The sequence below is a fragment of the Vipera berus genome (assembly GCF_964194415.1).
Source record: "Vipera berus genome assembly, chromosome: W".
Classification (NCBI taxonomy): domain Eukaryota; kingdom Metazoa; phylum Chordata; class Lepidosauria; order Squamata; family Viperidae; genus Vipera; species Vipera berus.
The window spans coordinates 51,021,366-51,091,247 of NC_138210.1; the positions used below are offsets into that span (position 1 = coordinate 51,021,366).

The 69,882-nt window shown below is 44.2% G+C and overlaps 4 protein-coding genes and 2 long non-coding RNA genes across 8 annotated transcripts; 2 read left to right on the top strand and 4 right to left on the bottom strand.

The window, feature by feature from the left end:
- The first annotated feature begins 1,468 nt into the window (after nt 1–1,468).
- LOC308676600 (ras-related protein Rab-35-like) lies at nt 1,469–21,047 on the top strand. Of its 2 annotated transcripts, none has more exons than XM_081342495.1 (6): nt 1,469–2,904; nt 14,774–14,824; nt 17,217–17,340; nt 18,183–18,307; nt 20,139–20,263; nt 20,349–21,047. In XM_081342495.1, the coding sequence occupies exons 1-6, from the start codon at nt 2,850–2,852 to the stop codon at nt 20,532–20,534; spliced, it is 666 nt and encodes a 221-aa protein (XP_081198621.1). In that variant the 5' UTR covers nt 1,469–2,849; the 3' UTR covers nt 20,535–21,047. The 2 variants fall into 2 exon arrangements, with proteins under 2 accessions (XP_081198621.1, XP_081198622.1); XM_081342496.1 differs by having other exon boundaries at nt 1,470–2,904; nt 20,389–21,047.
- LOC308676721 lies at nt 4,859–7,034 on the bottom strand. Its single transcript, XR_014028355.1, has 3 exons — nt 6,981–7,034; nt 5,756–5,901; nt 4,859–4,889 (listed from the first exon to the last, which is right to left on the bottom strand). It is a non-coding gene; the product is annotated as an uncharacterized lncRNA (long non-coding RNA).
- Nucleotides 21,048–21,239: 192 nt separating the features above from the next.
- On the bottom strand, nt 21,240–27,565 carry LOC308676599 (uncharacterized protein). Of its 2 annotated transcripts, none has more exons than XR_014028327.1 (6): nt 27,471–27,565; nt 25,858–26,019; nt 23,480–23,530; nt 22,843–23,007; nt 22,573–22,746; nt 21,240–22,384 (listed from the first exon to the last, which is right to left on the bottom strand). XR_014028327.1 is itself a non-coding variant. In XM_081342494.1 (6 exons), exons 2-6 carry the CDS (start codon nt 26,017–26,019, stop codon nt 22,249–22,251), a joined length of 717 nt encoding a protein of 238 aa, XP_081198620.1. In that variant the 5' UTR covers nt 27,471–27,565; the 3' UTR covers nt 21,240–22,248. The 2 variants fall into 2 exon arrangements, 1 of the variants encoding a protein (XP_081198620.1); XM_081342494.1 differs by having other exon boundaries at nt 25,829–26,019.
- Nucleotides 27,566–28,679: 1,114 nt separating this feature from the next.
- On the top strand, nt 28,680–38,964 carry LOC308676598 (THO complex subunit 6 homolog). The gene is given in 14 exon segments (XM_081342493.1): nt 28,680–28,810; nt 30,267–30,382; nt 30,488–30,552; nt 31,709–31,812; nt 31,925–31,962; nt 32,054–32,102; nt 32,621–32,692; nt 34,327–34,429; nt 35,687–35,736; nt 36,163–36,189; nt 36,193–36,225; nt 36,894–37,004; nt 37,170–37,298; nt 38,523–38,964. Coding segments are annotated over 13 exon segments (981 nt in total). The 5' UTR covers nt 28,680–28,810; the 3' UTR covers nt 38,607–38,964.
- A 4,638-nt stretch (nt 38,965–43,602) lies between these two features.
- LOC308676723 lies at nt 43,603–46,037 on the bottom strand. The gene is made up of 3 exons (XR_014028356.1): nt 46,017–46,037; nt 45,772–45,834; nt 43,603–43,744 (listed from the first exon to the last, which is right to left on the bottom strand). It is a non-coding gene; the product is annotated as an uncharacterized lncRNA (long non-coding RNA).
- A 6,061-nt stretch (nt 46,038–52,098) lies between these two features.
- On the bottom strand, nt 52,099–59,451 carry LOC308676288 (zymogen granule membrane protein 16-like). Its single transcript, XM_081342101.1, has 4 exons — nt 59,120–59,451; nt 57,768–57,845; nt 54,254–54,376; nt 52,099–53,459 (listed from the first exon to the last, which is right to left on the bottom strand). Exons 2-4 carry the CDS (start codon nt 57,820–57,822, stop codon nt 53,137–53,139), a joined length of 501 nt encoding a protein of 166 aa, XP_081198227.1. The 5' UTR covers nt 57,823–57,845; nt 59,120–59,451; the 3' UTR covers nt 52,099–53,136.
- Nucleotides 59,452–69,882: the final 10,431 nt, after the last annotated feature.

Here is a 69,882-nt window from a genome sequence, read left to right on the forward strand (position 1 = left end):
GACTTCAACTCCCAGAATTCCCCAGCCAGCCAGCTATGCTAAACTAAGCTATGCTGGCTGGAGAGTTCTGGGAGTTGAAGTCCACACAATCGAAAGTTGCTGAGATTGAGAAACACAGATGTAGATTATTTAGAAAACCTTTGAACGCCTCAGATCCTAGGAAGAAGGGTGGGGGGGGAGGACCCTGTGCTGGGGATCCTCTGTCAATGCCTTCTTCTGGCAAAAGTTAAAAAAATCTGGTTTATTTCTGGTACCTTGGGGGGACACATCCACCCTTTCTTGGCAGTAAAAAAAGAAGCAGTTTGCCACTGACATCTGCAAAGCTTTCCCCCCCTCTTCCCAGGCTAGTCTTGGGATTTCCTTGTGGTCCCCCATCCATCAGCTCCAATTCCACTGAACTGTTTGGAGATCAGCCGAGCTGCTGTCCCCGCCTGGGGCTCTTTTCTGCCAAAGGTTGCTCCAAATCGAGGCAACGCCAGCCACCAATTTGAAAGCTGCGACCCAGAGTTTCCCGGTTGAGGTGCTTGCTACAAAGGAAACTGCTGTCCCCAGCGCAGCTGTTAAAAGGCGAAACCTCGTCCAGAGACGCGTATTTGGACGCAGCCAAATAAGACACACCCTGAAATGTATTTTTTTTTCCGCCCTTTTGTTAATGCGTGCCACCTTCCCCTGGGTCGCATCCCCACCCATGTCCACGAAGCCCGCCCATCTCTTCTCCGCATCCTCGCCGAACGGGGGGTGGAGAAGGAAATAAAACCTGATTTTTTGCCTCTGGGACTCAGGGAGGCCAACCTTGGCGGCCCTTTTTGCCGGCTGCCGCCATCCTTAAGCAGGCGGCTTCCAGATGCGTGCGATTCCCATTCCCTGCCAGGCCGGGGAGGATAGCCATTGTAGTCCCCTCCCGTCTGTGGGCGCCAGGTTGGGGCCCGCTGCCGCATATGCAGGCGTTTTAACCCCTCGAAGTGGGAAATCCGGCTGGACTGCTCGGGCTGCACGTCTGAATAAATAAATCTCGTATCAATTAATTAAAGGGGGGGGGAAACAAACCAAAACGGTCCGCATCTTTAACCTAGAGCAGGGGTCGGCAACCTCGGCTCTTTTATGACTCGTGGACTTCAACTCCCAGAATTCCTGAGCCAGCATAGCTGGCTCAGGAATTCTGGGAGTTGAAGTCCACGAGTCATAAAAGAGCCGAGGTTGCCTACCCCTGACCTAGAGGACCCCGCGCGCGGTCATACTGACTCCTCCCCGCAAGGGGGCGGGCCCGGCGACTCCTCCAAGCCCCGCCTCCTCTTTATTACCAACCCCCCCCCTTCTTCTCCCGGCCCCGCCCAGCCCCGGGCCGCCGTCGCTAAGCACCGCCCATTATAGGACAGGCGCCGCCCATTACAAGGCGGGCTCCGCCCCTCGCTCTCCCTCCGCCTGGTTCGAACGCTACTTTGGCGTTCCAGCGGGGAAGCCGCGGCCGTCGGAGGGGAGAGGCAGGAAGCCGCGGGCTGCGGGGACCTGTCGGTCATCTGATCCCGGCCAGAGCAGCGTCCGGCAGGGGACGAAGAGGGAAGGCAGCCGCCGCCGCCGCCGCCAACCGCGGGAGACCCGCCTAGGCTGGCAGCTGATTCAGCGTTGAGCTCCTTGGCTCCCGTCGCAATGCTTCTTCCTGCAGGCCGCCTTGCGCCCGGCTCTCCTCGCCTCCTTCATTGATTCCTGCACGGCGGCGGCGTCTTTCCTGCTCCTTCCCTTTGGCTTTTTCCCCCTCTCCTGGCTTCTTTTCTTGGAAAACAAGAGAAGGCCGGGCACTTGGGGAAACTTTGCCATCCTTCCTCTTGGCCAAACCCTTCGTGGGAAACTCCCAACCTGCTTCCTTCCAACCTCGATCGGGTGTGCTGATTTCTCCTCCTCCTCCTCCTCCGTTTCTCCTTACAAAAAAAAAAAAGCCGATCGGATCATCATCATCTTCATCATCACGGCAAGTGGTTTTCTCTGATGCTGCTGCTGCTTGCACTCCTTTCGATATTGCTGGGCATTTGTTTTCCGGAGCCAAGCAGATCTTTTTTTGGAATGGAGGTCTAAATTCTCGCCTCCTTGCTACCCCTTTTCTGGATAGCCTTTAAACAAGAGCTACCTTTTGTGTCCTGCTTTCGTTTTTTAACAAGTCAGGGTTATTGCTGGAGGGAGTTGAATCTTGTTCTCTTTTAAAAGCTGGGATTAAAAGACTGAAGAAGAAGAAGACACACGTTTCTTCCTGCCTTTTCCTTTTTTTTTGTTGTTCTCAGTTACAATATTTTCTACACTGGTAAGCCAGGAATTTGGGAAAAATCCCCCCCCCCAATTGGCTCAGAAACACTTAACCATTTCTGTCTGTTTCCCTTCTTCCCATGACAAGCGAAGCCAAGATTTTAGTAAACCGTGATTCCGGTATTAGAGGACAAAACTCCAGAACAATCAGCGCACATCCTACAGTTGTTTGGCAGAAGAAGAAAGTGCTTTTGGACACACAAACTGGGCTGTGTTCCTCTGTCATTTGACCTCAAGGGAAGGAAAACATTTGGAAGGGGGAGGAAAAAAAAAGTTTTGACATCTTCCCAGCTGAGGCTAAGTTACAAACATTTCCATGTTCTTTACGGTAACTCTTTGGAGGAAAAGACGGTGAATCCTCGTGGATTGACTCAGTTCCCCTTCTTGGAAATTGTGGGCAATCTTTGGACCCTGTTTGGCCTTGGGAAGCTGTGATGGGGCTGTGAGGCCAAACTGATTTCCCACTGGATCCTGAGGGGCTGAGAGAAAAAGCTCTCCCGGGAGGAACTGAGTGTTAGATAAAAGCAGTGACGGAAGAAGACCCAGCACTGTGAATGGCTGCCAAGGATTATGACCACTTGTTTAAATTGCTTATCATCGGAGATTCGGGTAAGAATGCTTGTTGTTTCCTTGTCATCCATCTTCAATCTTATCTAACGCTGTCCTTCCGTATTTATTAGATTTTTTTTTATCCTGCCTTTATAACTTGATAAGTAACTCAAGGCAGAGAACATACATAATACAGGTAGTCCTTGACTTACAACAGTTCGTTTAGTGACAGTCCGAAGTTACAACAGCACTGGAAAAAGTGGCACGACCGTTTTTCACACTTATGACCACTGCAGCATCCTCATGGTCAGGTGATCGAAATTCAGACGCTTTGGCAACTGACTCATATCTGTGACTGTTCCACTGTCCTGGGGTCATGTGATTGCCCTTTTGTGACCTTTTGAGAAGCAGAGTCAATGGGGAAGCCAGATTCACTTAACAACTTAACAACTGCAGTGATTCACTTAACAACTGTGGCAAGAAAGGTAGTAAGATGGGGCAACTTAACGAATGTTTTACTTAGCAACAGAAAATTTGGGTTCAATTGTGGCTGTAAGTCGAGAAATATCTGTTCTCTTTTTTCCGCCTGTTTTCCCCACAACAACAACCCTGGGAAGTAGGCTGGGCTGAGAGAAAATGATTGGCCCAAAGTCACCTTAGTCGAGTGCCTGAGGCAGGACTAGAACTCACATTCTCTTGATTTCTAGGCCAGCATCTTAACCACTGTACTAAACTGCCTCTTGCTGGTTCTCCCCCTCATTATTTCAACCGTTTTGCTGTCTTTTTTGCACATTTTCAGATCTTCCTAGCACTTTTCATGCTAGACTTATCTGTTACTCTGCCATTTTCATTCTGAACACTTAGCCTGGTACTTTCCAATTTTTCTGCCTTCGTAGACTTTTATGTCAATCTTCCATTTTCTTCCTCCAGTTCATTGTGAGCACTTGGGATGGGCTGAATGTGTCCCTCCCTCCATATATAATCTCCTTCTTACCTGTCCTTTATTTTTGTTCTTTTGTTCTTCCCCACCCTTTCTGCCTCACTTTTATTTCTGCAAATATCTCTGGGCAGAATAAAAAACCACACAACTCTGAGAGGAAATCATTGGACCAATGATTTCCTCCTTAATTCTACCTCTCTTCTTGTTCTTCACTACTTTTCAGATACTCTAATTCTCTATAGTAGTGTTTTCCAACCTTAGCAACTTTTAAGATGTCTGGACTTCAATTCCCAGAATTCCCCTCCTTGCATGGAATTCTGGGAGTCCAAACATCTTCAAGTTACCATAGTTAAACACTGCTTTATAGATTCCACTGACTTACAGAAAGATCCATTAAATAAGTGAAAGGCTGAATTTTATTTTAACGACATATTAACGGTTTTCTTCAAGACTTAATTCAAATTGTAGAGCTTCCAGCATCCTTTGAGCTGTAGTTTTCTCAACCCTGGAATGTTTTGGCTTTAGTGATGAGGGAACAATCTTGGTAGTTTCCTTCCTATGTTTTTTATTGTCTTGAGATTGTTGACCTACTATCTCCAAGTGGATGGACTCCCGGCATGCTGGGACTACACAGCCAGACTGACTTTGAATTCTGGGAGTTGTAGTTCAAGTGCATCTGAAACTGAGAATGGCTGATTATCATTCCTCAAATTGTTTATAATACTATTTCCTGCATTTATTGAATATATAGGTCATTTCCTGGGTAGTTATCTTAAAGCAAAGCACAAATGTACACATAAAAGCTATTGATGCATTATTAACATTTAAGGATGACATTAAAAAACTGAATAGCAAAATAAAAATGTGGGTGGAGTAGCGGGATGGAAAATTAAGATTAAGCAGGATGGGCTTTTTGATTTTCACCCGATTATAACAGCCCTTTCTCAATGGCCATATGTTTCACATCCTGTTATAATCCTGTAGCTCTTTACCTAAGGGTAAGCTGAATTTACTCAAAAGATATTAACTTTTAATCACATACCGCAGGCGTATCCAACCTTTTGCCTTGCCTGGGCCGCATTAAGTGAAGAGGAATTCTTTTGGACTGCATATAAAATATATGATACAGTTAATAAGATGGCTCAGCAGTTAAAGATGCAAATAGATAAATAGGCACCACTTCGGTGGAAAGCTGACAGTGCTCTGTGCACTTCGACGTATAGTCTTGTTGGCCACATGATCATGGAAGCATCTTTGGACAACGCTGACTCTGTTGCCTGAGAAACAGAAATGAGCACCACCCCCTTGAGTTAGACACAGCTGGACACAGGGCCTTATAAATAATATTAAAAGTTTAAGATCTTGTGGGGGCCACATTACTAGCTGTCCAGGGCTGCATGCAGTCTGGGCTGTAGGTTGGCTACCCCCCCCCCGATGTACAGGATTGTAGTGCTGCTTTCTTTACATAGTCTTTTCAGCTCTTTAAAGAAAGTTAGAAATTAAAGAAATCAGGCAGGTGATTTGGGGCCTTCCAGAATATCTTAGATTTTGTCCCTCGCCAGCCTCAGCCAGCTTGGCCAAATCCAGAGATGGATTTATAATCCAAAACATCTGGAAAGCAGCAGATTGCCTATGTTGGGGCAAAACTGTTTCCATTCAACTCATCTGGTTGAGTCCCATCTTTTGTTTCCCAGGCTGCATTTTGAGCTCTAGTGTTCTTTGGCCATAGCTTAAAAGCTTGGCTTCCTGCTGAAGGTGGGGGCTGCCAGCAGAGAGAACTGGGGGATTCACTGGGGTGCACCTGCTGTGAAATTGGAGATATTAACGTGGATGTGGAATTCCTCAGTTTAGGATGAATGATTCATACAGATGGTATTGCAGTTTGTAGACACATTGTGGTCTGCCACAAACTGCTGACCTCACACAGCTGCTTGGGAAAATTTGAGAATGAGAATGAGGTGGGAACTTTACCTTCCAGCTGACTCATGACAAAACCAAGAAGTGGAAGTGAAGACTGGTTGAGGCAGACTTGTCCAGTTGAGGCTGAGCTGTTCTTCCATTGCTAGCACAAGTAGCCATTGTGTTACAATTATTTGTTTAGTGACCATTCAACAACACTGGAAAAAAAAGACTTACGATCAGTCATTGCCCTTACAGTATCCCCATGGCCACATGATCAAAATCCTGGCAATTAACATATATTTATGACAGTTGCAGCATTCCAGAGCCATGTAATCACCATTTGTAACACTCTCAGCCAACTTTGGACAACCAAAATCAATGGAGGAAGCTGGATTTGCTTAACAACTGCACGATTCACTTAACTGCAGCGATTCGTTTAACAGCTGAGGCAAAAAATGTAGAAGTGGGCACGACTCCCATAACAATTGCCTTGCTTACAACAGAAATTCTGGAAACAATTGTGGTTGTAAGTTGAGCGCTAGCAGTAGTACAATCGTCCAGAAATCTTTTCCACTGAATTGTCACGGGGGTGTTGCAAACAGAACTGTGACAGAAATGGATTACTCTTCCTTTGTTATTATATTCTTTTTGAAAAGGCCCCCCACATGATCTTAGCTTCTCTCTCCAGTCAGAAAGCCCAGAGAGATGAAGATTTCAGCGCCTTGCTTTCTCTTTAGGCCCTTTGCAAGTGATGTGGCTTATCTTCTCACTTTAGGATTTTGGGAAGTTTTAATGGCTTCCTCTGTTTGCTTTCTACTCTTGATAAAGCTGATTTTGAGGTGGATCAAAGTAAGATTAGTAGAAGCAGCAATCTTGGTATGAGTTCATGCATATTTCAGTGTATTCAAGAATCGGTTTGCTCCAACCTGGCAATCATTTCAATCAATTTTGCAGCTACTAAGATTGTTGGCTGAGCAGGGACAAAAATAGCCAGGGAAATGATTGAAGCCTGGGAAACGGGCTCCTTGTCAATCAATATGAGTACTGATTTACCACCAGGTTATCAGTTATTTAAGAGCCTTTGGCAGCATATGGAAACAACAGCCAATGACTTAATATTCTCCCATCAACATCCAATCAATAACTAAAAAGCCACACACAACCAGGCACTACATAAATACTACACATAGAATAACCCAAAGCACACATTCTGCTAGAGAGAAGTTCCCTGAGGATGGACTCCACCATAAGTCTGAAAGCTCGAAAGAATAAACCTCTGGTCCCGTTTACTGACCCAAATTTGATCCTGCAGTATTATCCCGGGACACGTATATTTGCCTTTATTCATGAAGAAATTGATACAGTAGAAATACAAATGAAGTCTCCAACAGTTGAAAGTAGATGCTGGCTGCAGAAGAGAGAAAAGTTGATGAAATGATTGATGGATAGATTGGCATGGTAAAAGGCTGGTGCAAAAAAGGCTGTTGATCTTTGGTGATCACATTTCAGGTTGGTGGTTTTCCTGGGATCTGCTTGGATCAGGTTGCTCCAAGACTTGTCTGATTTACAGCAGATTTTAGGATTTAGATGCCTGTCACGTAGTCATGGCCCTTAGTACAAATAGGCACACTAAATCAGAGGGACTGGCTAAGAGGTATTCGGGGGCAGAAACAGGTTAACGTTTATTAAAATGTATTCATTGGCAGATGGGGGCGGGGGGGTGTCTTCTATTCATGTGATAATTCACATAATCAAATCATTATGGGAAGAATGTAAATTGGGTCATCGGCATCAGTTTTCGTTGTTTGCATAATTATGTCATTGTGCTAATCAGTGTGGAAAATTGGTCCGCTCCATGTGAAGGCCATTGAAAGAGTCTGAAAGAGGGCAGATATTTAGAACTTTAAATATGGGCTGGAGGGGATATTTCCTAAGTGGGTCTAAGAAAACAGTTCAGTTTTGGACAGCATGATATAAAAAAGATGTTGAGACTCTAGAATGAGTGCAGGGAAGAGCAACAAAGATGATTAGGAGGCTGGAGGCTAAAACATATAAGGAACGGTTGCTGAAATTGGGAACGTCTAGTCCAGGGGTAGGCAACCTTGGCTCTTTTATGACTCGTGGACTTCAGCTCCGAGAATTCCTGAGCCAGCCATGCTGAGGAGAAATGGAGACGTTTCCATGCTGATCCATTCTGGCTCAGGAATTCTGGGAGTTGAAGTCCACAAGTCATAAAAGAGCCAAGGTTGCCTACCCTTGGTCTAGTCTAATGAAGAGAAGGGTGAGGGGTGACATGATAGCAGTGTTCCAATATCTCAGGGGCTGCCACAAAGAAGAGGGAGTCAAGCTATTCTCCAAAGTGCCTGAAAGCAGGACAAGAAGCAACGGATGGAAACTAATCAAGGAGAGAACCAATCTAAAAATAAGGAGAAATTTCTTGACAGAACAATTAACTTTACTTGGAATAGCTTGCCTCTTTTGGTACTGTCCATGGGGAAATTAAAAGACGCTTGCTCCTGGGGAGGAAAGCCATGGCAAATCTAGACAGCACACTAAAAAGCAGAGACATTACCCTGCCAACAAAAGTGCATATAGTCAAGGCTATGGTCTTCCCAGTTGCAATGTATGGCTGTGAAAGCTGGACCATAAGAAAGGCTGAGCGCCAAAGAATTGAAACCTTTGAACTATGGTGCTGGAGAAGACTCCTGCGAGTCCCTTGGACTGCAAGGTGATCAAACCAGTCAGTCCTAGAGGAGATCAACCCTGACTGCTCTTTAGAAGGCCAGATCCTGAAGTTGAAACTCAAATGAGGACCCAGATTGTTGGGGGCAATAAGCTGACTTTGTAATAATGCCGCTTGGGGGGTGGTGAAAGCCCTAATAAGCAGGCATATACATAGAATGAAGGCTATTGCTAAGCACATTGGTTTGTGCTTAAATTGTAAGCCGCCCTGAGTCTTCGGAGAAAGGGCGAGATATAAATGGGATTAAAAAAAATACTTTGGCCACCTAATGAGAAGGAAGGACTCACTGGAGAAGAGCCTAATGCAGGGAAAGGTTGAGGGCAAGAGAAGAAGGGTAGGACAGAGAATGAGGTGGCTGGATGGAGTCACTGAAGCAGTAGGCGTGAGCCTAAATGGACTCCAGAAGATGGTAGAGGACAGGAAGGCCTGGAGGAACGTTGTCCATGGGGTCGCGATGGGTCGGACACGACTTCGCAACTAACAACAACAAGCTTGCCTCTGGAAGTTCTGTTATGACCCAGGTGATCAAGGCGAGGCAGGCCTTTAGAGTCCTTTGTTGTACTTAAGGTGTGTTCTACAAACTGCCCTCCAACGACCAGTAAGGCTCCATCCCATGCTACCCTAAAGGCAGTCAATCCTCAATCCCCCAAACAACAACCCACATATGACCAGCAAAGTCCACAAGGCAAAGTCCAGGCATAAGACAAATGGCAGCCCTCAGGGCAAAAGACAAGGGACAAGGCAAAGGCGGTTCTGAAGGTAAAGCAAAGCAAAGGGCAAAAACAGTCCACAAGGCTAGGGCAAAACAAATGGCAGTCCTTCAAGCAAAGACGAAAAGCAGTCCTCGAAGCAAGGTGAAAAGGCCTTGCCTTCAAAGCTGGGGGAGTAGAATCCAAAGCTAACAATTGTTCCTGGCAAAGACTAACACCTCACCGCTTCTCCCAAAGTCATTCCACTCCAGGTGTTCCTTGTGAGGAGGGATGGGGCAACCTTCTCCCGAGTAGCTTTGCAGCCCTTCTCTGGGCTTACCTCCGCTCCCCGTGACCTTGAATTGGTGGAGGAGGCAGCCCTTCCTCATCAGAGGAGATCTGCTGCCTATCAGCACCACTGCCTGTCAGCAGCCGATCCTCCCGTGTCTGGGAAGGCAAGCAGCGCTCTGTCTGGTCGACCACCTCCCCCAGTGCCTGAGGAGACTGGGACAGCAACGTCCTCAACCTCTGGCCTCCCCAAACATGCCAAGGGAGACGTGCCATCCCTGTGAGATGGTCCTGGTTCCAGCTCCTCCTCCTCCTCCTCCTCTGAACCGGGCTCCAATGGGGCCACGACAGTTTTGGGTTCTCCATCACTGGAGGTTTTCCAGAAGAGATCAGACAACCATTGGTCTGAAATGGTATAGAGTTTTCTGCTTGAGCAGGAGGTTGGACTAGAAGACCTCCAAGGTCCCTTCCAAATCTGTTGTTTTGCTAATTCAAAACTTAGTTGTTAAAGCTAGAGTGAAATCTGAAGTGGGGTGGCAGCAAGGCTCGATCCTTTTGTACGCTTCCACGTTGGTTCAATTATTTGGGTGAAAAGGTGGGAGAAAGGCTTGCTAAATTTTCAGTTGGAAAAATATGAGTGGGACAGCTCCTGTTCTGGAAAACAATCACTGCAATTCAAAATATCTTGATAAGTAGATCAGCTGAATAACATCTAGAGCTGAATAACATCTAGTAGTGGCCAATGCAAGACTCTTCCCTCAGGAAACCAAAATAAAATGCACAATTATAAGATGGGAGATAGAGGATCGATAAGAGGATTTGTGGAAAAGATCTCAAAACGGTGACTGCAAACTGCATATGAGTCAGCAGAGAGAGAATACAAAAAAAAGGAACTACAGAGTTTTGCATCGGTCACTACTACTAGGTGTTATTCACCTCTATATGCTAGCTATCTACTTATCAAGATATTTTGAATAAAAGCATCATCCCTGGATCAGCGTATTCTTCACTGATACATAATTCAGTGTTGTTCCTTTCTGGGCCCCATATTTTAAAGATTCAGAGACATTATAGCAGATGCAGGAAAGGGTAAGTCTTCAACTTACGACCACAATTGGGACTGGAATTTTGGTCGAAACTCCTGATGGTCATACATTGAGGCTCCGGGTAACTGAAGCCAATTTTACAACTCTTTTCATGACACTTGTTAAGTGAATCATGTTTGCCATAAGTCCAAATCCATTCTCCTAAATGGGTGCTATTTTTGTCAGAAACAAAAGAAACCAGCAAAAAAAATATGTCACAAATCATGATCATCATCAGAGCATCAAAGATGATCAAGGATCTGGGAGGCTAAACTGTACAAGGAACGGTTAAGGGAACTGGATATGTCTAGTCCAGGGGTAGGCAACCTTGGCTCTTTTATGACTCATGGACTTCAACTCCCAGAATTCCTGAGTCAGCATAGCATAGCTGACTCAGGAATTCTGGAAGTTGAAGTCCATGAGTCATAAAAGAGCCAAGGTTACGTACCCCTGGTCTAGTTTAATGAAGAGAAGGACTAGGGTGACATGAAAACTGTCTTCCAGGAGTTGAAAAGCTGTCACAGAGAAGAGGGGCTCAATCTATTGTCCAAAGCACTTAGAGGGCAGGACAAGAAGTAGTGGATGGAGAATTATCAAAAATGGATCCAACCTGGAACTAAAGAGAAATTTCCTGACAGTAAGAAAATTAATCGGTGGACAGCTTGCCTCCTGAAGTTATGGATGTTCCATCGCTGGAGGTTTTCAAGAAGAGATTGGACGGCCACTTGTCTGGAATGGTATAAGATCTCCTGCTCCAGCAGGGGGTTAGATTAGAAGACCTCCAAGATCCCTTTCAACCCTGTGATTCTAAGATTCTGGTTTGGCTAGGCCAGGGATAGGCAACCTTGGCTCTTTTATGACTCGTGGACTTCAGCTCCCAGAATTCCTGAGCCAGCATGGCTCAGCATGGAAACCTCTCCATTTCTCCTCAGCATGGCTGGCTCAGGAATTCTGGGAGTTGAAGTCCACGAGTCATAAAAGAACCAAGGTTGCCTACCCCTGGCAGAAGAGACAAGTAACTGATAGGCCTTGGATAGTCTGTCTTTTGTTACTGTTCCTGAGATGACAATTTTGGGAACTAGTTTCCATATAGATTAGTGATCTAGGATTTGTAGGGGGGAAAAAACCTCCCACTAAATCTTGGCTTAGAATTGTGGGTAACTACAGGTAGTCCTCAAGTTAACAACCATTTTTAGTGAAGGTATAACAGCATTGAAAATAGTGATTAATAATCATTTTTCACACTTAGGTCATGTGTTCACCTTTTGCAACCTTCTGACAAGTAGAGTCAATGCGGAAGCCAGATTCACTTAACAACTGTTATTATTAGCTAACTGCAGTGATTCACTTAACAAGTGTAGCAAGAAAGGTTGTAAAATGGGGCAAAACTCACTTCTTCTGTCTTGCTTAAGAATAGAAATTGTGATTGTACATCAAGGAATACCTGTGCCAGATTTTCAGAAACATTTTTATCCCTCATGGTGGAACGATAGTTGTAGAAATCTTGTTAACCAATGTCTTCATCCATTGTGGTGGCCAGCCGCTTACCACAGCCTTTTCAACCTGTTTTCGCTTCAGGTGAATGGACTTCAACTCCCAGAATCCACCAGTGAGCCACACCATTGCTTGAGATAGGACATTGAAGTCCAACCATCTGAAAGTGGCTGAAATCGAGAAAAAATAAAGTTGAAACCCAAGCATCTCTTTGGAGAAAACTCTCCTTGGGGTATATCTCCTTTCATCCCTGGTGAGGCAAGGCTATATGTTACATGAAAAACAATCCAGTGATGGCCTTCATACATAAGCAGGAATCCCAGGTGTAATAAACCCTGAAACTCGAGATAACCTAATTACTTCCATTTTCTTCTTTCTAGTAGGTACTGTGTCATACTAGTGTCAAAGAAGAGAATTTTGTACACCACCTTAGCACAGCTTTGTGGATAGGAGTGCTCAAACAATGAAGCTAGTTAAAATGAAGGCTTGGCTTGTTTTTTTTTTTTAGGAATCTTGGTTTCCTTGGGTGTGTTTAACCCAGTAGCCTGGTTTTGGGGCATTCTGTGAAGCTTTTCTGTGCCTGGTTATGTCATGTACTGTAAAAATAGAGAAGTTGCACGTATATACAGTACATGCAGCTATCTTACATTGTGGGATACAAACTCCACAGATTCCTTTCCTGTTATGTGTTGACGTTTCTTCAGAAGGCTTCCTTGGAGAGGAACAGAGAGGGTTAGAAGAGGGTCATACAGCTGCAAGCTCTTTTCCTCTACTTATTATTTCCCAGCTATCCCACCACCAAGTCTCTTCAAAAAATTAACATGTCAGGAAGATAACAGAGATGGGGTAGATGGAGAACAGCTGCTGTGACCCTTTTTCATTTTAACTGGAGAGTCCTTCTGAAACTTAAATTATCCCAGTGTTGCAGAATGGAACGTTAGGTCAACTTTCCAGCCAGGCAGGCAGCCTTGCCCTTGTTCTAGAGACTCCATTCCTTGACTATTTTCTTAATTTTGTTTTCTGTATGCCTCTAGCAAATTCTTTGCATTCCGTGGCCTTTCAGCTTACTCCCATCTTCATTAAGCCATTTGAGAGGGTTGCTCCTTCACCCCCTTTCTTCTCTTAGAAGTTTGTTCTTCTGCAAACATTTCGTTTCCCCTGAGTCTGCTTGATATTTCTTCTCTCTTGTGGCTCAGTAGCCGTATTTTGGCCTCTTTCCTGGTGGCATTCCTGCTAAATTCAGCGCTAGGAGGAGAATTAGATTTCATGGGTGGCCTTCATCAGTTTGACTAGCTCAACGTATTCTAGCATATTCTCTTCCAGTTTTTTTCCCCCTCTTCTGTCTGTGGCCATTTTCAGTGATGAAGTCTAGAACTTTCGCCTGTAGGAACCCATCTGCATCTTGAGTTACTTTACAAAATAGATTACCTGCTAACTACATTATGTGAAAAGCCCAAGCCATCTTAGGACAGAATAATTAAAGAGAACAGCCATGCTCAGATGTGGAGGTTGTCTTGATATGCATTCCCTGAAAAGAAATCTGTGTAATAAGTAGCCAGGCTCTACATAGCTCAAGGAAGATGTGATTCACACAGTGCCTATAGAATATGCTGAGTTTGGTTTGCTTTAGCATGTTACATGAACTCAGCTGATTTTTGCATTAGTGCAAGGGTATCCAACCTTGGCAACTTTTTAAGATTTGTGAACTTCAACTCCCAGAATTCCCCAGCCAGAATTCTGGGAGCTGCAAGTCCACAAGTCTTAGAGTTGCCAAGGTTGGACCTCTCTGCCTTTAGTGTGTGGGATGCACTCAGCCAATTCTAGTTTGTCAACAAACCAATAACCAAGGGTAATATATATGTAGAGTAAAAGTGTGCTAAAATTGCAGTTTGGTTGAACGTCATATTGAATGACGTAGAGAGCCAAGAGGCTCCTACAGGAACCAAAGGAAATCAGCTGGCACACAATGGGACCTAGCTGGTTTGTGAAATCTGGGAAGAAAAACAGATTTCCGTCAGTGTGTATATGCTGCATGTGTGGGAGAGGGAGAGAGAAAGAGACGGCCTAGCACGCAGCCAAGATCAGCCAAGAAAGCTTGCGCTGCGGAACTCAGTCTTGGCTTATCTCCCACTGCAGCTTTAGAGACTGGAGATGCAGTTGTATGTATACTCTGAACCTTCGCAGGAAGGGGTCTGGTTCAAGAAGCTGTGAGGAAGGAAAGGAGAAGAACTGGAGAAGTTGATTTCCAGGGTTATGTCAACAGGTGACCTCAGAAGTTGCCAGAGAGGATTTGTGTCCCGTGACATCTGTGGTGCCATCCTTGTTAGGTGTCTCGATTACTTTAAGCCAGAGTATCGAGGTGTGCCTTCCTGCTCGTAACCTTTCAACTTCCTGTTTAGAAGCAAAGTTTTGTGACTACTCAGCATCACACAGATCTAGTTATTATTTATCCTATGTTCTCACCACTGCCTGAGAGTTCACATCCACTGCATGGAAGATAATCCACAATCTCTGATGGTTCCCCCCCCCCCACAAAACTGTACAAGCTTCTCTTCCAATCCTGTGGTTTTTCCCCCTCCTTCTTCTCCTTGTAGTAGGACACAATAGGTTGAGACAGGAGTGGCCCTTTTTGAATAAATACTCCAAGGTTGTTTGCTTTGGGCGGGAAGCTTCTCAGAGGCTTTGCTGAGGGCCGTCTGTAGCACCAGAGGCCGTTTAAGAAATCATGGGGAGGATTAATCTCTCATTTTGCGTTTGTGTGATTTGTTCCCTTTTGTTTCCTTTCCAGGGGTTGGCAAAAGTAGCCTTCTGCTCCGCTTTGCAGATAACACCTTCTCAGGTAAGGAACTGCCTCCTGTATCAATGATCATTGGATGGGTTGGGAGTCCTGATTCTTGCTGTGCACCGCTGCAATATGAGTCCAGCCCAGTCCAGGTCAAGCATCTTTGGATAAGATGGATTTTTGGCTTTAACATCTCATTTTTAAAAGCAGTTGCAACGTTGCAACTAGAGAAGACTATTTTAATGCAAAGATGCAAAAGAAAAAAGAAAAAAAAGCAGGATAGCTGCGCTGGTCTGTGAAATACAAAAAAATCACACTGTCCAAAGGGGCAATTAGGAGGAGCCGAAATTCCACAAACAAGCGTGTGAGTTTCCCAGAGATTTTTCTCAGGTCTGTTCCAAAGAATGTAGAGGCTCCCTCCCTGCTTCGTGGCATTTTAATTGGTCACAATAATGATATTGCCCAATTGTGGATTGGGGGTTTAATTTAGCCGGCGTTCTTTTATTCAGTTTTGCTATATAAAAAAGCAGATTTTCCTATCTGCTCTAATTAAATGTGTTTGTGTGCTGATTGTGTTTCCCTGCTAGGGGAATGCTGTAATTGAATACTTGCTGGTTTAAGATTGTATGTCTTTGCAAAGTATTGCAACATGAATTCTTTTCAAAATAAATTCCTTCTCATTTGTCCCTCCCTCCTGCCGTGGTTGAGTTACTTCTCTCCATTTTATTTGGCTAGTTTTCAGTGTACAAAGTCAGATTGTAATGTAATTTGCCGGTTGGCCAAACTGTTGATTAAATGACCAGGAAAAACCTGCCAAAAATGCAGACTCTATTGATTCTCTCTGCCAAAAAAGCCAACACAGTGCTAGGCTGCATTAACAGAGGGATAGAATCAAGATCACGTGAAGTACTAATACCACTTTACAATGCCTTGGTAAGGCCACATCTGGAATACTGCATCCAGTTTTGGTCACCACGATGTAAAAAAGATGTCGAGACTCTAGAAAGAGTACAGAGAAGAGCAACAAAGATGATTGGGGGACTGGAGGCTAAAACATATAGGGAACGGTTGCTGGAATTGGGTATGTGTAGTTTAATGAAGAGAAGGGTGAGGGGTGACATGATAGCAGTGTTCCAATATCTCAGGGGCTGCCACAAAGAAGAGGGAGCCAAGCTATTCTCCAAAGCACCTGAAAGCAGGACAAGAAGCAATGGATGGAAACTAGTCAAGGAGAGAAGCAACCTAGAACTAAGGAGAAACTTCCTGACAGTTAGAACAATTAACCAGTGGAACAACCTGCCTCCAGAAGTGGTGAATGCTCCAACACTGGAAGTTTTTAAGAAGAGACTGGACAGCCATTTGTCTGAAATGGTATAGGGTTTCCTGCCTTAGCAGGGGGTTGGACTAGATGACCTCCAAGGTCCCTTCCAACTACTACTACTACTTCTTCTTCTTCTTCTTCTTCTTCTTCTTCTTCTTCTTCTTCTTCTTCTTCTTCTTCTTCTTCTTCTTCTTCTTTTATTATTACTATTATTATTATTATTATTATTGCATTTATTTTGAGCAAAATTCCTGTATTTTTCCTGTTAGAGATAGGTTGCGCCCATAACTGATATTAGAATCCTGCAAATTCTAAGAATTATTGTATCTCTTTTTCCCCATTGAGTTATTCAGTGGTCTCAGTAGTCCTCAGGTTAACAACCATTCATTCAGTGGCCATTCCGAGTTACAATGGCACTGGAAAAAATAGTTTACAACTAGTCCTCATGCTTACAACTGTCGCAACATCCTAATGGCCACATGATCAAAATTTGGGTACTTATCAATCCGGGTGTATTTACGACCTTCTGCAGCATCCTGGAATCACGTGAACACTATTTGCAACTTTCCCAGCTGACTTCTAACATGGGTCCTCAACCTTGGCAACTTTAAGACTTGTGAACTTTAAATCCCAGAATTCCTCAGCCAGCAAAGCTGGCTGAGGAATTCTGGGAGTTGAAGTTCACAAGTCTTAAAGTTGCCAAGGTTGAGGACTCCTGTTCTAACAAGTAAAGTCAATGGGGGAAGATGGATTGGCGTAATGACTGTATGATTTACACAACAACTGCACTGACTCGCTTAACTATGAAAAAAAAATGATAAAAATCGGGTGCGACTCTCTTTAACAATCACCTCGCTTTAGAAACAGAAATTCAGCTCCCAACTGAGGTCATAAATTGAGAACTACCTGTCTTTGATCTTTCGTGTGTCACAATGAAATTTCTGACCCTTCACAATCCTATTTTTCCCCCCTTAGTAATAACAAGATTGGATCACGCTTCCCTTTTGCAGTAATGTCTCATAAAACTTAGCTTTAATATTTCTGGGTTTGGGCAGCAAAAAGCCTTTTTTTTTTACTGTTTTCTGATTTCTTTTTATTCTTTCTTCTTTCGTCCCTGTGTCTCTCCAGGTAGCTATATCACAACAATTGGGGTCGATTTCAAGATCCGGACACTAGTGATTAATGGAGAAAGAGTGAAGCTGCAGATCTGGGATACAGCTGGACAGGAACGGTTCAGAACTATTACCTCCACGTAAGTCTAGGACATGAACAGTAGGGCCTGAATACTGAAGAGTGGGGATAAATTGATGAGAGGCCTATGAGAGAGTATTAATTAGCTAGTCAGCAGTAAGCAACCTTTTCACATGATGATCCGCATTTACAATTTTGCAAGGTAAAATAAATAAAAAGTTCAAAAAATTGTGCGAATGTGCTTCCTTAAAAAGCTACCAGATTTTTGATCCAGAAAGAGAAATTATTTTAAAAAGTTGAATACAGGCAGTCCTCGACTTACGACAACTGAGCCCAAAATTTCTGTTGCTAAGCAAGACATTTTGTTAAGTGAGTTTTGCCCCAATTTACGACCTTTCTTTCCACGGTTGTTAAGGGAATCACTGCAGTTGTCAAGTTAGTAACACGGCTGTTAGGTGAATCTGGCTTCCCCATTGACTTTGCTTGTCAGAAGGTCGCAAAAGGTGATCACATGACTGCGACCGTCGTAAATATGAGTCAGTTGCCAAGCATCCAAATTTTGATCACATGACCATGGGGATGCTGCAACTTATAAAACTGTTATAAGTTACTTTTTTCAGTGCTGTTGTAATTTAGAATGATTACTAAATGAACTGTTGTAAGTTGCGGACTATCTGTACTTGGACAACGTTGTGGGATTCTAGCCATTTTTATTTTTTTTATTATTTTAACGTCGAGGGGGGTGTCATCCCTCCTGAGGTTTTGTGGACACCTCAGGGCTAATCACTAAAGTAAATGTAACTCTTGGTGCGGCTACAGAACTGCTTCGAAGCCTCTCGCTGAAGGAAGGAGAAAGATAAGAGAATTATTTTCTCCGTTCAAAGTTCATTTTCTTTCGTGCAGGTATTACCGCAACACCCATGGTGTCATCATTGTTTACGATGTGACAAACGCCGAGTCCTTCGTTAATGTCAAACGTTGGCTGCATGAGATTGGGCAAAACTGTGACAATGTGTGCAAGATTTTGGGTGAGTGGTTTTGTTACCGACCCGTCTTCCCCCTCATCTTTCAGTTCAATAACTGAGGTTGTGAGTCCTTGTAATTCTATCACATTACATTGAAACCTGATCGGGCTAATAGAAAATGCATGAAATTTTCTCCAATAGTTTTTATTCATACCAGAGGAAGCAGAGGAAGTAGATTGTGAATACTTCATGGTGTTCCTGCTTGTGAGGTATTTTTCTTATTTCAGGAATATCCAAACTAGAAAAATTATCTTCAGGGGCATTGAGGTTTCGGCCTCTTCACATGTCTGTTCACATGTTTACAATTGCTTAATTCTTCTTGGTTGCTCTAGAAACAAACGTAACTCCAGAGATGTCTCGTTGAAGGTTAGCTACGGAAACCTGATAGAAAGTGTCTTCATTTATTTATTGCAATAGTAGCATTGCATTTGAGGAAATTATTTGAGTTGCTATGGTTGCACCTAGGAACAGGACAGGCAGTATTGTTTCTATTCTCCTTGCATTTCAGATTATGAAGCGCTGATTTGGCCATTTGAACAAGTTTTTGGTTGGGGAAAAATATTCTACCCTGTCTTGGTATGTTCTTCCTCAACGGAATGTTCCAGCTACTTTATGTTGGAACTACAACTCCCACAATCCTTATGTTAGTTAGGGCTTCTGTAGGCCCTGCCTATTGTTTGTAGTGATAGGAAGAATATTTTACTGAGATACTTTGCAGGGTGATACTGTAGTGGGTCTTTGAGGATTGAAGATAAGCTGTTGGATCCACTAGCTAATGCTTGGCCAAAGCTAATCATCTGAACATTTGTCACATGCCTTTCACTTTGATATGAGCGATGGCTTATGACAAAAAAGCACTGTGATTTGCTGACTGCAGGACAATTCTTTCTTTATCTAATACTGCCAACTATTAAAATCTCTCAGCGGGTTTATAAAAGGGTAAAATAAAATTTCAGCCAAGATATTGGCATAGAACTAAACCCAGTGACTGGGATTCCTAGAGAAGATATGAATTCATTATATTTTTATCTCACCTTTCCCTAAAAACTCAAATGTAACAAAGATGCATATATTGCTTATAGAAAATTGTCCTAAATAAAATTAAAGCTAGGTTGTTTTTTTTAAATCACATGGATTTACTTGCTTTATCCAAAAGATGAAGAACTAACTGGTCATCTGTTGTGGATTAGAAGGCCAAATAAATATGGAATTTTGGCTTTGCCTATTGCAAAAAAATGAGATACCTTAGTTAGGGTTAATTCTTGCTTTGTTTGCTGCATTGGTCTCTGGTAAGCCAAACCAAAACCCTCTGTCTGCAAATCATTTAACCAAACTATGAATGGCTTGTTACCACAGCCACTCTAGAGTGAAAAGGCAGATTTCTTAACAAGTCGCTCTTCCATCTTAAGCGATTAGTTCACAGAATTACCTTCTTTAGAGTCTTTTCTCCAAAGTGTAAGACAGAAAAAGTACTATTTAATATTATCTGCTTACCAGTGCCTTTTAAAATGGGACACATCGAAATTGGGGCATTTATTTGGACAACATATGCTATGCCACTGAACTGTTTTTTGTGCCAAAATTCTTTTACACACATACAAAAAGAATCACTGCAGAAATCATTAAAAGGAGCCAGGTTGAGCTGCTCAAGATTAGAGAGAGGACTATAGCTTAAAGACAGTCTAATTGGTCTTAAACTGTGATAGGCTCAGAATGAAGACACAGTAGGCCTGAATTATCTGCTACTTGTGCAGAATGTATTCCATAGTATATTAAAGGATTTGGATTGTTGCCGTTGCTCTAATTTGCCTCTTCTCCTATCCTCTCAAATCAGTGGGTAATAAATGTGAGCACCTGTCACGGAAGCAAGTAGAGACAGCTGATGCCCGGCGGTTCAGTGAGCAAATGGGAGTGCGGCTTTTTGAAACCAGCGCTAAGGAGAACCTCAACGTTGAAGAGGTAGAGGCAGAGTTGGTTAGGACGCCTTCGGTGTTTCAAGAGGGGGTGGCTGGGGCTTTGGGCTGAAAAAAAAACCTGATTTAAGATTGTTCCAATTCCCTTCCCCTCGCATATTCCACCCATAGATGTTCAACGCCATTACCACCATGGTGCTCTGTACGAAACAGGAAAACCTGGCGCGGCGGCAACAGCAGAACGAGGTTGTCAAAATCAACAAGCCGAAAAAGAAGCCTTCGGTCAAGAAATGCTGCTGAAGGGACAGCCCCTGTAGATGCCCTTTTCTTTGGGAGGGGCGGGGGGGAATGATGAACTGTGGGGAGTTGGGTGGGCGGAAAAAAATAATAATCGTGGCTCATGTGATGTTAGGGATGGGGCTTCCGGATCTTGGTCAGAGGGGCAGGAGAACCAGTATGAATCCTCCTAGCCCTGGAATTCTTCTGTTCCCCTTCGTTGGGGAAGTTGCGTTGTGGGGATAGAAAGTCAAATTGAAGCACTGCGTTCCCTGCCTGCTGATAGGTTGGGGTGGCGGTGTAGGTTGTGCTTACAAAAAAGGGGGTGGGAAGTACCGAGCAGCGTTAAAAAAAAAAGTCTACTAAAACAAATTATTAAGGTGATCAAAATAAAGAGGATGTGGGGCGTAGCTGAGCCCAAGGAAATTGTCCTTCTCCCCACAACTGAAAAACAAAAACAAAAAGTCTCTTCTCTTACAGTGATGTCTGCTCATTTGTATTTTATTTCTCCGCTTCTGGACTGATGGCTGGCTGCTGGAATTGCAGAATGCAACCGATGTTCGAATTCCACTCATGGCATGAATGCTGCAGGCTGAGGGAGGTGGTGGGCATTACGATTATTTTGGGGCAAGCTCCTCCAGGCTCTGTAGCTGTGCCTCAGTTTACATACATAATAATAGGAGGAAGCGGAAGAAACCCAGCAAAACATTTCAGAATTTTCCCAGCCGATAGTATTGTTTTTCCCCCCTTCTCATCTCTCTTTAGCCTTGCTCTGAATAGGAATGGTTTAGGACCAAGCTACGTTGCTCTCCTCTTAGGATTTGGAGAGTTTTCCATCACTTCCGTTAGCCCCATCCTTCAATCCAGATGTGGTGAGAAAATAGCCAACTGTCCACGTGGTGGGTTGGAAAAAAGGACTTTGTAACCTTTGCAGCTACAATTGGAGTACCATTCAGTCATTCATGTTTACCTCCAGAAACAAAGTAAGAAATGGAGGCATAAATTTTAATATAGGAATATGAAATTATGTCTGGATTCAGCTGATAAGTTGCCAACTTATGATTCCCAACCTTTGGGTATTACAGAGAGACTGTCCCCTTTCAACATTGGGGCCCTCTGTACAATTTATTTGCTTCATTAATTATTTTATATACACCCAACTAAAAACATCTCATTTTAACCCACTGCTAATGGCATCAGACTTGTTAAGGATATACCACTATTCAATAAAGACATTTAGATATAAAAGCACTTCTGCTTTTATTTGCCTGTTAACACCCATTCCTTAGGTACCAACAGGAAGAGTTCATCATTACGCCAACTCCTCTCAAATAACATTTGGCAGTGTAAGTGTTGAATTCTCTTTATCGGAAGCAAAAAGTCAAGAAAAAACACTTAAAATTCTTCCAGCTTTGATGTACATTAAAAATATGCGCCAATCAAGTATAAAAGAAGTGGTTGGAATGCCCATTTAACTCTTATTTAAAAGTATATTACAGTGTCCTAGGAAGTATTCGCTGATTGCTTATTGAAAGAGAAAATATATATTGGACTTAGTTGCAGGTATACTGTACATTATGGGGATGGAAGAGATAAGATCAGATTATTGCAGCTGGCTAAAAACAAATGCGCCATGGCGGAGTAAAATATTTGTAGTGAAATATTTATATCGACTGGATAAAGGTGCTTTTTTGTTGACACAGCCAGACAGAACTGAATTTCACTCCAAAGGGAAGTAAAATTAGGGTTGGTGGTTCATATTTCCATTTCCTCTTGGTTTGACACTGCTTCTAGGTGGGGCCGGACCAATGAGGGAGACATCAGTGCCCTAATGGTGTGTAAGAGGGAGTTACTCTGAGGGCTCCACAGGACAACTTCGGTACAAGGATTCCTGTGAAAATTAGGGAAGCTGATTAATTGTTCAATCCATTTTCCTTATTATATCTTCCTGCAAGTAGTCTTTGACATACGACATACGGTCACAAGTGGTGATACCTCTCAAGCGAGGTGGCCTTGCTTAAGAAATTCCCACCCCACCGGTCATTAAGCAAGGACTGCCTGTATTTCATTAATACTCACAGAGAAAGAAACATTTCTTCAGGGGCGACACTGCCTCCTTCAAGTCCTTCTAACATGAAGGAAGACAGCACCAGCATAGGGCAGTCTCCCATCATGAATTCACCATCTACAATGACTGTAGTCAGCTCTTCCTCTGTAAAGTTGGTTTCTTCACTTGCTCCATCTTGAGACAGCCTGAGATGTAGAAGGCCTTATGTGAGGAAGTCATAATACTCTACTTCCCTGAACCCACTTTTGTTAAAACCACAAAGCCGCTATGCTTTCTGGTACCTCTGTTGTAGCTCTTTCAACTGCGTGTATGCCTGCTGCCATCTGGGGTTTTCACAGTGCACAGGGAAGCCATTAGAACTGTAGATGTGGTCATTGTCCAGGCTAAGGGAGTTAAAACGGGCAGCCATCTTCTCCTCTGAGAGAAAATGTTTAGAACTGGGTTCCCTGTTGAGGTGCAGAAAGCAGTGAAAATTCACTCCCCCAAGGAGTGCCGAGCTCACCATGGTTAAACTAACACACCCCTTCTGGAAGGTGGCACTTCATTAGAAACATTTTGGAAGTTTTCTGCAAACAGGAGGACCTCCAAAATACAAGGTGGTCCTTTATACAGTGTTTCTCATCACTTATGTTGCTGAATGTCTACACTATGATAGCATGAGAAGGTTCCAGAACGCAACGTGAAGGGGCAAGCTTAATCACAGGTTATTAACTGACAGCTTGGTTTGCTGGGTTACCACTTAGTCTTGTAAACCATATAGTGACTTAACATCTACCTCTGAACAAAAACTTACATTTTGCCAGACTAAGCCATCAAGTGCCATCTGTATACCCAACAATATGGAATACAAAAGTGAATTGGGGCATTTATTTTGTCAATGCCTTCTTAGCTGTAGCTGTCATTTTCCTCCACACTTACTGATCTTGGCTTTCCAGATGTCGCTTGAAAGCAAGGGATACTGATCGGTACCTAAAAAAAGAAATTAGACTTGCATTAAGGAGCTAAACATCATTCTTGATTCTTTTTTGCACCAGCAACATACCCTTAAAATAAAATACTAATAACACTTAGACTTATATACCACTCCATAGCGCTTTACAGCACTCTCTGAGCAGTTTACAGTGTCAGTATATTGCCCCCAAAAATTTGGGTCCTCATTTCAGACCTCAGAAGGATGGAAGGCTGAATCAACCTCAAGCTGGTCAGAATCAAACTCCTGGCTGTAGGCAGTCAGCTTGCAATACTGCATTCTAACCACTATGCCACCAGAGCTCATAAAATGTCTAACGGCTCCTTACTGCCTTTGAAAATCCAAAACCTTCCTTTTGATATCACTTTTATAGTACTTTTATGTCAAATCCCAAGGTGTAGTCCGTTCCCAAGGCCTTCACAGCTTAGGTACAGAATTTTTGAAATATTTCCCAATCTGTTTATTGTTGCAGTTAATTTCAGCAGCAGACAAAACCCCTGCCCAAGCTTTTATCTTTTATGGTTTAACTGTTGGATGCTACTCAGTAAATAATTTTACAGTCTAAGCTGTGCTTTTTAAATGTTTTTGTATAGAAGGCAGGTTATATGCCACCACGTTGGCAACGACTCTTTGTAAACAAATAGATTTTCTCTAAAAGTAATGCATAGGTAAAGGTTCCCCCGCACATGCGTGCTAGTCGTTTCCGACTCTAGGGGCCAGTGCTCATCTCTGTTTCAAAGCCGAAGAGCCAGTGCTTGTCCGAGGACGTCTCCGTGGTCATGTTGATTCCCTGTGGAATCAACTTCCCCTTGAGCTCCGGATGGCCCTGGACCTCTGGTCCTTTCGTCGCGGCCTTAAAACATTTCTTTTCCATCAGGCTTGACCTGGACTGACAATAGGGATTTTTAAAAATGTTTTTAATATTTTATCATTGGGGCTTTAATTTAATTTTTTTTAACATTTGTATTATTGTCTTTTATTGTTGTTAGCCGACCTGAGACCTTCAGGAGATAGGGCGGCATATAAGTCCCAAAAATAAATAAATAAATGTGGCCAGCATGACTAGACGCCAAAGGCGCACGGAACGCTGTTCCCACTGTAGTGGTCCCTATTTTTCTACTTGCATTTTTATGTGCTTTCGAACTGCTAGGTTGGCAGAAGTAATGCATATTAGGGTGCTATTCAAAAATACTATTAAATATCCAAATAAACCTGCTGATACCTGCCTTCTTTGCCTTAGCACCCTTCATCATTTTTCCTTTGAAGCAGAGCTGGGCATTTAATTTAATTTAATTTAATTTAATTTAATAATATTTCTATACCGCCCTTCTCCCTGAGGACTCAGGGCGGTTCACAGGGCAAGAATAAAATACAGAATTACAAATATTAAAAAGAAATTAAATAATTGCCCGATTTTAAAACAATTGATATATTACAATTATAAAACCCCAAAGATAATATTAAGAATACAAAAATAAAAAACCCCACCAATCCCCCATCAGGCTAGGCCGGCTTGTACAAACAAAAACGTCTTGAGATCGCGACGAAAGGAGCGAAGATCGGGCGCCATCCGGAGCTCTACCGGTAACTGATTCCATAGCTCCGGAGCGCCCACAGAGAAGGATCTCCCCCTGGGGGCCACCAATCGACATTCTCTGACCGGTGGCACCCTGAGGAGGCCCTCTCTGTGGGAACGCACAGGGCGCAGGGAGCTTGATGCCGGCAGCAGGTGTTCCCTGAGGTACTCCGGCCCCCTGCCATGGAGGGCTTTGAACACCATTACTAGTACCTTGAATCTCACCCGGAAGGCAACTGGTAACCAATGCAGCTCACGGAGCAAAGGTGTAACGTGGGAGTATCGGGAGACTCCCAACACAACTCTCGCGGCTGCATTCTGTACCAGTTGGAGCTTCCGGGTGGTCCTCAAGGGCAGCCCCACTGGGCCATATCCACCCCTTTGGCTGTCCCCATTTGGCTTGCATGAGGTCAATCGGAAATTAGAAATCAAGTGTAAATAAGTGTAGAATCCTATTAGTTCAGCCTTCCACAACAATCCGAGTTTCTCATATGGCCCCTTGGGAAAATTGCCTACTCCTGCTTTGAAGAAAGGCTAGTTGAGCCACAGAGCTCACTCACTCATCTTTGAGTGCCACAAAATGCCTCTCTAGCAGCTCTCTTAACATCTTTTTAGATGCTGTGTGAATAAATGCTAGATGGATGAGTTCTCCTCTATCTCACACCTAAGCCTAAACAGAATTTTTTCATATTTATCTGAAAGCCTCACAGCACATGATTACCGAGACCCTTGTACACCACTGAAATTCACCAATCTGTGTCTGGGTTTCATCCGTGGAATTGTGCAAGGCACATCACGTTCCCAGCTTGGGATGATGTGGCTACAGCCCATATTCCTCGACAAGACAGAGCAGTGCAAAAAATGCCCAGAAGGAACAGCTAAGGATGACCCTGGGTTTATTGTAGGATTCATCTGTGGAGTAAAGCAAAACAAAAAGTTTTTTAAAAAAATTCCCAACAGAGATGTGACCAACTTTCAGGACAATTACAAAATACAGAAACCTCTAAGATTTAAACTCATTATTGGGCCCCAAAATTCTACCTGAGCATTTATCAGGAACTGAACTGAGCTCTGCTAAAAGTATCTTGACTTTTAAAAAATATTGCTACAGAGCACAAAGAACCATGCAGAACGCTTAGATGCACACTAATTGTAGGTAGTCCTTGACTTATGACCACAATTGAACCCAAAATTTCCATTGCAAAGCAAGACAAGTGAATTGAGTTTCACTTCATTTTATAGCATTTCTTGCCAGTTAAGTGAATCACTGCAATTAAGTTAGTAACATGATTGAATGTTACTGAAGCCATTGAATCTGGCTTCCCCCACTGATTTTGTCAGGTAACAAAAGGAGATCACATGATCCCAGGACACTGCAATTATCATATGTGTTACCAAGCATCTGAATTTTGATCATGTGACCACGTGGATGCTGCAACGGCCTTGGGAAAAGCGATGTCATTTTTTTCCAGTGCTGTTTAATTCTCAACAAGTGGTTGTAAATCGAGGACTATCTATATAGTAAACGTACATTCTTGGAAAAAAATAAAGGGACACATCCCAAAAAATGGGCAAACCTGAAAAGAGGATTAAAAAATCTTTATAATTTTGCTTTACAAAGGAAAATTCAAGAGCAAAACCAAGGAAATTTTATAAAATCACGTATCGTAATAAAAATACCCTAAATCAAATCATTTATTTGCAAAAACTCCATTCAATTAAGAATCAGCTACATCAGGGATTGCAATTTTTTTTTTACAAAGCAAATGCCTTGATTTTCAGAGCTCTCAGCAGTTCAACTCCTGAGTAAAATCGCCGCTAAAAAAAACACCCTGTAAATTCTTAGGCAGGGGATCAAGGATTACAAGGCTCACAGGGGATTTCCTTAACCCTCCAGGGTCATCAGGCCCCTTCAGGGTAAGACAAATTCGCTGACTGGACTTCCCTTTGCTGATAAAGCCCAGCTTACATATTGTTGCGGGGGGGGGGGGAAGAGAGCTCCCAGCAAGCTTTGCGCCCTTTGGCAGCCATTTTTAGGGCGTTCCCGATGCCTTAGAATCAAGAAATTCGAATCCCAGCATGCCTTGCGCTGGCCTAATGGCCCGCCACTAAGCCGGGGTGGCGTGACCATGATCACAGGAAAGGGCGTGGCTCTCTCTGAGGGTGGGGTAGGGTGCCCGGTTGATCCTTTGCACGTGCGCGCTGTGGAGAAGAAACTGAACAACTAGTAACGGTCAGTGCACGCGCACGCTGCCGGGTGGGAGGCGGGGAATGAAAGAGAGGTTAGAGTGCGAACCGGACGGTAGGATGTGCGCATGCTCTATTCCATTGCAAAATTTACCAAGAAGGAAAACAATTCTTACCGTCCTTCAGATTATTTCTCACTCTGTTCTCACAATGGTTGCACCACAGCCAGACGGGAAAATTAGAAGCGCCACAATCATCACGTGAAGAGAAGTGATGCTTAATGTCAGGAATTGTGGGAAATGTAGTACTGTAGGCTTAAACGAGGAATCCCGTTATACTTTGGGTTCGGGTCTCTCTATCTTCGTTTAACCATGGAGATGCTGAATTGATGACTCGCGCCCCCTACCGTCTGCTTTTTCCATTTCGAAAATGATTGGACTCGAACCAGTGGTTTAATCGGACTCGCTGGGGTAGATGGGAGTTGTAGTTCAGCATAGGTGAAAGTTGATTGATTAAATAGATTAAAATGCAAGGCACGTTTCCCGCCATTTGAGTTCTAAATTTAGGCCGTGAAGGAAAATGAGAGACCTTAGTTAGTTGTTTTGTTGGCTGCATTGTTCTCTGGTGAGCCAAACCAAAGCACTGTGTTTGCAAATCATTTAACCAAAGCCTCTTTGGTGAGTGAGAAGGCAACTTTCTTAATGAGTCGTTCTTCCATCTTAAGCAATTATGTAGTTCACAGAATTATCCTCTTTAGAGTCTTTTCTCCAAGATGGGATAGATAGGAGTTGTAGTTCAGCATAGATGAAAGTTGATTGATAGATTAAAATGCAAAGCATGTTTCCCCCCACCATTTGAGCTCTAAATTTGGGCCGGGAAGGAAATTTGGAAAGGAGCAACTAAATTAGCAATTTAGTATGTGCTGTGCTTTAAGCCGGCAAACCATGGCAACTTTTAAGATATGTGGACTTCAACTCCCAGAATTCCCCAGCCACCATGCTAGCTGGAGACGTCTGGGAGTTGAAATCTACACAGCATAAAATTGTCAAGGTTGAGAAATACTGCTCTGAGCAGTTCATTTTCGTTGCAGTGTGGTTTCTATTTTATCCAGTTAATGTCTATTTATAATTATTTTAATTAGATTTTTTTTTGAGAATTCAATATAAATATATCCAACCTTTTGGGGATAAAATCAAATGTGTGGTGACAAAACATACTCCTTGCAACAAAATCAGAAGCAAATGGCAATTAAGCAGACATGGCAACGAAGTAAATAATGAAATCACGACAGAATGAAACTCAGTTGCTGCTTATTGATCACACCAGCTTGCGTTGAATCCAATTTGTTTCCAATGAAATTGAATATACTGCATTGGTCAGTGTTGGCATGCAGAATAATGTAGTATTAAAGTGGAGACTGCTGCCAGTCTATCTTCTGCAGTCATTCCAAGAGGATTTGCTGAAACTACAAGTAGTCCTTGAGTTACGACCTTAATGGAGCCTGCCCATTACAGTTGTAAGTCTTAATGGTTGATTTTATAATGTTTGTGTGGTGATTGTTAAGTGAACCATTGGTTTGGATTGCTGCTTTGCTGAAAACAAAGTAACTGATTTTCAGCGAAACATCATAAAATACAGTCATGTGACTGTGGGACGCTGCAAAATGGCCATACATGAAGCCATGTTGCCGAGTGCCTAAAGCAGGGGTGTCAAACGTGCGACATCACGTGACGTATCGCGACTTTTTTCCCATTGCCAGCAATGGGGTGGGCCCGGTTTCGTCGTGACACATCCTGCCCGCGGGCTGGCAGTTTGACAGCCCTGGCCTAAGGTGCAGTCATATGATCGCGAGGAGGTGACTGTCAGAACTTCAGATCTGTGTCGTAAGTTCTCTTTTTTGGGTTGGGTTGTAACTTCAAATATCGCTAAAGTCATAAGCTGAGGACTACAGCTACAAGGGTGCTAGGGAAGGCTTCTGCCTTTCTACTTTATCTCCATGTCAGGAAATTGTGAATTTATTACAGATTTCCTCTGATGGTGTTTTTTTTTAAGCTTACTTCATTGTGGATATACTGAAACTAAAGTTGATTTTTGTAATTGTTGCATCTCATTCCATTCCTCCAAAGCTTTCCCATTCTATAGAAGCCCATCGACTTCTTTCTTTAGAGTATGGTATATCATATGTGGACTAGCAATATAAATTAACATTTTAAGCAGAATAGTAGAACCCAATAAAATATAAGTGTCAAAAAGAACTATGTTCAAATATGTCGAGGCCAGGGGTAGGCAACCTTGGCTCTTTTATGACTTGTGGACTTCAACTCCCAGAATTCCTCAGCCAGCAAAACAAAGCTGGCTGAGGAATTCTGGGAGTTGAAGTCCACAAGTCATAAAAGAGCCAAGGTTGCCTACCCCTGGTCTAGGCCATCTAACCGTTGAAGCGCAACATTGTTTATATTTAAAAAAATCAGATACTGGTCCCGGTATATGCTCTCAGCTAGTTGTTCATGATTTCTTTGGGATTTCACTGAGGCACAGGGAAGCAAGCATCCTAGGTGTAGGATGGAAATGTGATTGCATGGTGAAAGGCAGTTCATACGCATACACGTGCATGAGTGTGGGTTGGACAACTTGAACAAGTGCAAGAACACCATCGCTTCTACTCATGAGTCTTCGCTGAAATTATCCTTTGAAATAAATGTGGGAAGTGAATTTTGTCATCGCAGTGAAGGAAAATTGTTAAGGAAAAATGCAGGGCAATTTTTTGGTTTTTTTTTAACAGTTCCGTGTGCTAGTCTCAAAAGAATCAGAGTTAGACCACCTGTTGTGGGTAGGAGCCTAAGAGTATTTCTATGCCAAGAGAAGCTAGTTGCTACTTAAGAAACCCACGAGGAACATCTCTGGATGCAGCCTAAGTGAATCTCTGCTTTTATCAACACCATTCTTTTGGAATTCGCCTTCTCTTTTGCTAGATGGATATTCAACGATCTCTTGAGCTCTTGCACATGACCATATACACTCAGAGCATCTCACCTTGTGGCAAATATTTAGCAGCCGGAAACAACTATGGAGAAATTGCCATATTCAGGTATTTCGATGTGGCTTATCACTGGATATGCTTTTCTTTCATTGTTTTTTTTTTAAAGCGAACCATCCTTGGGTTAACCTTCACTGTTTTTTTTTTCCTGGATAGCCTGTCAGCAGCATTAAGTTCAGAAGCCAAAGAGGAGAGCAAGAAGCCGCTGGTGTCCTTTGCAGGTTGGTGATGGTGGTCTGGCTAGCAGAGAAAAGCTAGGGGTGCCTTAGCTTTGCCTGTAGCAAAGTTTCTGAATCTTGGCAGTTTTAAGATGTGTGGACTTCAACAGAAGCATTAGCCTATAATGCCTGGCTTGTTCTTTTTTATATACATGTTTTATTGATTTTTTTAATATTTACATATACATGTATTTGTGAAACAATATGGTGGTTGGGTAGTTAAAATAAGAAATGACCAGTTGTAAATAGTTGAGGTTGCATCAACAGAGATGCCCTCTCTGATTCCCTTAGTTATTACGTAGTCAAAATAGGCAAGTTAATACATTTTTAGTTGTAACCTAGTCAGTTAATAAAGTTTAAAATATATTTTCACTAATACATATCAATATCCTGTTTTTAAATTTTATCTAATTGCAATAGAATATTCTAGAGTAGCCTATAGAACATAGAAGAAAGCTTGATTTTTGGGTAGCCCACAATTCCCTATTTCAATAAAGAATAATTCTCTTGTCTACAAAACTTACATGGTTCATTACAAAACATTCTTATGTTTTACCATTAAAGTCTAGTTTTCATCTTAACACATCACCAGTTATTAGAAATATATTTTTTTGTCTTAACCGTTCAACATTTATTAAAATACTATCTTTTATATATAAAATTCTAGATTCTGTACTATAGTTCAAAAGTAAGCACTGACATATTCTATAAGTCATCTTGACCGTACATCCATTTTAAAAATTCTATCTTTTGATGTGTCATTCCAATTTCTATAACATAGTTCAGAGTTATATTCTAAAAGCTTACTTTTGTTTTCCTTTACAAACCTAAAAGCTAAATGTAAAATCAGTTATATTTTTTAGAGATTCCCCTTAATCCATTGAAAGATGTTTTTGTAGTCTTATCTTTAGGAATCCCAAAAAAGAAACACGTTCAGTTTTTTAAAATCTAACCTGGGTTGTTCTTCTGTGCTGAAAGTTAGGGCTGCGTGTCGTCAGCAGGCAGCATGGTTGGGCCATCTGCCTCTTATCTAACCCGGAAGGAGTTCTTCATTTGGCATCAATGTGGTTGGGTTTCTTTCGTTCAGCTGAGGATTCCCCAGAAGGCATCACCCTCCTGAGGCCAGTTCCCTCTTAAAACACCCTCCTTCTTTCCATAGCCCACAGCGGAGCTATCTATGCCATGGTGTCCACCGATTGGCAGCTGTTGAGTGCTGGCAATGGAGAGGTCAAAGCCTGGAACTGGAGCGAGATTGTGAAAAAAGTAGGAGTTGGGTTGCTGTTCTCCCCCTTCCTTCCTTCCTTCCTTCCTAGCCTGGCTGTAGTTTTCTGACTTCTGTTATTCTTAAGATGCCTTTCCTTGCCTCCCGTTATAGAGTTGCAAAGAGGCTTGGAGTAGGAGGCCACCTTACGGGTAAAGCCTAGTTTTGCTGTTTCCTTTTTTTTTTTTGGCTATTATTTTTTCCCTGTCGAGATTGAAGGTTTGCCTTGCCTTTCCTCTTTAGAAGTAGACTTGAAGTGCCAGAAATCAACAGCCTTCAACTGAACCTGAAGGTATGGCCCAGTGATGGCGAACCCTTTAGAGACCGAGTGTCCAAAGTGCAACCCCAAACCTGCTTATGTATCGTTGGGGGCTGGGTGGGTGTGGCCAATTGGGTGGGTGTGGCCAATTGGGTGGGCGTGGCCCATTGGGTGGGCGTGGCTGCGGTGGTAACGGCAGACTGGGTATGACTAAAAAAGTTCAAGCAATCAATTCCGACTTTGCAAGATCTTTTTTTTTTCCCCACGAGAAGTTGAAAAGTTGAAATTGATTGATTGATTGAACCTTTGTTTGTTTTTTGCACACGGCGGCGGAGGCCTAAAGCGAAAAGGTTTTATAAAACCCAGCTGAAGGCCTAGGACTGGGGTGACAGCACGCGTGGCCACAGAGAGGGCTCTGCGTGCCATCTGTGGCACACGTGCCATAGGTTCGCCACCACGGGTATGGCCGGTGGGCTGTCTTGAGATGGGTCAATACAGCTCAGGAGGCTTCATCATGCCACATTCTTTCCTTTCTCCCCCACCTCTTCCAGGATAATACTCTTCTGATGGCTGGAGGTGACTGTGTCATTCACATGATGGACTTGGAGACTGGAGCCTTTACTGTGAGTCCCCCAGGTGTGGGGAAATAAACCAAAAAGATTTCATGGACCTTTCAGCCTTACTGATTTTCTCATTCGGTGTTCTCAAATTGTTAAGATCTGAATAAATTTTGATAATTTAACCAGCAGGTCATGTCAAGAACAAAAGATCAGGTCCATGTATGAAGCTCCAATTAAACTGGTTTATTCCTAATCTTTCTGTACAGAGGAATCTTTTTCAACTCACCTTCTTGGAGTTAGATAAAGTCAGTGGAATTCAAGGGAAGTTATTTCACTTGTGACTACATAGCCGTTCCAGGTTGAACCCTTTTTTGACTCTGCCCACTCCTTCTACCGAATCGGTACTTTTTTATCCAGATTGAGGGAGGGAGGGAGATAGATAGATAGATAGATAGATAGATAGATAGATAGATAGATAGATAGATGTATGTTAGCTGCGAAGTCGTGTCCGACCCATCGCGACCCCATGGACAACGTTCCTCCAGGCCTTCCTGTCCTCTACCATCTTCTGGAGTCCATTTAAGCTCACGCCTCCTGCTTCAGTGACTCCATCCAGCCACCTCATTCTCTGTCGTAGCTAGATAGATAGAGCATTAAAAACACGCACTAAATAAATGTTGATTACCAATCTTAATGCATCTAATGCATCTAAGTACTCCGCCTTGTGCATTTGCCCATGTTTTTACTTTCTAAACTTCCAGGGTGATGTTTCTCAACCAGGGAGCTTTTTTCATCATATCACTTTCAGTGCTGTTGCCGAGAATCCAGAAGTTGAATTCGATAGATCTGAAAGTGTTTTCAGCTTTCTTCTGTAAAGTCGGGTGAAACATGGTTATGGGTTTTACCGTTCCCTCATCAACACACATAATCGGTGCTGCCTGTACTATCTCAGGTCTGAAACCTGCCTTGAGCAGGTCTAGATAATCCTTCCATGGTCCTCTGAAGATGTAGTCTGATCGCTTCTTAACAACCTTGTCCAGGAAGGGAAGGTCGGAGACTGCACAAAAACTATTCAAAAGCATTGGCTCCAGCAACGACTTCTCACCGCCTCTCATATTCACCACGGCTTGGATTTAATGGAACAGATAGCTTAACTGCCTTAAATATCCTGTTTATTCTTCAGCCTAATGACCTTCCGCAGGAGAATTGCAGGATTCTCTCAGAATTCATTGGGAGAGATGTTTGGGGGATTTGGGGAATAGTATAGATAATTATAGATCAGAGACATATTCTGTTTTGTTAGGGTTGAATAGCAACTCTGGTGTCCTCTCTCTCTCACTGTTAACCAAAGTTGGAAAGATGATCTGCATGATCTGCATTAGAACACCAACATAGGTAGTCCCAAAAGGTGCTTTTTCACGAGGCAACTGGACTTCCTTGTTTTTCTTTGAAGACGTTTCGCTTCTCATCCAAGATGTTTCAGTTCTGATTGGAGGTGGGGAATGGAAGTCAGAGCTGAAGAACCTTCTTGGATGAGAAGCGAAACGTCTTCAAAGAAAAACAAGAAAGTCCAGTTCCCTCGTGAAGAAGCACCTTTTGGGACAACCATGACCTGAATGACTGAGAATCTCCATAGACACCTATATAGGTAGACCTGAAGTCACTTTACCTTGTCTGTCCCTTCCTCCTCCTCTCAGCGTGAATTTCAGGACCACACTGATTATATCCACTGTTTGGCCCTTCGGGAGCAGCTCCGAGAATGTCTATCAGGAAGTGAAGATGGCACCGTACGTCTTTGGGGTAGGTGTCTCCTATGTCAGACTCTCTCTTCCTTTCATACGTGTCCCCGTGTCTTTATAAAAGATCCTAACGGTCTTTTAGACCAGGGGTGGGCAACTCCTCCCTGCTGACTCAGGAATTCTGGGAGTTGAAGTCTACATACAGGTCATAAAGTTGCCATAGTCGCCCAACCCTGCTTTGGACAAATGCAGTGTCCTCTGGATATGTTAACTTCAATTCCCAGAATTCTCAGCAGAGGCCATACCAGCTAGGGAATTCTGGGACTACCTCCACAAATGTGACAGGCTGTACTACAGGAGCATAATACATATGCCTTACATTAAAGTCATCAACTGTCCACTTACCTCTAGAAGCACGGTGACTCAGTGTCTTAAAAGATGCCGGAGAAGATCTGTGCTCTGAAAGTTCGAGTTCTACCACTGTGTGACGGAGTGAGCTCCTGTCACTTGCCCCAGCTCCTACCAACCTAGTGGTTCAAAAGCATGCAAGTGCACATAGCTAAATAAGTACTTTGGTGGGAAGGTAACAATGTTCCGTGTTTTGCTGCACGCTCTGCGCTGTGGGGTGATGTCATGCTGGCCACATGATTACGGAAACGTCTTCGGACAGCGTTGGCTCAGTGGCCTAGAAACGGAGGTGGGCACTGTCTCCTAAAGTTGGCTCTGACTAGTTGAGTAAAACCTACGGGGAACTCCTTTTCCGACTTACTTCACGTTGCATGATTAGTAGCCGGCCTCTGGGATTTCTGTCTGTACATGTCAGGGATAGATTTGAGACTTCTGCTTATAGAGTTTGTGCTTTATCACTCAGCTGCATTCCTTCCCTTCCCCTCTAAAGCAAACTTGTATCTGGGCCCTGTCAGGGCAGAACTTCATCTATGTTGACCCTACTGTTGTGGAACAGGCTCTCTATGCAAAGCTACCAGCATTCTGGTTTGAGCCGAATGCAAAATGATAAGGCTTCCTTGGGTGATTGTAAATCCAGATGTTTCTGAACCACAACTCCCAGGAATCCTTCACTGTTAATTGTATTGGCTTGATCCTGATGCGAGCTTAAGCAGAATTTGAAGAGTTGTACGTTTCTAGTCTATTTGGCGTTGTTTTTGTATCTGCCCCTAATTTGCTGCCTTCCAGACGCAAGGAGAATGAATGCTGGGCAGCTCAACACATCTGAAGGATGCTGTTTTGATTTTAAATCAGTAAGAAAATGCTGTTTTAAGGACAATCTCTTTTTTTCCCCTTTTAACCTGGTTTTCAGATTTACGTACAGGAGGTCAAGTCCAATCAATTGAAGTCCACAAATATGAGGTATTTTCATCTTAACCTGAATTTTGAATTGTAAGCCTTGCAGAGTCATTGATTGAGATGGGTGGCTATTGAAATTGAATGAATGAATGAATGAATGAATGAATGAATGAATGAGCGAATCTTCTTTCTCCAAAACTCAGAATGCATAATAATTCTGTGCTCCTTATCCTTTTTTCTAGATTTGCCCATAGATATTTTTTTTAATTTTTTTTTAAAATTCCATTTATATCCCGCCCTTCTCCGAAGACTCAGGGCGGCTTACAAGCTTAGCATTTTTGTTAAAAAAAAATAGGAATTTAAGTCTTATTGATTTCAGTGAGCCTGTTGTAGTGGGGACTAATCCAAAGATCAGTTTTTTAATACTGGGAGTCTAACTACTCCTTAACTCAGCAGTTTTCCTCTAAAAACTCTCCTTAATTCTTTTAGGAATGCAGCCGCCCGCAGAATGGGAAGTGAATCAGTTGTTTGGCGACTGACTCGGACTGGATGGTGAGTCTCTGGGCAACTTGCATTTCCGGAGATGGAGCAGACAATGGCGTTCCAGTTGTTTGCATCATTAATGGGGCTTTCATGATTCCTGGGTTAGCTCTCGTCATACCATTAGCTCATCTGCATACTATTCAAAAGAGACAGTCAAAAAGTTCAAGAGGAAACAGAAAGACCAGAACCACCTCCTTGCCAGCAATCAACACCCAGATAAGCAGAGAATAATACCAGGATTAATACTAGGTAGGCTAACAAGCAGGAAACAAGTTACTCCAACCAAGGAACTAGCAAACAAACAGCCTGATCAAGGAGCCACTGAGAATACTCCCAACAACACTGACAGGGCAAGCCACAGATTTATTTATTTCCACTATTAAATTCCTACGTAGCCCATCTCCCCTACAAGGTGACTGTTAAATAAATAGAGAGGAAACCCCACTCCCTTTCTAGCACTGATGATGCTACCTAGCTGGGTAATGAAACATCTGCCAGAAAACAACCAAGTTCAGAGAGCACCAAGGGCCCCATGGCTCTTCCTTTTGGAGCCCCCGATCTCCAATTTATTCTGAAGTGGGTGATTGATTTATAGATTGAGAGTTCAAACTTGTAGAGAGCACCGGGTTGAGGAACGAAAAATCTGAAACATACTTTTTTTTTAAAAAATGTCACAGGTGTGTGGCGGGGGCCCAGCGCTCACTCTTTGGCACCTACGTTCAGTGACACCCACCACTGTATTTCCCTTGCCTCAATGCCAGCAACAAGCCATGTTCTACCAAGATCTGGTAAGTCTTACATCCTTGAATTTTAGGTCCTGCACAATTGCCCCATGATGTATTTTGACATCCTTGCTTTTTCTTAATGGTGGCTGTCGCTTTGCTGCCTTTGCCTTTTTATTTAGCTACTGTTAATATTCTCATTCTTCCATCCCCTTTCCTCATCTTTCACAGATTCTCTCTGCTGGCCACAGCCCAACCATTAACCATTTACAGATCAGCGGAGAAGTGAAGGCCCAAATCCCTTGCATCCCACGTTGCGTTCATTCCATTTCCATCAACGAACACTCTGCAGAGCATAAGGTACCTCCATGTTTGGGAGCAGAACAAGGGATAGTAGATGTTGGGGGCTGTAAAATTGGACGAATGGGGTGGAGCTCAAATTGGCTAGGCGGAGCCTAAAATGCCAATGAGCTCCCCTCCCCCATGGCTTAGGCCCCTTTTGCATAAGGGGCCTAACCTATCTGGGAGAGGAGAAGGTGGTTGCGGGGTCCCCCCCCCAGTTTTTGGGAAGGAGACAGATACTTGGGTCTCTGATTTTGAAGAAACTCAGATCTTGGTAACAACATAGATTCATTAATCATAGTGTTTGTATCTAACATCCTGTCCCATAAAGGCAGAGTCCAATTCGGCTAATAAATACAGTGACAAAACCAAAAACCAGCAGTTGAACCAGGGTGAGATGAGAAATTTTAGCTATCGCTTAATAGCAATAACACATGTAGACCTATATATCAGACATGTCAAACACAAGGCCCGGGGGCCGGATTCGGCCCACGAAGTGGTTTCATGTGGCCCACGAAGCCATCCTGGAAACAGTGAGGGAACGGCCCCCACTGCCTTGGCCCTGGCCAGAGACCCTCCTTCTGCCAGAGACCCTCAGATCTGTCCCACTCCTGCCCAGGCCCCCATAGGCACCCTTGATGCAAACAATGTAGAGCTGGCCACGCCCACCCAGTAGGCCATACGCACTCTAGCCATGCCCACCCAGTAGGCCACGCCCACCCTGGCCACACCCACCCTGCCCCCTGAGGGCAACCGCAATGCTGATGCGGCCCTCAATGAAATTGAGTTTGACACCCCTGCTATATACTGTTTCACAGTGCTTTTTGCAGCCCTTTCTAAGCGGTTTACAGAGTCAGCCTATTGCCCCCAAGAGTCTGCGTCGTTATTTTACCGACCTCAGAAGGATGGGCAGCTGAATCAACCTTGAGCCTGTCAGAATCCAGTTGCTGGCAGTTGGCAGAATTAAGCCTCCAATATTGTTTTTTTTTAACCACTGCACCACCACGGCTCTCTTTAAGAGTCCGTTGTATCCTGGGGCAGAAGATTGTGTAGTATAGTTGAGTAGAAAATCTTCTGATTTTCCAACAGCTGCTAGGACTCTTTTGGAAATGGTGCCAGCGCCAGTCCAACTACATTTTGAAACAGCAGCGCGCAAACCACGAAGCTGGAGTTGTGGCTAGCTAGTCTGGTTCAGCGCCTCATGTAAACTCATCCCCAAAATCTTTTTTTCTCCCCCTTCAGGTACTGACAGCAGCTGGAAGCAGCCACTGCATCGACGTCTTCACCAACTTTGGCTACCGAGCTTTTTCTCTAACTTTTACCTAAGATGCACATAGTGTCGTTTTGTGCAATTTCAAATCTGATATGGTCTAGGGAACATCTCCATTCTAGGGACATCTCTGATTGCCGAGGAGCCTGCAAGGTTTGCCTGCAAAGGGGGTCGCGCCTCCCCAGGTTTGTGAGAGACACTCCAAAAAGAGGCACCTGAAACAGGATTACTTAATATAAAAATGAACGAAAGGAACTGAAATTTGCCTGTGTTTTCAGAAAGCGGACGTCCTAATTCTACTGCGGATCTGCGTGTTTCATCCTAGGACTGGACTGTCGAATCTATTCCTGAAGACATGGAAACTATCCTTCCCCCCCCCTTGTTTTTCTCCCCTTAAAAATCAACATGTTTTCATCTCTACTTTCCTTTTTTTATTTTCACAGGTATTTCAACAAGGATTCTTCGTTTGTTGGTCTCTGCTGGGGTTTTGAAGGTGGGAATAGCAATGGGATCTTTTGCAAGTTTAACTGCTTCAATTTATATATTTAAAAACATTGCACTGATCTCTTCCCCAAACAGCTGGAAATGAGCTGCCGGAGTGTGGCAGCAGAGTGTAGGTATTAGAAGGTCTTCAGATGCCTCCACACCCCGTTTCCACTCATATTTTTATCTCTTCCCCCCCCCCGACACACACATCTCCTTCTTCCTATTTTCCCCACAACTTTGTGAGGTGGATTGGACTGAGAGAGTATGACTGGCCCAAAGTCACCCACCCAGCCAGCCTTCCTGCCTTAAGGCCAGACTAGAACTCAGTCTCCTAACGGTTGGCTCAAAGTCATATGTCCAACTTTCATGAGTAAGGTAGGAGTAGAAATCATTGTCTCCTGGTTTTTAGCCTGGTGCATTAACCACTTGACCAGGGGTAGGCAACCTTGGCTCTTTTATGACTCGTGGACTTCAACTCCCAGAATTCCTGAGCCAGCCATGCTGAGGAGAAATGGAGAGGTTTCCATGCTGAGCCATGTTGGCTCAGGAATTCTGGGAGTTGAAGTCTATGTCATAAAAGAGCCAAGGTTGCCTACCCCTGCACTAGACCAAATTGGCTCTTATTGGAGGGTATGTTTGGAAATTCCACAATTATTTTTTAAAATGGGCCATTTTGCCACTATATGTTTGGTTACCAACTAGATGCTGTGGGGAGGGCATATCAACCTTACTCTGCTCTTGCTACCAGTATCTTAAGCATTCTGGGTCTCATCCAGAACCAGCCAAGGATGATGGGAACAGAATAGCCAAGCTATAAAGAGGTGTTCAGGAACTAGCACCCTTGGATTTGAAGCCCTTGAATCTCCTGCCAAATTTTGCCTAGACAGCTTCGGCCTCTTACTTCTGCGTTCTGAAGGTTGGAATTACTTCACGGTACGAAACAATGCCTTGAGATGGAGGGAAAGTTATTTATTTATCATTATTTCATATTATTAGAGCCGTCTCAACTCCAGTGGACTCTTGAGCTGCATACAATCCCCTCGCCTCCCACAATCCCCTAAGAAGAGATTAAAAGCTAAAATCACATTCACAGCTTGGGACTAAAATAATCCAGAAATGACCCAAAACTGAATCACAAATTCCTTCCAAACCCCCCAAAATAATTATCCACAGGCCTGGGAACAAAGCCAGATTTCATGGCAGCGTAAAGCCGTTAGTTCCCGAAGGGACCTCACAGGGTTTATTCTTCGGTGGTTTCCACTTCCACGTACATACGTTCATCTTCCATTCTCTTCAGCTCGCTCAGTTCTTCCCGGTGTCTTTCTTTAAACTCTCGGAGAGCTGCGGCTTTCTCTTCATAGTCTTGGTTGACCGGGCAACCTGCTGATTCATGGCCTGGGACGAGATAGGCCGTGGGGTCCGCCAGCATGGCTGAAACCTCATGGCCGAGGGTCTCCAAGGACAAGGGCTGGTGGATGGAGCTGCTGGTTTTGTACTGTTTGTTGAAGAGGTTGAGAGGCTGTAGGAAGTAATGAGGGAGGCGTTTCTTGGCCAGGGTGTGTTTCAGCAGCCCCAGGAGATTCCTTAGGGAGGACAGCAGAGTCTCCCAGTCCTCTTTGCCATGATGGATCTCACAGCACCACAGCAAAACGGTCTGCAGGAGATGAAAAGCAACAGAGCAATTCTTAGATCTTACGCTGACTTTGGAGGCCTCCCTCGGGTTGAGTTGATCTTCATGCTCCTAGGTCAGGGGTAGGCAACCTCGGCTCTTTTATGACTCGTGGACTTCAACTCCCAGAATTCCTGAGCCAGCATGGCTCAGCATGGAAACCTCTCCATTTCTCCTCAGCATGGCTGGCTCAGGAATTCTGGGAGTTGAAGTCCACGAGTCATAAAAGAGCCGAGGTTGCCTACCCCTGGCCTAGGTTTATATCAAGAAGTGGTTAGGAGGAGAGGAATTTGGGCGGTGTAATGGTGTCATTGCAGAGTGAGGTGAGAGGGAGCTGAGGGATTATGAAAGTAGATGTCGGCAATTGGTGCTATCGGGAGTAAATCACGCAAAGCTCTCGATAACACACACACCCCAGCAGCAGAGAAGGAAAGGAGATTGCGGAAGAGGGGTGCTTTTTTATCGCTACACAATTTTAAATGCTCCCATGCGGGGTAGAAGTGAGTTTGCTGTACATTTATACAAGCGCAAGTAGTCTTTGTTTAGTGACTGAAGTTACAACACTGAAAAAAGGCATTGACTTGTGACCGGTCCTCACACTTACAACCACCACAGCATCCCCACAGTTAGATGATCAAAATTTGGGTGCTTGAAAACCGCCTGCATTTACGATAGTTCTAGCATCCTGGGGGGTCACCTGTTCGCTGTTTGCAACCTTCCCAGCCAGCTTGCAACAAGCTACATCAGTGGGGGGGAAGCCAGATTCACTTAGCCACCGCGTGGTTCACTTAACAACTGCAACGATCCGCTTAAATCGGGTGTCAAACTCAATTTCATTGAGGGCCGCGTCAGCATTGCGGTTGCCCTCAGGGCCGGGTGGGTGTGGCCTGGGTGGGCGTGGCTAGAATGCGTATGGCCTACTGGGTGGGCATGGCCAGCTCTACATCATTCGCATCCAGGGTGCCTATGGGGGCCTGGGCAGGAGTGGGACAGATCTGAGGGTCTTTGGCAGAAGGAGGGTCTCTGGGCCAGGGCCAAGGCAGTGGGGGCCGTTCCCTCAATGTTTCCAGGATGGCTTCACGGGCCGCATGAAACCACTTCACGGGCTGCATCTGGCCCCCGGGCCTTGTGTTTGACATGTCTGGCTTAAATGCTGGCAAATCAAGGTCATAAAATCAGGCTTGACTGACTTAACTGCCTTGCTGATCAATGGAAATTCTGGTCCAAATTCTGGTCATAGGCCAAGGACCACCTGGATAAGAGAGTTTCAGTGTATCTTCATGAGGGCGAGGTGGAAGCTTAATCTGGCCTAGCGTACTGTTACTTCAGCAGATTCACCTTAAGATGGTAGGAAGTCAAGAGTTTGCCATACTCCGGGGTCCACCTGGTCTTGTTAACAAACTTAAGCAGTCGTAAAGCTGCCCGCCTCTGCCCTCCATCGGCGTCGACTTCCCTAAGGATCATCTCTTCAGCACAGCTGAAAGACAACCTGGTTCGGGGTGGGGGGTGGGAATGGTAGTTAGGAATATTGTAACCGTTCTGCAAATAGCTTTAGAAGTATGTATTCATCTCAGGCATCCTCCCTGAGTGTTACATGTTTGCAGCTTGCCTTCTTTCTTAAGGTGGGCAGAAAAAGTGAAATGATGGGAGGCTAGACTAGTCCACAATCTGGGAAAAGATGCAGCTGCTTTCAAGAGTTCCAAAGAGGTGCTGGATTGGCACCTCTATACATTAGGAAGCATCTTTTTTTGATGGAATTTTTCGAAGCAGAGGGGGGTCACCTGGATACGATGGGCACCGTTAGCAACCAGTTTAGTGTTTCTCAACCTTGGCCACTTTAAAATGGGTGGACTTAAGACACGCTGGCTGGGGAATTCTGGGAGTTGAAGTCCACCCATCTTACAAGTGGCCAAAGTTGAGAAACCCTCAAATACAGAGCAACAGAAGCACACAACTTCTCAAAAGAGGCTTTCTTTCCAGTGAATCAATGAACATGTCATTCTTTCATTAAGGAAGGTAACATCAGCCCTCCTTAGATGAGGGTTCCAGAATTCCATTAAAAGCAGAATTTGGCAAAGGCTTAAAACATTTTTTTGTTTTAAAACCCAGATAATTGTTAATTGTTAATTGTTAATTTTATTTGTATACCGCCCTTCTCCCGAAGGACTCAGGGCGGTGAACAGGGCACATATAAAATACAGGATACAAAAGTTAAAAAAGAATTAAATACAAGGCCCAAGCTAAAACAATAAATAATAATATAAAAACCACAATAAAATCCCAACCCATCCCCCATCAGGCCAGGCCGGCTTGTTCGAATAAATAGGTCTTCAGATCGCGTCGGAAGGAGCGAAGGTCGGGCGCCGTCCGGAGCTCAACCGGCAACCGATTCCATAAGTCCGGGGCGCCCACAGAGAAGGCCCTCCCACTGGGGGCCACCAGACGACATTCTCTGACCGGTGGCACCCTGAGGAGGCCCTCTCTGTGGGAACGCACAGGGCGGAGGGAAGGATAAGCGCTCTGGGGTAGGCAACATCGGCTCTTTTATGACTCATGGACTTCACCTCCCAGAATTCCTGAGCCAGCTATGCTGACCCGGGAATTTTGGGAGTTGAAGTCCATGAGTCATAAAAGAGCCGAGGTTGCCAATCAGGTGTTTTATTTTGCATCACTATTCAGCATCCCTGCAGGCCTTGAAGCCATGTCCTGTTGCACTGCCTCATCCTTGGCCACCCGCTGCCCTCTCACCAAATGACTGGCGGGGGGGGTGTTACCTCCAGAATCCATCCTTTGGGACGAGCTCAGGCGCCACTTCTTTCAGGGCTTGTACCTTCCGAAGGAAGCTTTTCTTTTCATTGCTGAGGTCACCGTCCCACCAATCAGAAAGGTGGGTGAGATCTTCCCTTATCCATTCGTTGGAGAACTCTACTGCCCCCTGAATGGCCGGCACCAGCTTCACTGGGACGGTTTCGTTCCCTTCGTGGAAAACTAACCGGACGGCTGGACCGCTCGAATCCAAGGGCTCTAATTTGATGTTCCCTAAAAATGTGTCGGAGGAAAGCAACATCCAGGGTGTTAATTACCCAAAGAGATGCACAGCCCTGAGTTGTAACTATAGATAGTTTTTGACTTACGACTGCAATTGGTATCAGAATGTCCGTTTCTAAGCAAGGCAGTTAAGTGATTCTTGCCCAATTTTACATTACTTTTTTTTTTTGCCAAGGCAGTTAAGCGGTCATAAAATGGATCCGGCTTCTCCCCGTTGATTTTGGTTGGAAGCCAGCTGGGAAGGTTGCAGATGGAGATCATGTGGCTGCCCCAGGATGCTGCAACCCTCATCAATTCATGCCAGTTGTCAAGTCACCTGAATTTTGATCACGCCGTGGGGATGGTGCAACAGTTGTAAACGTGAAAGCTGGTCATAAGTCACTTTGTTCAGTGCTGTTGTAATTTCAAACAGTCACTAAACAAATTGTAAGTCGAGAATTACCTGTACTGCATTGCACGGTGGGAAAAATAAAACTAGTAAAAACAATGGCAGATAAAAAGGCTAACTGACTAGGAAGCTCACACACACACACACACACACACACACATGTCACTCATATTTTGAAGTAAGACAAGTGAAATATTAGGTCTTTGGCCAAGGATCCCTACTAGTAAGGTAGGTACCATCCAGGATTTGAATCCTGGTCTGCCACATGAAAGGCAATTCTTTAACTTCTACTCTATCCAGTTGCTCATAAATTATAATATACAAATGTTGTGCAAATATACCATTATACAAACTACATTTGCATTTATTATTATGACACACAGATTGTATATATATGCATGTTCATTCATATGAATGAAAAAAATTTCATTCATATGAATGAACATACATATGGATCTGATTTCCTTCATTCCTTGGTTATCAATTTCTAGCCAAGATTCTTCAGGGTACCATAGATAGCCAGAAAACAAACCAGTGAATCATCAAACAAATCGACACACAGAGTTCTGATTTGACGCAAAGCTATCCTACTTTGGACAAATTATGCAAAGACCGAGCAAAGAAGGCTTTGATGCTGGAAGGAAAGAGAGGAAGAGGAGGACCACCATCAAGATGGAGGGACTCGGTTAAGATGGTGATGGAGGTGCCCTTGGACCAAGTTAGAAACAAATCATCACTTAATGGCACATAATCAATTATAAAAGCATTCTTAAAATAGATTCTTTGGGGGCAGTGAGCTGGAATAGTGCCCTTCCTCTAGCAAAATCTTTGTTCTGACTCACTGCCTGTACAATCTTACTATATTTTAATTTCAGGTATATATTTGTGCGTAAATGCATATTTCCACATTTCATTGTTGTGGATCTATTTAAATGTACTTCTATTTCTAAAGTGGCTGGAAGGCAAATAGCAAAATCAATCTGAGGCCTCTCCTTTGAATTAAAAATGGAATAATGTTAAGATCGTTAAGTAAAGACAGCAACAAAGGGAACGGAATGGGACCTGTTTGAAATTCAAAGACAAAAAACACAAAAGGCCAAAAGGAATTAGTTTCACGCAAAGAATCTGCCTCTAATCATAATCTGATTCATTCCTGAGAAGTGTATGAAGATTCTCAATCATCCAGATCATGGTTGTGCCAAAGGTGCTTTTTCAATAGGCAACTGGACTTTCTTTTTTGTCTCCTTGAAAATGTTTCACTTCTCATCCAAGAAGCTTCTTCAGTTCTGACTGAATGGTAGGGAATGGAAGGATTTATATTCCTTGCAGTCATCTGGTTGTTAACACTCTCTCTGTGAGTTGTTAAGTAGCCACAATGACTCTCAGAGAGAGTGCTAATGACCAGGGGACTGCAAGGAATATAAATCCTTGAAAAAGCACCTTTGGGGCATTCCTGAGAAGCTAATTTCTTGCTATGCGGGGTTTCTAAGATAATTTTTAAATTTGTTAATCTGTAGTCAGTTAATTTTTTTTATAGCCCGGCAACTCAAAAGACAACAAAGATGTATCTGCTCATGATGAATGTTTCCTATTTGGAAAAAAAATGGGCAATAAGAAAAAATCAACTTACCTCTTATACTATTATGTATACTGGGTACTCTGGAAGGGAACATCCGATGCTGGAAAACAGGATCTAAAGGTTGAAGAGGAATCCAGTATAAATTTAAGTCTGGTGTTAAGGTTTTATAATCTGTAATCACTGCTTTTGTTTTTAAAACCCAGTGAATTAGCAAGAGGACCACTGGAACCCAATCCAATCCCTCAACATGTTTTCCCACTAGAAAAATATTTACATTTTATGCTTTCTGGACTTACCATTTTGTCGAGGATGGGTGTACTCTAGGGAGATGGGAAAGAGAAATAGGAAAAAGTCAAGGAGAATCTGTTGTAATTTCAAGAAGAATCTCATTTAAGAACCAGGGAACAGACCAACATTCATCCCAGCAGACACATGCTATCTTGATATGCTATCTTGATATACAGATAGTCCTCGACTTGTAACCATTCATTTAACAACTTTTTGAAGTTGCCACGGCACTGAAAAAAGTGACATACAGCCAGCCTTCAGACTTAGAACGGTTGCAGTATCTCCACAGTCACGTGATCAAAATTTGGGCACATGGCAACCAGCATGTATCTAGGGCAGGTGGAATGTCCCAGAGCCATATGATTGCCATCTGTGACCTTCCCAGCTTCCAACAAGCAAAGTCAGTCAGGGATGCCGGATTCGCTTAATGACATGATGCACTTAACAATGTCAGTAATTTGTTTAATAACTGTGGCAAAAAAGGTTGTAGAATTGGACACAACTCACTTAACATTCAGGTTGATTCGCAACGGAAATCTGGTCCAGTTGTGGTCGTAACCTTGAGGACTAACTGTAGTGAGGAGCCTACAAATTTCTATCTCATGGTTGTTGGGAACTGAGCCGTGGAAAATAACAACAGCGGCTATTATGTTGATGTCTTTGGAAAAGATGTGACTTTTCACACAATAAAAGTCTCTAAAAACTTCTGCCTGGCTAGGAGTCCCCAGACTTTACTCACAAGGAACATTTTTGTGACATCCAGCCCAATGAAGAACCTGCATGCTTTCCCCTATTTGGATCGGCCTTAATTAAGATATAAAGCGAGTAGGTGACATCTGGCTTTACTTTTCTACAATTATTTCATTCAAAAGGCAAATAGGATGCTTGGCATGTGGCAAAAGACTAGTTTCTACCAACATCTTTATTCACAAAAATGTATCCAGATGACTGATCTTTGAATACTGAAATGGTTAATAGTGTAGTGTTAAGTTTCAAGTCTGCCCATCTCAGAAAGAAAGATGAAGGACCATCTTTTCCCAGTTACATTTATCCAACCTGCCTGAGCAGGGGGTTGGACTAGATGACCTCCAAGGTCCCTTCCAACTTTACTATTATGATTATGATGGTTATGATTAACAACCTGCCAGAGCAGGGGAATAGGTGATTTTAGGAGTCCTCTCTCTTAAGGATGTCCATCTGGGAGATCCAAGAAGAAGGGCCTTTTCTGTGGTGGCTCCCTCCCTGTGGAACATCATCCCTGCAGAAATAAGATTGGCCCACCTTGACATTCTTTTGAAAGGCCCCGAAGAGAGTTTTGCCAGTGGAGCTGGGAACTCCAGGTTGATATGGAGCCCCATCAAGAGTTGTTTGTTGTCACTGTGGGGGGGTATGAAGGGTTATTGGGTTTTGCATTGGGGTTTTATTTCTGAGAGCCACCCATAAGTTGGGCAGCCATATATTTTTTCTTAAGAAATAAATAACGTGTGGGATGGAGGCTCTACAACAGAGTTCCCCAACCTTTCCAGCTTTGTGTACTGGCAGGGAGAAGAGATGGAGTGTGCGTGCACGTCCTAGTCTGCTGCTCGCACAAATGGGGATGCTCGACCACTGCTTTCACACCCCAGTTCCCAACAGCTCACAGCTGACTAATGGGCCTTGGCCCAGGGATCATGTTCCTTCTGCTAACTGAATCCTTCCTAAACAGCCACAACTCACCAAGAAAATTAATTTTGTGAATCCTCCCCATATTTTTTTTTTAGCATTCACATCATTCTCTCTCTTATTCTAACCGTGTCTGGTCGACACAGCTGCCCACCCCTGCGCTGGATTCCCATTGCATTATTAGCTAATTTTAATGAAATGATGCACCTGGATTCAAGGCAATCCCTACATATCGATGAAAGTCCTTCAGGATTTGCTCTGGGTCCAAATTATGATGGCTGAGACTCTCCTAGCAAAAAAAGAAAAAAGAAAAAAAAAGAGCTTTTTTTCCTCCCCTCCCAGAAAAAGACTTTTTCCCAGCAAACGTGCCCCAGATTTCAGCACTAGGGTGCGCCACCTTCCCTCCAGGCCAGGGGTGGCTCAGGAATTCTGGGAATTGAAGTCCACGAGTCATAAAAGAGCCAAGGTTGCCTACCCCTGCTCCAGGCCATCCTGTTAATACCTACCTCATACATTTCTAATTTATAATATTCAGGGTCATCATCTTCTTCCTCATCTTCCCCCAACTGTGATTTTGGCTTATCACAATAGATCTTCACAGCTGTCTCCGCCACATCCTCAATGTCTACCAACACTTTGGTGCCCTGGTGAAAGACCGGCAGCCCTTTGTCAGGAAGGTTGCGGAATCCTCTGTTGCGAAAAATGTAGGTGGGGAGCTGGTGGGTGGGACGGCTGGAGGAATTATTGGGGACGACCCTGCTCCGGAGTGCCAACTTGGAGTTACACCGTATTGGGACGAGGAAGTCAAAGTCGTTGGAACTGTTCTCCACTTGAAGGTGCAGCCCTTCCTTGTAGCTGCCCACGGGAATGGGGTCAAAGGGGTACAACCCAGTGCTGGATTCATAAGCCCACTTCACAATCCTCTCCACCGTGCTTTTCACAACAAAGTAATTCTTCTCTACCAGCCATTCCTTGTTTCCTGAAAGGAAAACTGTTTCTGCTTGGAATTCCTGAAGGATTCTGTCTTGCTCATTTAGATCTGCGTTGCTCATTTTGAACCTTCTCCTCAATTTTTTTTTTGGGTTCCTTCCTTTCGCTTTTCCTTTTGTCTTTCAATTCAGAGTTGCTTTCTGGTTGGCTGATAGGCTGTTTGTGACTTTTGTACTTGGCAGAAGGAAGAGGGAGAAAAAGTGGATTTCCCCTCCCCCCTCCAGCAAGTGATAAGTAAAAGAGACGGGCATTAATTAACCCTCAAGATGCAGGTTTTTGCAGCTTCTCCTTCAAGCAAGAATAGGGGAAGTTTTAAGCTGTTTTTAACCTTCTTGTTATTCTGAGGGCATTTTCCAGAACTCTGAGCAATTATAACACAAGCTGAGATCTTAAATAATGTACATTTCACAAATAAGAGGCAGGAATTAAGTTCCAACACAATTTCCAGGATGTGAAAAGATCAGAGCCGAGAAACAGCAATATCGCTACAGATAGCCCTTGACTTACAACCATAGTGAAGCCTGGCCACCATGGTCCTAAATTGTGACAGTCATAAATCGGATCACCCCTGTGACTGACTCAATTTTAAAATCTTATTTGCAGCAGTTGTTAAGCAAATGGTTTGCTATGGGCTGTTTTGCCAAAAACAGGAAATAAAAGTTTTCAGCAAAACTGTCAAAAACATGGTCACATGACTGCAGGACACAAAGCATCCATAAATGAGGGCCAGTTACCAAATGATCCAACAACAACAACAACAATAATAGAGTTGGAAGGGGCCTTGGAGGTCTTCTAGTCCAACCCCCTGCTCAGGCAGGAAACCCTATACCACCTCGGACAAATGGCTGTCCAGTCTCTTCTTTAAAACTTCCAGTGCTGGAGCATTCACAGCTTCTGGAGGCAGGTTGTTCCACTGGTTAATTGTTCTAACTGTCAGGAAATTTCTCCTTAGTTCTAGGTTGCTTCTCCCCTTGACTAGTTTCCATCCGTTGCTTCTTGTCCTGCCTTCAGGAGCTTTGGAGAATAGCTTGACTCGCTCTTCTTTATGGCAGCCCCTGAGATATTGGAACAATGCTATCAAGTCACCCCTAGTCCTTCTTTTCATTAAAGTAGACATACCCAAATTCTTGCAACCATTCTTTATACAGTATGTTTTAGTCTCCCGTCTCCTAATCCTCTGTGTTGCTCTTCTCTGAACTCTTCTCTGTACTGGTCATAATGACCACCTGTAAAAGGGAATATCTGTAGCTCAGGGTTGAATTGTGGAATCCTCGGTGCTCTCTGAGCTTGTGTGTTTTCTTGCAGATGTTTCATTACCCAACTAGGTAACGTCATCAGTGCTAATGAGTGTATAAATAGGGAGCGAACCTCTCACTAGCACTAATGTTACCTACTTGTGTAATGAAACATTTGCAAATAAACAGCCAAGCACAGAGAATTACCAAGGGTGCCAGAGTAGCAAAATCATCCACATGTCAAGAGAGTAGTCCAGCTCTTTCTATGCTCTTAACAGAGCGTTTCAAACAGGATTTCTACCAAAAAACTAAAGTTCCAGAGCTCATTCTGTCCCGGTCTTCTGCTACCCGGAGACATGACAGGTAGTCCTCAACGTACGACCACAGTTGAGCCCAAAATTTCTGTTGCTAAGTGAGACATTTGTTGAGTGAGTTTTGCCCCATTTTACAACCTTTCTTGCCACAGTCGTTAAAGAGAATCACTGCAATTGTTAAATTAGTAACGCGATCGTTAAGTGAATCTGGCTTCCCCACTGACTTGGCTTGTGAGGAGGTTGCAAAAGGTGATCAGATGACCCTGGGACACTGCAACCGTCATAAGCCAGTTGCTGAGTGTCTGAATTTTGGTCACATGAACATGGGGATGCCGCAAGGATCATGTGTGAAAAACATAAATCATAAGTCACTTTTATCAGTCTCGTTGTAACTTCAAGCATCACTAAATGAAGTGTTGTGAGCTGAGAACTACCTGCATTTCACTAACCCACTATTTCTCAAGTTTGGCAGCTTTGATCTATCCAAATTCAGGGGGCTCCCAATTTAGCCAATACAAGCCCCCTTGGCCTTTAGCCAACAATGGATAGTGCACAGTTCCTTCCCACACACTTCCCCAGGTCTATCACTGCTCCTACTAATCTTAGGACTACTTAGCCCTCGCCCTAGGCTGCTTCCAGTTATTCTAGTCCAGGGGTAGGCAACCTTGGCTCTTTTATGACTCGTGGACTTCAACTCCCAGAATTCCTGAGCCAACATGGCTCAGCATGGAAACCTCTCCATTTCTCCTCAGCTTGGCTGGCTCAGGAATTCTGGGAGTTGAAGTCCACGAGTCATAAAAGAGCCAAGGTTGCCTACCCCTGCTCTAGTCTATGCCCAGCGAGTACCAGAAACCACCTCCCCTCTCACTCTCAGAACAACTCTGCATAGGAACTAATGCGCAACCACACCCAGCTGCTTTTCTCCTCTGCTTTTATAGCTACTGGTGGCTGGGAAGCTGGGCTGGCTGGGGAGAGGCCTTAAAAGGGCCCAAGCACCATCAGTCCAGGTGCCAGCCATGTTTCAGGCAGCACAGAGTGATACACAAAGTTCGTAAAATGGGGCAAAACTCCGTTTTAGAAACTTAACAACTGTCTTGCTTAGTCACAGAAATTGTGGGCTCAGTGTTGGTTGTAAGTTGAGGACTACCTGTATGTGGTAGTTAAAGGCAGTGGGCTAGAAACTAGGAGTCCGAGACTTCTAGTCCCAATTTAGGCATAATGCCTGCTGTGTGACCTCAGGCCAGTCGCCCTCTCTTTGCCCCAGGGAGCCAGCAATGGCAAACTACTTCCGGAAAAACTGCAGGGACCTGTCCAGGCAGTCACTAGGAGTCAAAAACTGACACACACAAACATATATTTGCAACTGAGGTCTAGAGTTTTATATGCAAAAACCAAATTAATGACTTGGCTCCTGAATAAATGCCTGCTGATTTGGCTTCAAAATCTGTCTATCTACTCATCCATCCATTCATATCCATCCATCCATCCATCCATCTTTTTATCATCTGTGATCTCCCTTCCTCTCTATTGTTTCTATCTACCCATTAGATGCTGTTGCCAAACTTATTTTCTCCTCTTCCAATCATGTTCCACTTTTAATTCTATACCCCGCCCTGCTCCGGGAACTTCGGATGGCTGCCTTTTATCCGGATCAAATTAACAACGTCTTGAAGTAGGTGGGATCAAAGCTGAGATGCATTCTAGCATTAGGACGGAGATTCTGTGCCGATCCAGCGCTTGTACCAGATTACGAGGAGCCCTTAGCCAAATCATGTGCTCTGTGGTCAGCCCTTCAAAGTAGACCAGACTAGGAAACAAAGTTATGAATATTAATACTACTTTTATTGTAAGGTTACAATAACAGAATCTTGAAACTCTGAATGCATTTCTCCTCTCTCTCCTTTTATTTCCGTGAGAACTTAAGAGGGTCCCGTCTCAGAGGCTTTTCTAGGTGGTAGTTCTGCCCCAGACTCAGGTTTCTTTTGTTTATTGTCCTGGTTGTGACTCTTCCTCCAGTTCCACAAGGTTATTCCTTCTTCCCATTACATCTGTTGGATGAGCTGAGCAAATGGCTTTCAAAGGAACACCCGCCATCTTTTTCTGTGGGTCCCAGTGTCTCCAGATAGAGTTAGATGCGCAGGAGATAAGATTACAGATAGTCCTTGACTTACAACCACAACTGGGACTAGATATTCCATTCCTAAACAAGGCAGTTGTTGAGTCATGCCTAATTTTATGATCTTTTTGCCATGTTAAATAAATCACTGCCATTATTAAGTGAAACACTTGATTGTTAAACACATCCGGCTTCCACCATTGATTTTCCTTGTCAAAAGCTGGCTGGGAAGGTCACAAATGGCAATCAAATGACCCCGGGATGCTGCAACCATTGTAAAAGGGACAGTTGCCAAGTGCCCAAATTTTAATCACATGATGGTCCTGTGAGGACCAATCGTAAAGACAAGGACCAGTGTCACTTTTTTTCAAAACGCTGCAACTTTGAATGGTGGTTAAATGTATGATTGTAAATCGAGGACTACCTGTATATTTTCTTAGTGCTTTGATCCATGCTCCGAGCTTAACATCTCTTTAATGAGCCAAAGTCAAAATTAATGAAACAGAAGCAAAATGAAGGAAGCAAAATCAAAATGAAGGAAGCAAAATCAAAACCAAGGAAGCAAAATCAAAACCAAGGAATCAAAATCAAGTAAGGGGCTATCAAAAATCAAAACGAAGGAAGCAAAATCAAAATTAAGAGACTATCAAAACCATGGTATCAACAACAAAAGTGTATCACTCCCTATCCTTCCCTCTTCTCTTTTCTTTCCCCATACAACTCCCCCCGCCCCAACATCCAAAGGAAACAACAAAGGAGAGTGTGTAATATTTGTATTGATTTTAAGGGTGAGGGTTAAAGGTAGAGAGATCTATATCTGGGTCACTGGAGGTGGAGCTGGAGAGTGAACGGATTCATTCCACCCTCTCATCCATGGATCTTCACCCCAGTGGAAACTGAGGGCGTTGACCATCGGTCCTGACCTCCCACTGATGAACCTCAGAACTGTGTTGGGGTGTGAGGGCTCTGCAATGAAAGGCATTCCCAAACCAGAATTCGGCCCAAAGGCAAAGACGTGGCCCATGTTGGTGCGGAAGGCCAGGTATTCCACGGCGTTTCCGAAACGGCCATTCACCTGCACCAATCCCTCCCCAAAGGACAGGTGCATGTCTGAAGGGTGGCCTGCTGTGCTGCCTTCATTACCAGACCATGTGTCACCATAGCAAACCTGGATGCTGCATTAACAACAGAAGGATGATGTTAAGTGTAGAGAGGCACCGTAAATGGAAATTAATGACGATGCTCATGAGGGGGTCCTTGGGGTTCTCTGACCTTGCTTGTTTTCTTGCAGGCATTTCGTTACCCAAACTAGGTAACATGTCAGTGTTACAGGCAGGACTGATGATGTTAACTAGTTGGGTAATAAAACGTCTGCAAGAAAACCAGAAGCAAGCTCAGAAAGCAGCCAGGACCCCTCGTTTCAACCCTGTGCTACAAATATTCTCTTTTATTGATGATGCTCATCTCAGAAAACCTCTGTAGGAAGAGGTCTTTCACCTATACTTCCATCTTCTTATCCAGAACGAAGAAGAGCTAGGAAATGGTTCCAGAACGGTGTTTCTCCATCTTAGCAATTTGAAGATCTGTGGACTTCAACTCCCAGAATTCCCTAACCGGCCATGTTGGCTGGAGAATTCTGGAGTTGAAGTCCATTCATCTTCACTGATCTAGAAGGAACCATCCTCCTTTCATTCATACCTTATTTTCCTTCAGTATTGATCTAGATATGTTCTTTATACACAATCTGAAGCCCTTAGACATGTTTTCACATAAAAATAGCTTATTGACTGATTAATCAATTATCAATAAACTGTTTCCACATCTATGTAATTTATGCTCTCCTCAGTTGATTCGTAAATTTTCAGATGTCAAGTTCTGCCCCGCTATAGACCTCTGGGGTTCATGCAAACATACGTATCTTAGTATACTTCGGTCATTCGACCTTATTTTCATCGCTGATATAGGGCCTTCAAACTGGTTGCTGGACTGATCAAAAGAGTCCCCACCATTTCCACCGTATTCCCCAGAGTAGGAAGAGAAGTTTTCCTGGTCTGGATCCATAAAGAAGAGGGAGAACCAGTTAACTGAATGAGTCTATTGATCAATCAACCAATCCATCCCTGAGCTTCCTCTATGTTGTGATTCAGCGTCAGCCTGTGGTTTTGGCAGCTGAGTTGGACAATTCTAAAGAGGAGGAGGGGTTTGGAGAGCCTTTGGTGTCAGAGGAAGGTTCTGATGCACCGCAGAACTCTCAGCCTGGCCCCTCCCGTCTTGTTCCTCCTCAGACCCAGCTGCATGAGCATGAAGGATTGGAAGAAGACGATTCACAGCTGGCTCTGTTCAGGGATGCTAGGAGCAGGAGGCAATCTAGCAGAACTGAGCAGAGGAAAGCAGTGAGGCAACTCGGGAGAGGGCAATGAGAAGCCACGCCTTGGGACTGCTGTTAAAAGGGGAATGTATGGGAGGTGCTGGTTGCTGAAGGCAACCGTTTGAAGAGCTTCTGTGAGAGTCCTGGTCTGTTATTGTTTAACTGTTGTTTAACCTTTTTGGTTTAAGTTTTGTTTGAACTTTTCGTTTAACTTTTGTAAATAAATTTGGTTGGGTTAGTTCCAGCCTGTTGATTATAAAAAGCGGTTGTCCCTGACATTCAAACAGGGCCGGTCGTAGGCTGGAACAGAACACTCTATCCCTGCAGAATAGCTTATGAGACTATGTCCCATTTTGTGTCCCATTGATTAAACAGCCTTCTATTTGTATATGGATTGCTCACTCAGAGGTGAACTAGAGTTCCAGACAAAGAATCACGTAGGCTGGTGGAGGAAGACTGCTGGAGATAGGAAGTCCTCTTGCAGATTCCTGCTCTCACTTCCCATCCTCCAGGAGCTCAAATATTATTGAAACAATTGCATATTCAGCTGACACTCATACTCAAAACAGAGGAACGTCATTAATGTTGGAAAATGTACTTACATAATAAAGCCCGCGAATTGGTAGAGGTGGTTGTGAATGATTATTGAGAATGATGGTTATAGTTAGATCTGTGTTTCTCAACCTTGGCAACTTTAAGATGTATGAACTTCAACTCCCAGCATTCCACAGCCAGTATGCTGTGGGGAATTCTGGGAGTTGAAGCCCACACATCTTACCAAGAGAAACCCTAAGTTAGATGGTAGGGCTGTTTTTTCTTTTTCTTTTGTAAATCTTACAGGCACTCCTCAATTTACAACCGGTCTCTTAACAATTGTCCTAAGTTACAATGAACTTCAAAAAAGCCGCTTGTGACCTGTCTTCCAAATTACAACTACCACACATACTCCAAAGTCACAAAAACACACATTTTAGGTCCTTGGCAACTAACTCACATTTATAGCTGGTTGTCGCCTCCCACAATCATCTGATTGTGATTTGTGATGTTTTTTGCCATTTTTTGCAGGAAAAAAACAAAAAAAACCCCCACTCATTGGTAGGCTGGGTTTGTTCGACAACCATGGTGACTCTCTTTAAGACCAATGTAAAAATGGTCATCAAATTGAGTTGTCATTTGGTGCTTTCACCTGATTGCAACAACTTATGACTGAAACTCTGGGTTCCATTGCAATTGTAAGTCAAGGACTACCTGTATAAGCAATGTTAGATAATAGGAGTGTCAGATAATAGGAGTGTAAATTTAGAATTCTATAACTGTATAAATGTTTTTGTACTATATAAATCCATCATGGTATATCTTGAAGTTATTGCTTGTGTGCAATTTTAACTGAAATTTACTTATTTTTGATGGCAGTTGGACCATACATTATAAATAGTATTTGTAAATAATATAAATTATTGCATGGGTCTTGAAACTTGTCCCTTTTATGACTTGTGAACTTTAGCTCCCAGAATTCCTCAGCCAGGCACGCTGGCTGAGGAATTCTGGGAGTTGAAGTCCACAAGTCATAAAAGGGACAAGTTTCAAGACCCCTGAATTATTGGTTGGTTCATTTTATATTTTTTAAGCTGGTAATTTCTGTGGACTTATTTAAAAATCTATTGTACATATCATTTCCTCAGGACCATAAGTTGACACTTTACTTCAGATTTGCTTACAGAGAAAGGGAGAGGGGAAAAAAAGAATTTTAAAACATATCCTGTAGCGAAGTCTTAAATAAGTCGAGGAGACTGTTTAAGTTTCTCAGTCCATATAAGGCCAATCAGATTCTGCCGTCTGCTGAGGCAAAAGAGAATTGAAATGCATGCAAATGAAGAGTATGTTGAGAATTGGGTTAGCCATCCATTAATTGTTGGGATTACAGGATTTGTCTACTAAAGTACAAGATTGGCTACTGAACTAGTATTAAGTTGGAGTTACATTTTTCAAACACAGCGCTTAAAATTTTAATCATTTAATCCTGGCCTGTAATTGTAGAGACCCAAGCAATCTACTATGCAATTCAGATTATATCTTTTTTAGCCAGCCCTTGCAGGTAACTCAGATCTACTACAATAACCCTTATATTGTGGGCTGGGAAAAGCTGCTTAACCAATAAATTTCTGATGAAATAGATAACAGGTGCCTTCTTGTAAATCTTGTAATCTTAGGGGACCTAGAAAATATGCTTTTTTCTCTGGTTGCCCTGTTATTTGAATCAGCCTCAATTCTCCTTACCTTTCAGAAAGCTGTTAAGACCTGGCCATTCCCCCAAGATTTAGGGGCAAATAGTGGGGTTCCCTTTAGTTCAGGGGTGTCAAACTGCTGGCCCACGGGCTGGATGTGTCACACAGAAGCCATGCCCACCCCATTGTCGGCAATGGCAAAATAGTCCTGACACGTCGCGCAATGTCACATGATCTCGCGAGTCTGACATGTCTGCTTTAGTTGCTCTCTTATATGCTTAATTGCCATTTTATATTTTGGTTCTTAAACACTGCGACATGTTTTAATGTTATATGGTCTGGGAGTGTGACTTTTTTTAGTTTATTGTTTGTTTGTTTTTGTGTTGTACCTCATGCAGTCACATTGTTTAAGCCTTATAAATCTGCATAAAAATATAAAGTTTTAACGTGTATCCTCCAAAACTCTTATGCTTTAACGTATAGGTTGGGGGGCTCTCCTGCCTTTAATTTTTGCCTACTGTACACAACTGAGCCTTGTAATTGACAAATGTGGGCGCGCCATCACTGGAGGTTTTTAAGAAGAGACTAGACAGTCACTTGTCTGAGACAGTATAGATTCTCCTGCTTGAACAGGGGGCTGGACTAGAAGATCTCCAAGGTCCCTTCCAGCTCCTATTCTAATTCTAATTCTAATTTCAAATCCATGCATATACGCACATACAAACACATCATTCTTAGTGCAAATTATTACAATTTTCCACAGCTGGCTGGGGAGTTCTGGGAGTTGAGTCCATACATCTTCAAATTGACAAGTTTGAGAGACATTGTTCTAGAATTTCTAGAGCTTACCCAAAATAGTTGATACTCCAGCACAAAGAAGGCAAAGAAACACAAAAAACAGCATCTGGAAGATGAAATAGGCTTAATCTGAAGATTACAGAACAAGAGAGAGTTATAGTTAACATGTTATCTTTGACAATGCATGTTACTGGAGCCTGACATACCACTGAATTAAACAATTCTTTCTTGTAAATACATCTGTTTAGAAAGCCAACCTTAAATTCATTACATGTAGTCCTCGACACATTCATTTAGGAATCATCCAAAGTTACAGTGGCATCGGAAAAGTGACTTATAACTGGTCCTCATGCTTGTGACCGTTGCCACATCCCCGTGGTCACGTGATTAAAATTCAGGCATGTGATAATCGGCATGTATTTATGATGGTTGTGCCATGGTAGGATCATGGGATTGCCATGTTTCCAACAAGCCTGTTTCCCACAAGCAAAGTCAGTGGGGAAAACGGATTCATTTAATGACTGCACGATTCACTTAACAACTGCAGCAATTCTTTTAACAACTGTGGCAAAAAATCAGATGGGACTCACTTAACCACGGACTTGTTTAGTAACAGAAAGTCCCAAATATGGTTGTAAGTCAAGGGGCTGGGATATCAGTTTAAGACAGTGATGGCAGGCAGTTGAAATAGAAGCAGGTAAAATGCAGCAAGATATGAAAAACAAATGTTGGTTCCTAGGAAATAACAGATTTTTTTTCCCCTCAGGGAGAGGCAACTGAAAGAAGGAACTGTTGATTCAAGAATGCTATTTAAAATGCACAAATAAGCTTTCCCAAGGTTATTGTTGAAGTTCACAAGTTACTCTATCTAAAATTCAGTCTTCTACTACAGCATTAGGGTACTGTAGGATTTAGGATTTCATGTTGTTGGCTGAAATAAGAATTTGAAGGCAAAAATGTAAATAGAAAAAAAATAATGCAAGCAAAACAAAAAGGCTCTGGTTGTGGTGTGTTTAAAATACCACCCCTTCCATATTTCTATGTCAATTCAGAAGCAGGTCCTATTTTAGTGACATTTATAAGTCAATGTATTTTGAACTGGATTTACAAGTCTTCTCTTTCTCCTCCTTCTCCCCTCCTTTCCTCCCTCCCCCCTTCCCCCATTTTCCTTTCTTCCCTCCATCTCTCCCTCCCTCCTCCCTCCTTCCTTGCCTTCTCTTACTCTGATTCCATCCATCCATCCATCCATCCATCCATCCATCCATCCATCCATCCATCCAAGAGATTCTCCCCATGAAAATGTCCTCAGATGCACCAAGCAACTTTTTAGCCCTGTAATTATCACCACAGGCGAATCTACATACAATATTTACATATTTCTGCAGCGCAACTCTGTAATTTACCTTACAAAATTGAATTGTTATTTGGTGAGAGGAGCCCAAGGCAACAGGTTTCTTCTCTTTGTCTTCCCGAGGCTTCAGATTTCAGAGTCCCTTGTTTTCAATCCCTGCTGCAAATGTGGCCTGAGCTCTTATTGGTTTGGCAACAATTTGGAAAATTTCTGGAGTTTCTTTTTACCTGTTCTTAGCCACAGGGCACACAAACAGGGCTTCTATTGTGAGGTTTCCTGCTCCTGTTTAGAAGATCTTCATTCCAGAAAGTGATCGTTGGATGAACTTACCTTTGAATGCTTGCACCATACTGTCTTTTTAACAACAACAAAAAATGTTCGTTCTTAGTTTTCAGTTATTTGCATGGCAAATAAAAATATGGGCTGCTCTCCTAATTCACTGCTACTTTGGATAAAGAGAAATTGATTGAGGCCTAGGGGGAAAAAAGTTACTTTTCTCCACTGGTAGTGACTTCTCAGTCATCTTATTAAGTGACTGTTCAAAGTTATATGGGCAAAGTAATCATGACTTACAACTGGTTCTTGCACTTAATGACTATTGTAACATCCCTAGCATCATCTGATCAAAATTTGGGCTCTTTGCAACTAGAATGTATTTAGGATGGTTGCCAGATCCCAGGTGATCACCCTTTGCATCCTTCCTATCTGGCTTCCAACAAGCAGGGTCAATGGAGGAAGCGAAATTCATGGGTCACCTACCTACCATGGCAAAAAAAGGTTGTGAAACTTTAAATAAGGACTGTAACAGGATCTATCATGAGGCAACCAGAATGATTGGATAGAAAAGAAATATTATATTGATGTGATTATTATTTTTAGGAATACTGGGAAAAAGTTATATATTTAATTGTTATCTATCAAAACAATAAGAAATGTATTAACTCAATGTTTGCAAAAGAGGACGTTTTGAGGAAAAGAAGAAATCAACTAAAACCATTATCTGGATTATGGATTATAGAAATCAATTGTTAGTGATTGTTTTACAAATGTAAACCCAGACAGCACACTGTTCACCAATTATTAAGTGAGTTATGTTTTAAAAAATCAATAAAATATATTAGCAAAAAAAAAGAAGGTTGTAAAACTGAGTGTAACTCACTTAACAAGCACCTTGCTCAGCAATGGAAATTCTTGTCCCAATGGTGGGGATGCTGCAACAATAGTATGTATCTGGATTGGTCATAAATCACTTTTTGAGTGCAGTTGTAAAACCTTGAACACTCACTAAGTAAATGGTTATAAGTCGAGGACTACCTGGGACTGGTGGCCCCCAGGGGGAGATCCTTCTCTGTGGGCGCCCCGGAGCTATGGAATCAGCTACCGGTTGAGCTCCGGACGGCGCCCGACCTTCGCTCCTTTCGCCGCGAGCTAAAAACATACTTTTTTGAACAAGCTGGCCTGGCCTGATGAGGGGATTGGGGGGGGTTGTTATTGTTATTTTATTGGGTTTTAAAGATGTATTTTAGTATATGGGCATTTATTTAATCTTGTTTTAACTTTTGTAATCTGTATTTTTATTCTTGCCCTGTTCACCGCCCTGAGTCCTTCGGGAGAAGGGCGGTATAGAAATATTATTAAATTAAAATTAAATAAAAAATGAAAAAAAAAATCTAACAACCACATAGTGGCCTTACTTAACATAGCATACTAACCCATGAAAAATTACCCAGTGTTCATACGGAGCAAGCTTAGCATGTTAGGCTAATACAGTTACTGGATATTCATTTCCAATGAATGCCGAATTTTGTGGTTTGTGAGCCTGAAGACGGTAAGAGCTGCATTTGAAGCACGTGAACTCAGAGCCCTGTGGAACTGCTGTATTTCTTGTGTCCTATATGCAAAGGCACATAACGACCACATGGTGGCAGCAGAGCCCATAATATTGTTGTGGCTCAGCCCATCTTTTCTTAATCTGTTTCTCAACCTTAACAACTTTAAAAAGCGGACTTCAGCTCCCAGGGTTGAAGTCTGGGAGTTCTAGGACTTGAAGTCCACACAGCTTAAAGTTGTCGAGATTGAAAAACACTGGTCTTAATTGTCCACAGTATTATGTATAAGAAACTGCCTCTGAGTTCTGCAAAGTCTGGTGATTTTTATCTGCTGATTTATATTATTACTCTTCATCAGTGCTTTTTTTGTAAAAGAAAAAGGTGCCGGAACTCACACGTCATACAACCCGCCTTGCCTACCCTACAAGGTTCCATCCAAAAAAGGTGCCGGAACTCCGTTCTGAACGTTCTATGAGAAAAAAAGCCCTGCTCTACATAAATAAAAAAGCTAGTATAGCTTTAACCCCAGCATCCCACTCCTGGATGGATGATAGGTGGAGTGGGCCAGGAATTCTGGTAATTGAAGTCTAGAAGTGCCAGATCACAGATGGCTTGTCCTGATGTTTAGCATCACAGCAAGAGAATCAAAAGAAACCAAGATGGTGGACTGAAGTCCCGCCTCTTTTAATGGACATTTAAAAAGGGCAGAGCTTTGATCCACACCAGTGTTTCTCAACCTTGGTCAGTTTTAAGATGTGTGGACTTCAACTCCCAGAATTCCCCAGCCAGCATGATGTCCCCATCATGTTGTTTTCATCTCATCTTCGGTCCTTGACTGGGAGAAGCTGAAGTCATCCTCATTGGTGTCCCGGCATTTAAATAATATTTTCCCCCTAATTTTGATTCCAGGCAAGTGAAATCGGTAAGGCTGTGCCACACATTATGGGTAGTCCTCGACTTACGACCACAATTGAGCCCACAATTTCTGTTGTTAAGGGAGGTTTTACCCCATTTTACAACCTTTCTTGCCACCGTTGTTAAGTGAATCACTGCAGTTGATCAGTTGTTAAGTGAACCTGGCTTCCCCATTGACTTTGCGTGTCAGAAAGTCGCATAATGTGATCACGTGATCTTGGGGACACAGCAACAGTCACAAATATGAACCAGTTGCCAAACATCTGAATTTTGATCACATGATCATGGGGATGCTGCAACGTTCGTAAGTGTGAAAAATGGTCATAAGTCACATTTTTCAGTGCCGTTGTAACTTTGACCGGTCACTAAACAACCTGTTGTCACTTGAGGATTACCTGTATCTTGGAAAAATCTGACTGAATCCAGGGACTCAGTGGTGTTTGATAAAAAAAAAAGTCAAGATGAAGCTATAATGGTGCCACTAAAGCTCCAATTAATTTTTTATGTGCAATGTTGCAGCCCGTCTTGACTTTTTTCTGGTCACGATTTGCAAACTCCTTTCAGTCCACCAGAAGTAAATTTTAAAAACCTGTTTTCTTCAACCTGTGGATGGCTGCAATGGATAAGTAACAAGTTGGTGGTACCAAGAGGCCACGTTTCTACAGCCAGGAAGCTTTCAGAAGTTGCAAAAAATCCGTGCCCTTTTTAAAGACGGCGCTTATGAGAGACTGTGGGGAAGCTAGAACACCACGAGCATAAAATGCCCAGATAATGGATGAGCCAATGGATAGTTATCTCATAAAGTGCAGCTTAGCCATGTTGAGAGAGACTGGGAGGAAACATGAAAAAAATTGAGAAACTCCTCATACGGTTTCCAAAAAATTCTGTATTTGTTCCAAACTAGGCTTAAAGCTACTTTAGGGAAATTAATGCACTTTTTGCTTCTTTGATGTTGCTCTGATGGATGGGGCTTTGCCTGATCTGTACTGTTGACATTCCTCTTTCTTTTTTAACTCCAGGAACAGATTGGTAATTAAAAGTTGTGATGGTTTATTTCTTCCTAGAGCAATAGCAACAGCACTTAGACTTCACAGTGCTTTACAGCCCTCTCTTCGCAGTTTTACAGAGTCAGCCTATTGCCCCCCAACAATCTGGCTCCTCATTTTACTGACCTCGGAAGGATGGAAGGATGAGTCAACCTTGAGCCAGCCACAATAGAACTGCTGAACCGCTGGCAGCCGGCAGTCTGCAGAATTAGCCTGCAGTACTGCATTCTAACCCCTGTGCCACCACGACTCTAGAACTATTTATTTAAGAGTGTCTATGAAGATTCTCAAGACACGGTGGCTCAGTGGGTTAGGACGCTGAGCTTGTCGATCAGAAGGTCGGCAGTTTGGTGGGTCGAATCCCGAGTGCTGCGTAACAGAGTGAGCGCCTGTTACTCATCCCAGCTTCTGCCAACCTAGCAGTTCGAAAGCATGTAAAAATGCAAGTAGAAAAAATAGGGACCACTCCGGTGGGAAGGTAACAGTGTTCTGTGCGCCTTTGGCGTCTAGTCATGCCGGCCACATGACCACGGAGACGTCCTCGGACAAGCGCTGGCTCTTTGGCTTTGAAACGGAGATGAGCACCGGCCCCTAGAGTTGGAAATGACTAGCACGCATGTGTGGGGGAAACTTTACCTTTAACTTTTTTTTATGGAGATTCTCAGTCATCCAGGTCATGGTTGTCCCAAAGGTGCTTTTTCAAGAGGCAACTGGACGTTCTTGTTTTTCTTTGAAGACATTTTGCTGCTCATCCAAGAAGCTTCCAAAATGGGGAATGGAAGGATTTATACTCCTTGCAGACAGCTGGTCATTTGCATTCTTTTAGAGAGTCATTGAGGCCACTTGGAGGTTTACCTGTGTCCTCAAGGTCACCTGAGTGGTGCAAATGGGTGTGGAGCCTTCTTGGAACTGCTGAAAGGACTGTGTTGTAGACTGGAGATAGATGATGTCCTATCCCTTCCCCTCTGTTGAGAGAGGGCTGCTCAATTTTGACATAGATGGCCTCTTTGATCCCTCTTTCAAACCAGCAGTCCTCTCTGTCCAAGATCTCTTTAAAAAAGTGGCCTTTGTCTTTTAAATCCAGATGGGCTGCTGAATCTTGTAATTTTTTTGTAAGCTGAATCTTGTAATTATTTAAGAAAAATCCAAGAGTCTTTTTTTCCAACAGGCTTCATCCCTCCCAGAGCTTCATCCTAAAATTTGTACAAAATGTCTCAGGTCTTAGAAGATGCAAGAGTCAGAAAAAACTTAACCTGCTTATTTTTTTTCAAGCTGTTGTTTGGAAAAAAATGGGAACTAGGAGGGAAAAAGGGCTACCGGGTAATCCTCAATTTGCGACTACAGTCGAGATTGGAACTTCCATTACTAAGTGAAGTGGTCATTAAGTGAGTTCTGTCTGATTTTCCAATCTTTTTGCTGCAGTAGTTAAGCGTTTCACCATGGTTGTGAAGTGAATCACACAGACGTTAAGTGAATCTAGCTTTCCCCACTGCCTTTGCTTTTTGGAAGCACCTGGTTATAAATGGCGACCATGTGACCTCAGGATGCTGCAACCATTGTAAATACATGGTGGTATGCCAAGTGCCCGGATTTTGACCCCATGACTGGATGGAAGCTGCAATGGTTGTAAGTATAAGTCACTTTGCTCAGTGCTCATAACTTTGAATGGTCGCTAAACGAGTGGTTGTAAGTTGAGACTTTAACTAAGATGATTAAGGACCTGGAGACAAAAACATATGAAGAATGGTTGCAAGATTTGGGAATGGCCAGTCTAGAGGAAAGACAGACTATGGGTGATCTGATAGGATTGTTCCAGTATTTGAGGGGCTGCCACAAAGAAGAGGGCGGTCAACTTATTTTCCAAAGCACCAGAGAGAAGGACAAGAAACAATGGATGGAAACTGATCAAGGAAAGAACCAACCCAGAACTAAGGAGAAACTTCCTAAAAGTGAGGACAACTAACCAATAAATCAGGCTTGCCTTCAGAAGTGGTGGGTGCTTCATCACTGGAGGTTGTTAAGAAAAGACTGGACAGCCATTTCTCTGAAAGAGTAGTACAGGGGAAGGCAACCTAGGCTCTTTTATGACTCGTGGACTTCAACTCCCAGAATTCCTGAGCCAGCCATGCTGAGGGGAAAGGGAGAGGTTTCCAAGCTGAGCCATGCTGGCTCAGGAATTCTGGGAGTTGAAGCCCACGAGTCATAAAAGAGCCAAGGTTGCCTAACCCTGTCCTAGGCCTAGGCCACTTTATGACTCGCGGACTTCAACTCCCAGAATTCCTGAGCCAGCCCCACTGAGGGGAAAGGGAGAGGTTTCCAAGCTGTAAAAGGTAAAGGTTCCCCCGCACATGCGTGCTAGTCGTTTCCGACTCTAGGGGCCGGTGCTCATCTCCGTTTCAAAGCCGAAGAGCCAGCGCTTGTCCGAGGACATCTCCATGGTCATGTGGCCGGCATGACTAGACGCCAAAGGCGCACGGGACGCTGTTACCTTCCCACCGTAGTGGTCCCTATTTTTCTACTTGCGTTTTTACGTGCTTTCGAACTGCTAGGTTGGCAGAAGCTGGGACGAGTAACAGGCGCTCACTCTGCTACGCGGCACTCGGGATTCGACCCGCCAAACTGCCGACCTTCCGATCAACAAGCTCAGCCTCCTAACAAGCTGAGCCATGCTCAAGAATTCTGGGAGTTGAAGTCCATAAGTCATAAAAGAGCCAAGGTTGCCTACCCCTGGCCTAGGCCTAGGCCGCTCTATGACTCGCGGACTTCAACTCCCAGAATTCCTGAGCCAGCCCCACTGAGGGGAAAGGGAGAGGTTTCCAAGCTGAGCCATGCTGGCTCAGGAATTCTGGGAGTTGAAGTCCACGAGTCATAAAAGAGCCAAGGTTGCCTAACCCTGGCCTAGGCTTAGGCCGCTCTGTGATTTGCGGACTTCAACTCCCAGAATTCCTGAGCCAGCCACGCTGAGGGGAAAGGGAGAGGTTTCCAAGCTGAGCCATGCTGGCTCAGGAATTCTGGGAGTTGAAGTCCACGAGTCATAAAAGAGCCAAGGTGGCCTACCCCTGGATAGGATCTTCTGCTTGAGCAGGCGGGCTGACTAGAAGACCTTTAAGATCCCTTCCAGCTCTATTCTGATTGATTGATTGATTGATTGAGAACTACCTGTATGGATAAACCAGGGTACATGGGCCCTGGTTTATCAACAATTTTTGAAGACAAGATGCCCAGAGTATTTCAAAATTACCATTTAATTCAGCCCTTCTTTTAAAGGATGAAAAGCATTTCACGTTCACTGTCTCAGCCACGGCTGAATTCCTCCCTGCAGCCTGGCTATTAAGGACATCGAACATGATTACAGTGAAAAAAGGAGAGTTGGTCCTCCCCCACTTCCGCTCTGTCCCATCCTTCTTTTCTGACTCACTCTGTCTTTCCAGCAATCATTGTTCTCCTTTTTTTTTTTGCATTTTGCAAAGGCTGTAAAACTGAAGGGTGTTGTTGATGGGGAAGCTGTCGCCTCGCCAGGGAGGCGTGAACGGGCCTCTTAGGCACCATTGTTGATGGACAAGCTCACCAAATCCTCCTTGGTAGCCCAGTTTGGGTCAGGAACCATAGATAGGTTCCATAGGTTCTCCTCTGTGGGTGCCTGGGGCTGTCTGAAACAGCCTTGGCTTCGTTCCGATTCTCCTTCTGTGTCTGTGAATCATTTGCCTGTTCCGGCTGGGTTGTTCTCTCCAGCCGCCCAGCGCGCACACACACGCAACTCAAGAGTGTCGCGCATTCCTTCCCTATGACTTTATCCGTCTGGGCTTCCTTGTCTTCTGGTTTACATCTCTTTAATCTTCCTCCTCCCTCCCTTTGCTGGCAGTTTCTTTCTTTTTTTGCCCAATGGGATGGGAAAGGCGGTTTTTCCATTTTGTGGATTTCGTGATCATCACCGGCTTCGTTCTCTTTATATGGCCTAGGAGACTAGGCACTCGGTGGGTTTGGCACTGTAGGAGGACCGCTCTACCTAAGCCTTAGGGTGATTTGGAAGCAGCCTTTGCTCACTGGATTCCAGAGGTGGCTGTTCTAAACCAGCCAACTACCGGCCTTGTAATAAGGCAAACCCCTATTCAAACAGTAGAGACTGGAGAGCGTCCAAGGCTGAAAAGCGTCTGCCAAGATTTATTAGTCAATTAACAGAACAAGAAACAAAAACACTGGAACTTGAATCCTCAAGCGGAAGGGTTGCTTTCAGCAACCAGCCCTTCCCCAAACACTCCTTTTATTTAGAGTTCAGGGCGTGGCCTCCCTCTGCCTCCTCCCGAGGAGACCCGCAGCCTTTCTCTGCTTGGTCCTGCTCGACTGCCTCCTGCGTCGGGCGTCCTTGAACAGGGCCAGCTGTGGGTCATCATCCTCCGCACTATCGGGCTCACGCAGCTGAGAAGAGGGCCCCGGCTGGGAGCTCTGCCAAGCCTGCAAGCCATCATCAGCCGGTTCGTCTCCCACACACTCCTCCTCCCCCTCATCTGAGTCATCCGATACATCTGAGCCGGCTGCCGGGCCCACAGGCTGGCCCTGAGTCACAACACTATCCCGCACCGCAGGGCCCTTCCCCCGGGGCTGCCGATCCGGATGCGGTCGGGATGGGAACTGTTCGTGAAAAGCAGTCACCAACGCAGGGGCATGAACGGCGGTCGCGTCTTCCCATGTGAAGTCCTCCGGCCCGTACCCTTTCCACTCGATCAGGTACTGGAAGCGACCTTTCAGCCAGCGGGAATCCCTGATGCTGGCGACCTCGTACTCGGGGGTGCTGCCGCCATCACGAGGTCCTGATGGGGGAGGTTCCGCTTGGCGAAGTGGACAAGCCGGTTGTTCGGGGACCAACAAGGACCGATGGAAGACGGGGTGCACGCGCAGGGAACGTGGCAGAGTTAAACGATAGGCGACCGGGTTGATGACGGCCTCGACTGGGAACGGTCCAAGGTAACGGTGGTCCAGCTTCCTCGCCGGCCGAGTGGATGGTAGGTTCCTGGTGGACAGCCAGACCCGATCCCCCACCGATAGTGGAGGCGTATCCCTTCTCGACCGATCGGCGAACCTCTTGTAGTCGGCCTTGGCCTTCTCCAGCTGCCGTCGCACCAACCGATGGATCGCCTGTAACTCCGCCATGAATTCGTTCGCTGCCGGCTCCGGTGAGTCCACGGGAGAAAGGGGGAAAAACCGGGGGTGATAACCCACGTTGGCCAAGAACGGTGTCATCTGCGTGGAGGTGTGCTGCGAGTTGTTAAAGGCAAACTCGGCTATGGCCAAATAGTCCACCCAATTGTCCTGCTGCAGGTTAACGTAGCAGCGCAGATACTGCTCTAAGATGCCGATGACCTTCTCGGTACCCCCGTCGGTCTGAGGATGATGCGCGGACGAGAGGCAAACCTTAATGTCCAACGCCCGCATCAACTCCTGCCAGAAGCGGGCTGTAAACTGGGCCCCCCTATCGGAGACGACTCTATCGGGAAGGCCGTGCAGCCGGAACACCTGTTGGATGAACATGCGACTAGTGGCGCGAGCTGACGGTAAGCCGCGACAGGGGATGAAGTGCGCCATCTTGGTCAGCATGTCCACCACCACAAACACTGTCGTGAAGCCGGAGGATGGGGGTAGATCCGTCAGAAAGTCCATGGACACAGCCCCCCAGGGTCTCTTGGGTGTTGGCAAAGGCTGCAGTAAACCAGGTGGGGCCCTTGTCGCTGACTTGGCCTGCCTGCATGGGATGCAGGAGGTGACATAAGACTGGACGTCGTGTCGGACTCGGGGCCACCAGAAGGTACGGGAGACCAGGTTCAGAGTCTTGAACAGGCCAAAATGCCCCGCAGCCGGGTTATCATGACACTGGCTGAGGACGAGTCCCCTGAGTGGCCCTCCCGGAACATAGAGCCGGTCACGATAATACAGGAGTCCATCCGTGACCGACCAAGGCGAATCTGGCCCCACCTCTTCCTTCCGCTGAGCCACCCACGCCTCCTGCTGCTGCGCCTCCCGGATCCGAGCCCGTAGATCCACCGGCTCCCGCACCGCAGCAAAAGACTCGACGGGGATCATGGTCCTGGGCGGAAGCTTGTCTTCCGCTCGGGTGTACTCGGGCTTCCTGGACAGAGCATCCGCTCTCTGGTTGTACCCGCTTGGTATGTACCGCACCCGGAAGTCAAACCTCGCAAAGAAGAGGGACCACCGGATCTGGCGTTGGTTCAAATTCCGAGCGGTCTGCAGGCTTTCCAGATTCTTGTGGTCCGTCCGGACCTCGATTTGATGCCGCGCCCCCTCCAGATGATGCCTCCAAGCCTCGAACGCCGCCTTGATGGCCAGCAGCTCCTTCTCCCAGATGGTATAGTTGCGCTCCGAGGGGTTCAATTTCCGAGAGTGATACGCGCAAGGGAAAAGGGTACCGTTGGGCGTCGCTGCCTGGAGTAACACGGCCCCAATGGCAATGTCGGAGGCGTCCGCCTCCACGACAAACGGCCGTTGCGGGTCGGGATGCTTCAAGATGGGCTCCTTCATGAAAGCGTCCTTCAAAGCTTGGAACGCCTGTTGTTCGGGGGCGTTCCACTGGAACCGAGTCTTCTTCTGCAGGAGCCGGGTGAGGGGGGCTGTCAAGGCAGCGAAGCCAGGGATGAATGTTCGGTAGTAGTTGGCAAATCCAAGAAGTCGCTGAACATCCTTCACGCGACGCGGGGGTTGCCAACTCTGCAACGACTCAACTTTACTCGGTTCCATGGCGATGCCCTCAGGAGAAATGCGGTGACCCAGGAAATCGATGGTCACCTGGTAGAACTGGCACTTCTCCAACTTGGCAAACAGCCGATGTTTCCGGAGGCGCTGCAGGACCTGACGGAGATGCTGATGATGCGCTTCACGCGACGGGGAGTAAATCAGGATGTCGTCCAGGTAAATCACGACAAACTGGTCCAACAGATCCCGAAAGATGTCGTTCATAAAATGCTGAAACACAGCGGGGGCGTTGGTCAGGCCAAACGGCATCACCGTGTACTCGA

Bases quoted from the DNA above. Each gene is read 5' to 3' on its own strand.
- LOC308676600 (XM_081342495.1), top strand. From the start codon at position 2,850: ATGGCTGCCAAGGATTATGACCACTTGTTTAAATTGCTTATCATCGGA. The intron at 17,341-18,182 runs GTAAGTCTAGGA...TCTTTCGTGCAG, and splicing joins TTCAGAACTATTACCTCCAC to GTATTACCGCAACACCCATG. The intron at 18,308-20,138 runs GTGAGTGGTTTT...CTCTCAAATCAG, and splicing joins CAATGTGTGCAAGATTTTGG to TGGGTAATAAATGTGAGCAC.
- LOC308676599 (XM_081342494.1), bottom strand. From the start codon at position 26,019: ATGAATCCTACAATAAACCCAGGGTCATCCTTAGCTGTTCCTTCTGGG. The intron at 23,531-25,828 runs GTAATCATGTGC...TTCTTTTTTTAG, and splicing joins AGTGGTGTACAAGGGTCTCG to GTACCGATCAGTATCCCTTG. The intron at 23,008-23,479 runs GTAAGTGTGGAG...GCACCTCAACAG, and splicing joins CATCTGGAAAGCCAAGATCA to GGAACCCAGTTCTAAACATT.
- LOC308676288 (XM_081342101.1), bottom strand. From the start codon at position 57,822: ATGCTGTTTTTTGTGTTTCTTTGCCTTCTTTGTGCTGGAGTATCAACT. The intron at 54,377-57,767 runs GTAAGCTCTAGA...TTATGGATCCAG, and splicing joins TGGAGTATCAACTATTTTGG to ACCAGGAAAACTTCTCTTCC. The intron at 53,460-54,253 runs GTATACTAAGAT...CTGGTAATGAAG, and splicing joins AATAAGGTCGAATGACCGAA to GCAGCACAGCAGGCCACCCT.